At 39.5% G+C, this 72,089-nt stretch overlaps 1 protein-coding gene and 1 pseudogene across 1 annotated transcript; both read right to left on the bottom strand.

Moving 5' to 3' along the window:
• Positions 1-37,263: 37,263 nt before the first annotated feature.
• LOC127129015 (uncharacterized) lies at positions 37,264-38,809 on the bottom strand. The gene has a single exon (XM_051058345.1). It carries the CDS (start codon positions 38,806-38,808, stop codon positions 37,360-37,362), a length of 1,449 nt encoding a protein of 482 aa, XP_050914302.1. The 5' UTR covers position 38,809; the 3' UTR covers positions 37,264-37,359.
• Positions 38,810-67,584: 28,775 nt separating this feature from the next.
• Positions 67,585-69,170, bottom strand: LOC127130212 (uncharacterized; annotated as a pseudogene).
• Positions 69,171-72,089: the final 2,919 nt, after the last annotated feature.

Here is a 72,089-nt window from a genome sequence, read left to right as displayed (position 1 = left end):
GTGAGCTTCGTAGAGGAGGGAAGTGTTTTGCTTTTGCTTGAGCTAACCATGGAAGAAGTGGAAGGTTTAGAGAAGAAAGGTTGTTTTCGTTTACTGAAGCAGGGGGCGAAAAAAAGAAAGAAGAAGAAGAAACAAGGGTTTTATAAGAGTTAAACCCTAGGAAAAAGAATAGTGAACACTTGATTTTCCTTTTTGACACATGTACCCATGTTCCCACGTCTGCAGACACGTCGAGGCGAAGAGGCAGTTATGATGGTAAACATGTTTCCATCATAAAGATGTGAAGTGATGGAGACATGATTTTATGTGTCTCGGGGAAAAAAGGAGATGTTTGTCATGATTAGATGACGTCAGCAGCGTAAGACAAACAAGTGTACCACTAAGTAGAAGTGGAAGCGGTGAAGAACAAGTCGACATTCGAAAATGGCATCTCTGGGGGGGCATTTTGTTACCACAAGAAATTGATAGGTGTAACACCTCAAAATTTTCCCTCCTCTTCTTGAGACTAGTTTGACACATTTCATTTCATGTTTTAGGACATTAGGCATTGCATTTTGCATTTCATATGAAATAAGAAGGTCATCCTCCAAAGTCTTTTCAGAAGATGGGAAGTTACATGATTCAAGCCTGAGGGTTTCTATGAATTGATGATCAACCATCCGAGGGCATGGGCTTCAGTTAGGGTTTTTTGATTCTTCAAAGGTCTTGAGCATTATCTTATTTGCAAGGATATATTACCATCATCATGGTTCTATCATCATCAAGGGTTGCAGAGTTTATCCTCAAGTTCCCTTGGATTAGGGTTGTGACCTCTGGTCAACCCTAATCGATGCCATTCTTCCAACTAGGGTTTCTCAAGGAGATGAGGTATTTTCTTGGGATGAAGATCACATGATTGTCATGATGAGCTTACATGAGCTAGGGTTTCATTTTTGAGCAATTTCCCCAAGTGGTAGGGGCTCAAGCTGATCAGGGCATTTCAAGGTCATCTGAGGACCAAAAAGTCAACTGTACAGTCAACTGAGGGCTATGAGGTGGGGAAATGAGTTGAGACACCTCAATCATGTTCAAAAGAGGTCCATTTGTCATTCTAAACATCTATCTTGAATATTTTTGAAGTCATGGCAAAAGTTTCCAAAAATGGAAAATGACCTGTAATTTCAAGTTTCCAAAAATGGCAAGTTTTTGGTCCACCTTCAACTTGACTTTTCAAGATCAAAGAAGTTTCAAATAGATTTTTGGTGAACATGAAAGTTATAGATCTTTGTCTCCCCTTTTCAAAAAGTCCTAATTCATGTCCAGATGATGAATGGTTGAGGAGTTATGGTCATTTGATCACAAGATGTACATGGAAATTCAAAATGACATAACTTTTGCTACAAAGCTCCAATTTGGTCCATTCTTTTTGCAAAATACTCCTCATGATCAAGATTTCTCAAATGTGCCTTTGCCATGCATGGGAAATGCGTGTATGATCATTATTTCACACATGTTCATTTTGGAGGGAAAATTCACAATTTAAAATTGGCTTATGATACAAGCAAGCCAACCATTCCATCATGACCATTGTTTGATTTTAAGTGGATTTGAAGCTTAACATGAGACTTTGCACGTGCTACATGGCCATGCTAAGTTCATTTGCAATTTTTGCACTTCACTTCAATTCTCTCTAAATCATGATTAGCACAAGCTTAATTGGATTAGCAGCATGATTAACACATCATATAAAAGCCAAACCCTAACTGCAATTGCTCATAACAGAATTTCATATCTAGAATTTTCATTTTCCCTCCATTTTCTCTCTCTTCGAAATTCAATTTTCTTCACACAAACACCAAATCTCTTTGCATATTCTTGCTCCTGGTGTAATTCTGAGCAAGAATCATTATCTGGATTGGACAATTGAGCTAGGTTTCGAGTAGATCAAGTGCATGAACATGGAAATGGATTCCTGAAATTGAGCTGGATTCGAGTGTTTTCAATTGCTTCTTTGTGCATAAAGCTTCAATAGAGGTTCAGTGGAGTAGATCTGGAGCATAGGAGAGCTTGAGGACGCGTGTACAACAACTTGCATTTTTAGGTGATGAAAAATCGATCCATTCCTTTTGCTATTTTCTTGATATGATTGTGTAGATCTCACTTAGCTGAGCATGCTGATATGTTTAGATCTTGATTTGGCTTAGAAATGAACATGTATGATGAAATGTAAGTTTTGTTCATGAAAATGTTTTTGCTCGATCTAAAAAAGTTAGGAAGAATTGGATGAAACTAGTATGATATTTGGAATGTGCTTGGCAAGATCTTTCAATTGGTATAGGTTTTATTCATTTCCGCAAAAATGCACGACGGCGCCACCGCCTGGTTGACCGAAGAAGACGACCAGAGCTATTGCTCCGGCGTGTGATGTGTCTTAGGGTTTTGTCCTACGTGTGCTGCCACGTGATGCCTTGCCTGTTCGTTCCATTGGCCATGATTTGTTTGACCGATCCACACGAGCCTTGACTCGCTGATGTGTGCACCAACACATTAATGAAACGCTTCGTTTCATTCTGATGGCGTGGCCTTCCATGTGTGTGCTGATGTGCTGCTCGCGTGTGTGAATGATTGGACCATGCTGCTTTGACTTGCCATGTGTGTATGTTGAATGCTTAGTGTGCATGCTGATTGTATAAATGAAGTGCTGCATTTTGGCATATTGAATAGAGACCGCTTGATTTGTTTTCGCGCCTTATCCAATGGCTATGATTAATCCTGAGTTTATTTGAATAATCATTTCCCTCCAATTTTCTTTTATTATTTCATTTTATTTGTTCATCTTTAAAAAATCATTAAAAATAGTAAAATGCTCCAAATTAAGTCCAATTTTTTTTCATAGTCTTGTTTTAATGTCTAGTTTTTTATAGCATTATTTCCATGTGAAATGCTATGTGTTGATCCAATTGAGTTGATTTTTTGTATGCTTGATCTTCACATGTGATATGAATTTTTGAGCACTGGTTTGAATTTTTTCTCATATGCTATCATTGTTTTTGACACATGAAGATGTATGTGACAATTTATGTCACATTTTGGACCTTGCATTTGTGCATTTTTGTTCACCTATCATTTGAACCTTTCTGGATTTGATTTTTTGCATGATGATCATTCATAACATGATAAACTTGTATAAAAAATACCAAAGCCATTGCATACATTTCTGTTTTGATTTGGATTTTCTAAGTTGGAAGTCCAATTTTGTGCATATTGTTTGTCATTGCATTACATGGATCATTTGATGCACTTGCTTTGTGATTTGATGCTGGTCCTTTTGAGGACATCTTATTGATTGTTTGAATGTGCATTATGTGAAAGGTTGGGTTCTGTTTTGATCATTTGGTTTGGTTTTGAACTTAGTCTTTGTACTAGTGTTTTGTACATAAACTAATTGTGCTTTGTGTTTCAGGTTTGGACATTTAGCATTAATGGTTGGATTTGTTCTCACTTTTTGAGATGCAAATGCCTTTGAGTACTAACTAATGTTGTTTTGTAGGTTCTAAGTGAGCTCTTGAGTTCACATGAATGCTTGAGCATTGTTCATTGAGTTGTAAATATTGGAAAGTTCCACTGTTTGATTGATGGTTTTCTGATTGAGATATTAATTGTTTAGCTTTTGTACAGGTACATTAGTTTCTTGCTAGCTTTGCTTTTGCTTAAGCTTTGGAGTGTGGTTGATACACCACTTAGGTAGTTAGCCTCTTACTCCATGTAGTCTAGAAGTCCTATCACCTTTTTGGCAGGCATTTTGCTGGAAGTCCTCCTTAAGAGGCTATGTTTGTGTTTGTTTACATTTGTGCCAAAGACCTCCAAGATGAGGCATGTGTTACTTGATAAGTCCTCCTAAGTGAAGAGGAAATTGACGGATAAAAGGGATTAGCAGCCAATCCCCCGTTATTCAGTGAGTCGTTCATTATGCTCGCACTACGTGTTGATGCTTCTGAATATGTACCCAAGATCTTTGTCCAGTGTCTGTCAAGTCGAATAGGATCCCACTTTCTGGATCCCCACGCTTTCATTGTCTTTAAGCTCACCCTGGCCAGGGTTAAGAGCATGAGGTCTCATCCTCATTTACACTTTGATCAACTTCACCCTAACTCTCAATGTTAGTGGTTAAGAGCTCACAGATTACACTTGTACAGTTTGGCTTGTTTGTCGAGGTTGATATGACCCCTCTTGACTAAAGCCCACCCATTTGTTTGAGCCTCTTGTATGGATATAGTGTGTGATGTTTGATCACTTGTGTTGATGTTTATTTGCTGTTTGAGTTGAATCGCTTCCAGAGCGAGTAGGATGCATGTTAGAGACCTCAACCTAGGGATATTGTTTGCATGACAACTATTAGGCTCGAGTCTTAGTCTCCCTATTAGTTTGTTGTTTCCCTAGTCTCTGGTTACGAGAGTGTTTCTCCCCTGTTAAGGGGAACTATGTCGCCCTGATTCTCATACCAGATGAGATACGTAGGCAGGAGGTTGTGAGCAATCTCTCCGGGCAACCTTTTCTTTTTTTGGTGACAACTATTAGGCTCGAGTCGGTCTCCCTATTAGTTTGTTGTCTCCCTTTTTCCCCTGTTAAAGGGAACTACGTCGCCCTGATTCTCATACCAGATGAGATACGTAGGCAGGAGGTTGTGAGCAATCTCTCCGGGCAACCTTTTCTTTTTTTGTGACAACTATTAGGCTCGAGTCAGTCTCCCTATTAGTTTGTTTTTCCCCTGTTAAGGGGAACTACGTCGCCCTGATTCTCATTCCAGATGAGATACGTAGGCAGGAGATTGAGCGAAATCTCTCCGGTCACCCTTTTCTTTTTTTGAGTCATTGTTTGTCCACCCTGTTTCTTTGTTGTGTGTGTGTTCACCCTTTGTTTGTATGCTTTGGTGTGAGTACCAGGTTTATTCAGCAGCTGTGTGTGGTATGTTTATACCTTGGGGTTTTCTTCTGATATTATTGGGGTTCATTTGTGATGATGGTTATCATCCTTGGGGTTCATTCGTGACGGTTGTCACTCACTTAGGGTTCATTTGTGACGGTTGTCACTCACTTGGTGTTCATTTGTGACGGTTGTCACTCATTTGGGGTTCATTTGTGATGATGGTTATCATCTTTGGGGTTCATTTGTGATGGTTGTCACTCACTTGGGGTTCATTTGTGATGATGGTTATCATCTTTGGGGTTTACTTGTGACAGTTGTCACTCACTTGGGGTTCATCTTTGGATATTTGATTACTTTGTTATGGTTCGCACGGAGAACCTTTTTCTTTGGTGTTCGCTGGTTAGCGTTTATTTGTTAGGAGTCAGGTGTAAGTCCATATATTGGCATTCTGTTTCCTTTTGTTTGTTGTTGTTAGGAGTCGGGTGTAAGTCCATGTATTGGAATTCTGTTTCCTTTCTGTTGTTAGGAGTCGGGTGTAAGTCCATGTATTGGCATTCTGTTTCCTATTGAGTGTTTCTTTTGACGTCTCAGCGTCTCTTTTTAGTGTCTTGTTTCGGCGTGCGTTAGCCGAGCTACGAGTGCTCTGATTCTCCTCTGGATAGAGAAGATACGTAGGCATAAGACGCGATGTCTTAGCGAGCATGTCTCCCTTCCCCGAACTACGTTGACTCTGATGTTTGTTTTTGACAAACTACGTAGGCCCAGGATGCAATATCCTGCCGAGTCCACTTCCTCCGTTTTCTTTCTTTCCCCCACCTGTTTATTATTCCAGTTTGTGAAGTTTCTTTGAGAAGTTTATTAGCAACCCTTTTCCTTTCCTTTGAGCTATCTTTTGAGTGTGAATCCCGTCGAGTACGGCGGACGTGAGGGGTGCTAATACCTTCCCCTTGCGTAACCGACTCCCGTAACTTGCAATCTCTGGTCTGTAGCGGGGTATTCGTTACCATTAGAGATATTGACTAAATCTAAGGAAAATCATACAAGTCGAGTCGCCACCGCACTTGTATTTATCCAAAGGAATGGTTAGAAAGCGAACAAAAACCTAAAAGTTTTATCGAATCATAAACTAGTAAAAATATCAGAGATCTGGGTAAGGGGGTTGGTTATGCAATGGGAAGGTGTTAGGCACCCAAAACATCCTAGGTACTCCTAGGGAGCCCTTTTCACATTTGTTGTAAGGTTGTTGTTTTTTTTTTGTGAAAATTTATTTGTGCAAACATGATCGAAGGGATGAGAAAAGAATATACAAATTTATTTACATTTTGTGTTTGAATGGATGAACCCATTGCCTACGTACCATTTTAAAAAAAGATTAGGATCAAAACCTCGTAGTTCGGGGTAAAAAAATTCAAAAAAAAGTTGGTGAATTGATTGGTCCAAAAACCTTAAGGTGTTTCGTTATCAAAGGGAGAAAACTCAACCTAAAACCACAAATCCACCATGTGAGGATAGCTTCAACATGCTAGTGAGGGGTTAACCCTATAATAAGCATGGAAGACTTATTGTCCATCACTAAGGATAAAGGTGAGTATTATATCTACCTCAAGGATAACTCAAACCTAATAGCTAATGGTTATAAAAAAAGGTTTGATTAAGAAGGTGCCCATTGAAACCACAAAAAGTATTTGAATGGGTTATATTTACCAATTAAAAGTATTTATAAAAATATGGTTAAAGTGGATTAAAAGGTTCAATTCAAAATAAGTATTATGAAAAATAAGTTTGAAAATCAAAAGCATAAGGCTTAGGTTTCTAATGTTGAAAACAAAAGTTATTGTTTGCACAAAAAGTTTTGGCTTGGGTTAGAATGGGGAGAAAAAAAAAGAAGGGTTAAATTCCTAAACATACAAGAGATAAGGGAAAAGAAAATAAAACCACATTAGGAGTCCCCCTCTTGAGATCATGTTGATGATCCAAGTAGCTCTCATCCTTTGGAATAAGCAGTCACAAACAAATATCTCAAGCCATTAAGCACAGTAATCGGAATAAACCTCCAGGTGGTATCCCACAAATAAAGTGGAACACTAGGCCATCTCTGCAAGAGTCATGTGAGCCCTCACAAAAAAAACTCAACAAATAGGTTAGAGAAACAAGATAGGGTAATCAAGAGTTGCCCCCAAATCAAAATATAACCACATGAATCATGCCATTAAAATTCACAAAAAAAAGCTCACAAAAAGCAACCAAGGGTAGGAGGCCTAAACCTCCTGTCAAACACATGCATCAAAAGGGTATCAAATTCACCCATAATACCTCATATATTCAGAAAATTCAAATTGAAGGCATAAAGATGATGGATATATGGCAAACCTGATTGGAGAGCTCAAATGAAATTGAATTGCACCGTTGGGTTTGTAGAGCAATCTGAGGGTTTATATGAGATGGAATTGGTTCTTTGCCGATGAGTTCCCTTCAGCCTCTGGAGGTTTCTCTGAACTCTATCAGCTCTTCTCTCACTTTCTTTTTCCTGCCAGGGTAATAGGAATGGAATCCCTTTTGTTTCACTGAAACTCTGAATTTATAAACTGGTTTTTGTGGACCTGTGGGCTCAAATGAGAGAGACCCAAATCCAAAAAAAAAATTGTTATATTTTATTTATTTATTTATTTATTTTCTCGTTTTTCTCTTTTTTTTTTCTTTTTTTTTTCGTTATTTTTTTTAGTAAACAAAAGTAAGAGAAACAATGATGTATAATTCAAGCATGCTTGGTGATCTCAAACCAATCCCAAGGACTCCCACCCAAAGGCAAAGGGAACCAAGATGCTCATGATCCTTGAGGCTACGCAAATGCAATGTTATGATGCCATGAGGGATCTTAGGGTCAAAATTGGGGTCTTACAGATGCCCCTATTTAAGGTCATTCTAGTCGGAGAAGTGAAGGTTAAAATCTTTGTCTCGACGAGGTAGAATGGGCTTAAATAATAACAAAGAGACAAATTTTGGTCCCTAAGAGACCTCATGATGCAGATGTATGTATGCAAATAGTACGAACTCTATGGGGATATGTGTCCACAAAGAAGAAAAGACATCCGGAGAAACTGACAATCCATATGAGAAATACACTCAATGGGACAGAGACTCTGGGGACTCTTATGGGGATAGGAGAGGGAATAAAATGCGTGAGCAGGTCACGACTCAACGCTTGGGGAATAGAATTCCAAAGGGAAAATATCCAATGGAAAGACCCGAGCTGACTCAAAGGTGCATGTATTGGGGAATATGCCAATACAGCAAAAACTATCCACAATGGATACTTCGTATAAAAATCCGGATGAAAACAATCCACTAAGGGACTTCACTGGGGATGCCTAAAAGGACACTCCTGGGGAAGCAGCGGGACGAGGTATTACCGGTTACTGGGTAATAAGCTCAAGGAGACATGTGATCTGATCGCCGGTATGAGGGTGAGATACAACATGCTCGGGAAGAATGAATATCTAATACCGGTATAAGGGTGAGAGATATCAATTAACCAAATCATCTAAGGAAGACCTAAAAAGGTATATCTCAACTCAGGAAAATCTGACTCCACAGAGGACAAAATGTCATAATAGGGAGCAGAGAGGAGGGAACACCAGGGATACCGGTTACTGGGCATATAATAGGTGACCAACCAAGGCGTGAATTGGGGAATATTCCCAAAACACTCATCATCCAAAAGAGGGCTAAAAGCAAACTCGATGATAGGATGGATATTCGACTCCGTAAAGGGGGTACGAATCTTACTCGACTGGGGAAGAACAAAAGCTTCGACCAAAGAGTGCATGAGATATACTATCTATTACCGTCAGAACGTAGATAATATACTCGCATGGACGATTATCCACAACCGGTTACTGGGTTAATAAAGGATAAATCGACCGAAAAGAAAAGGGATCGAGATACCGAAACTAGGTATATAACGATGACCAATCAAGGCGTGAATTGGGGAATATTCCCAAAACACTCATCATCCAAAAAGAGGGCAAAAAGCAAACTCGATTATGGGATGGACATTCGACTCCGAAAAGGGGGTACGAATCTTACTCAACTGGGGAAGAACAAAAGGCTTCGACCAAAGAGTGCATGAGATATACTATCTATTACCGTCAGAATGTAGATAATATATTCGCATGGACGATTATCCACAACCGGTTACTGGGTTAATAAAGGATAAATCGATCGAAAAGAAAAGGAATCGGGATACCGTAACTAGGTATATAACGATGACCAATTCAGGGGAGGAACAATCGTTACTAACAACAACAAGATAGACGAGAGATGACCCACTGGGGATAAATTGCGTAATTAGAGAAATTATCCAAGAGATATATCACCGGTTACTGGGTGGTATACTAAAAAATTAAGGAATGTCAATATCGAATTTTGTATAAAGATAACCAACAAGGAGGGAATTACATCTACCGGTATGAGGGTAGAGAACCACAAAAGAGAGTACCCGTCATCGGTTAGGATGAACAACAATCAAGGTTTAACTCTGCACGGGGACAAAATGGGGTTTACAACTACCGGTTACTGGGTAGTAGACCACAGAAATATGACTTACAACTACCGGTATGAGGGTAGAGAACCACAGACTCTGCCGGGATAATAATTACTAATTATTGAGCGATTATTCATTTACCACGGGGAAACAGGAAAAGAGTCTCAAGAGACCGATCTAGGATTAAACTAGATAGGCACACCAAATCAAGACTTGTCCCGGTGAGGATATAACTTAATGGGGAAAACCATCCCAGTATATGTGTTGGGAAGGAACAAAAACAATCAACATCCATGAGGATATGACCTGGTGGGGAATATGGAAGAAAGGATAGACGCTTTCTGCTTATGGAGCTGACTCTATATGGAGAGATCAGACACACACGTCTGCTTGGGGAAGTATATCACCAAATAGCAGAAGACAACAAACAACGATATATGGCAAAGAATGCAACATGAATATCTGAATGTTATAATTATGCATGTATGCGTGGTTTATGTATGATGTATGCTGACAGACAGACATATCTAACACAACCAGGTCCAGGAATCAACCACCCGGTACTACATCTCAAGAGAGAAATCCAAGTTCACCGGAGAGTATCCGATCTGCTGGGGATCAGAGATACCAGGAAGTAAAGAACTCTGCAGGGGATGAATCATCAATCATTCCAGTTGGGGACGAGAGTTATCACAGACAAGGTCCACCACACCAACAACTCTACTGGGGAATTTATCCGAGGAGATAAAGGATTTATCGGGATCAACCACCAAATACTGCTCTTGCCCAAAGAGATCCAAGCTGCTGAGGAAGAAAGATTGCTACTCTGCTGAAGGGAAGAGAGGTGACTCTCAACAAGCAATCCACTTGGTAGGATAAACCACAAGAGGTTCCGGAGGGAGGAGATACAGTCATGCCAGGAATATGGACAAAAATCTTACCCTGTTGGGGATCGTACCACCCTTGGGAGAGTACTGAGGATCTCCTAAGTATCCTTTCGTCATTGTGAATGTTCACTTTGTTTAAAAACAAATTATATATAAAAAAAAATTGATCGTTTAAAACAATGATATTTTCTTAATCAAAACATACAAAACATTTGTTGAATAGAAACAGATAAGAGTGCCAATAATTGGATAAAAGGCTCAAATTTATTTGATAGAATGGTAGTCTACGAATGGCAAGACTCCATAGATCTTTACAAATTTGAAATTGGTGATATATATTGGAAAAGGGCTACATTGAACATAATGACCATTTCTCCACCAATTCTGAATCCGATGTATTTGAAGCTTTGGTTGATAATGAGCAAGAACCTCTGACGGACGACAGTTGTAGAACAAGGTCTTGTCAGGATGCAGTTACTTGCCAAATCCCTAATTTTTGCCTAGATTGCCCCAGGATGAGGTACTCAATCTAGCGGGATACATATATCATTATTATATTTTTTGTGTCTCTAACTTTTGCCTGGATCGCCCTTTCGGGTTTTCAATCCACCGAGACGCTCATTTTTGCCTAAGCCGCCCTTTCGGGTTTTGAACTTAGCGAGCTATTCAGTTTTTATTTTTTTAGGCGAAGTATTTCTTGACTGCATCTGAATTCACAGGACGAGTGAAATCCTCCCCATCCATAGTTGTAAGTATCAAAGCACCGCCTGAAAAGGCTCTCTTAACAACATATGGACCCTCATAGTTCGGAGTCCACTTGCCCCTGGAATTGGGCGCGAAAGACAAAACTTTCTTGAGCACGAGGTCACCTTCTCGGAACACATGAGGCTTGACCTTCTTATCAAAAGCTTTCTTCATCCTCTGCTGATATAGCTGACCATGGCACATGGCAGTCAATCTCTTCTCTTCAATCAAGTTTAGCTGGTCATAACGACTCTGAACCCATTCAGCATCAGTCAACTTGGCTTCCATCAAGACTCTCATTGATGGGATCTCCACCTCTACAGGGAGTACATCCTCCGATCTTGACTTAGCGATCATATCGTCAACGTACACCTCAATCTCCTTATGCATCATGTCATGGAACAAGGTAGTCATAGCTCGTTGATACGTGGCTCCGGCGTTCTTCAAACCGAAGGGCATCACTCGATAACAGAATGTTCCCCAAGGTGTGATGAATGTTGTCTTCTCCATATCCTCAGGTGCCATCTTAATCTGATTATATCCGGAAAATCCGTCCATAAACGAGAAGACATTGAATTTAGCTGTATTGTCTACCAACATATCAATGTGTGGTAGAGGGAAATCATCTTTCGGACTAGCTCTGTTCAAGTCTCTATAGTCCACACACATCCGGACTTTTCCATCTTTCTTAGGCACGGGCACATTATTGGCCACCCATTAAGGATATATAGAAGTCACCAGGAACCCCGCATCAATTTGCTTCTGAACTTCCTCTTTGATCTTCACTGCCATATCAGGATGAGTTCTTCTGAGCTTCTGCTTTACAGGTATGCACTCAGGCTTTAGAGGTAGGAAATGTTGCACAATATCAGTATCTAGACCAGGCATGTCTTCATATGACCAAGCAAAGACGTCAACATATTCTCGTAGCAACTTAATCAACCCCTTCTTAACAGATTCTTCCAGAAGTGCCCCAATCTTTACCTCTCGCACACGATCTTCAGACCCCAAGTTGACTGTTTCCAGATTCTCAAGATGCGGCTGAATGATCTTCTCTTCATGCTCAAGTAGACGAGTAATCTCGTCAGGAATCTCTTCAACATCATCTTCCTCTGCCTCAAATACAGGGAATTCAAAATTGGGAGATGGTGTTGGGTCATTATGTTCAATGGGTTTAGAAATCAACCTGCATAATGATTTTGGATATGAAAAGATTTAGAATTCAAACAAGGCAAATCATTATGCATATGAAAAGATCGATTTTATTCTATTTTTAGGGTTTTATGTGATCACCAAATTCATGCAAAAAGCAAAAAGGGAAAATAATTGGAAAAACAAACATTTAACATGAATTTATTGAATGAAAACATCATTGTATTTATGCGCCAACAATGTTATCACTCCTCCTTTTGGCATGGGAGAAGGGTTTTTAAACAAAGTGATCATTACATTGACTTATGGACAACTGTTGGAATATCCACAGTGACCCAATTGTTGCAGACCCCTCCAGGGATGATGAAATTTCCAGAATCCTCTATATCTTCTTCTAAAACGGCAGCAGCCTCCTCATCTACACCAGTGTGGATGAAACCTCCACTCTTGAATAACCCTTGCTTGTTGAAAGTACCAGAAGAAAAACCTATGCCAGCCCGGGACTCGTTGTCTTCTAACTCAATCATTTTTCCTAAACCAGTGGTTGCACCATGCTCAATGGCCAACTTTGCATCTTTGTAGGAAGAAAATGAAGGAGTTCTCTTCTCAACAGGCTCAGCTATAGATAAAGCTTGGAAAGAAGTTCCAATTTCAACCTCAGCATCTATAAAAGAGAAGGAAGACAAATGGCTAACCAGGAGAGCCCTTTCTCCCCCTACTACCACCAGTTTCTTATTTTTCACAAATTTCAGCTTCTGGTGTAGGGTGGATGTCACGGCGCCTGCCTCGTGAATCCATGGTCTGCCTAAGAGACAACTATACGATGGGTGAATGTCCATAACCTGGAAGGTAATCTGAAAATCACTTGGTCCGATCTGGATTGGGAGATCAACTTCCCCAATCACAGTTTTGCGAGACCCATCAAAAGCCTTCACAACTACTCCACTCTGCCTCATGGGCTCACGGTTCTCTTGCTCTAAGTGATCCATCAATCTTGCAGAGTTGGCTCTAGTGTAGTACCGGTGAGTCAGCTTGTCTTCAAAATAAATGAAGGACACAAAGTTAGACCACAGGGCAAGGGACCGGAAACAAAACCTGCTTATGCATATGATTCATGCAATGCTTGTGCATATGATTTGTTTTTTATTTCAAAGGAACTTTAGAGTTTTATTTGCAAATTTTGGAAATATTAAGCATTTTATCACATATGGAAATATCTCATCAAATAATATCAGGGAAAAGAAGTGCAGCATCGTCAATCATATACAAGAGAAAAGGAAAATAATCATCCTATGGACCCCTAGAAACAATCATCTAAAGCTCGGGACACAGGAAGATAAGATGCGCGAAGCCTCTTCACCTCCCTCTCATAGGCTGCCTCCATATCAGCCTTCTCTTTGGCGAGTCAATCATACCTCCTCTTACAGAACTTAGAAGACTGAGGAAGTAGAGAAGTCCATACATCATCAGGGTCATCAATAACCTGATGCTCAAGAAACTCAATCAACGCATCCTTCTCCTTAATCTGCTGAAGCAACTCTTCACGTTCACGGATCCAGGCACGTGAACGGTTTTCGTCTCTCAACTCCTCTACTCCTTGATTAGGGAGGGTTGAAGGCCCAGCCATAATCATAGGTGTAGGTCTCGGATACTCGTAAGGCATGAGATACTCAGACGCCCTCTTCCTAACCCAAACAGTGTAAGGCTCTAAAGCGATGTAATTCTTAGGACCCAACTCTTTCCTTCCTTTCTTATGAATCTTGCGCCAAGCGCGGACCATCCTAGCTTTCAAGCCTTGGGGATCTTTACCATCCTGAAAGAATACACCCTCTAACAGAATGTTATTGGGTTTATCCTTTAAGGGGAACCCAAGCTGCCGACGTGCCAAAACAGGATTGTAGTTGATACCACCACATGTACCAAGAAGAGGTACGTTGGAGAATTCGCCACAAGAGTCAATAATCTGCACACCATCATACACACGGTTATACCAAGAGATATCATCATTAGTGAGAGACATGAGTCTCGTGGACCACCGTAGACATCCCTTATTCTCCTTGAAGGCGACCGTCTGCGGTAAGTGAGAAATAAACCACTTATACAACAGAGGCAAACAGCACACAATAACGCCACCACCCTTTTCATTCCTCATATGCAAAGAGAAATAGGTATCGCCCAACAGAGTCGGAACGGGATTAAGAGTAGAGAAAATCCTAATAGCATTCACATCCACAAACTTGTCGATGTTGGGGAATAATACCAATCCATAGATGAGAAGTACAAATATGGCTTCAAAGGCATCCTCACTCATGGCCTTCCCATATATAGTATCTTGAGCAATGAGGAACTCAGAAGGGAGACCTTGAATTCCACCTTTGGTAGTCATATGAGCACCAACCAGAGATTCATCTATGTGTAACATGTCAACTATCTCTTGAGAAGTAGGAACCCTTTCCAAGCCACTGAACGGCAACTGATCCAGAACAGGTATACCCACAAGATAAGCATACTCCTCAAGTGTAGGCAAAAGCTGAAAATCCGGAAACGTGAAGCAACGGTACAAAGGATCGTAAAACTGCACCAATACACTCATCAATCCTTCATCCACCTGAGTGGTCAAAAGAGGAAGAAGCTTCCCAAAACGAGCTTTGAAACCCAAAGGATCTAATACATAGGATGTCAGATTCCTTAACTCTTTCAAATCTGATTGCCTGAAGTTGTACTTCCTTGTATTCCTTCTTTGTCTTTCCATGTCTGAAGATTTTAAAAATAAACCCCTTAAGTTCCTTGAAATTTTTCTTATTTATTGATTATATGGATGCAAATGGGTGCATGAATGCATGAATGCAACAATCACACTCAAGGATCAAGCAAAGCACACCAAACAAAGGTCATGGGATGGATCATGTTATCCTTAATATCAACCATCCATTTTGGTGGATTATGGTTTACACCTTATCAACACCCAAGTTCCATTGATATTAAGGATACCTGAACGGATCAACCATGAATCAAGGGTTTGTTGTAAGTCACGAGCATGGAGTTTAGGTTAAGAACCACCCAAACGGAGTGTACTAAGGTTTAAACCTGCCAAACATGTTCTACAAAAGGTTCCCATAGTCATCATCCCATCTTTCAGATATTATCGGATAAACGACTACTCGTATTCCAAAAATATTCTCAAGAGAGACTCTTATGAGTGTAGTATCGCATAACAATCGTATCAAATCTTACACTTGAACGACTTTCGCACTACATCCTACGAATAGGCCAAGACGGGTTTGGTAAACTAAGGTCCTTGACTTCTAAGATCTATATTGGAAAAAGTAATGTCTAACCACAACTTAATTGTGTGACATTATTGATCCCAACATAACCTCCACCAAGTGAATGGACTTGCAAGTCAACTTGCTAAGGAATAACTCCACACAAGTTGACAAGACTATGCCATTCTCCTATCCTAAATGCACTCGAGTCCGGGTATGGAACTCATCTCACAAAGATCACCAAGCATACAAGGAATTAATATTCAAACAATTCAATCATTACATACAATACAGTAATCCCAAATTGCACAAAAATATGTCACAAAAGAAAAATATACAATACAATACAACAAATATGAAAAGTAGGCAAAACCCACTAGGCAAATTGTCATCCCCAGCAGAGTCGCCACTTTTCTGTAGCGGGGTATTCGTTACCATTAGAGATATTGACTAAATCTAAGGTAAATCATACAAGTCGAGTCGCCACCGCACTTCTATTTATCCAAAGGAATGGTTAGAAAGCGAACAAAAACCTAAAAGTTTTATCGAATCAAAAACTAGTAAAAATGTTAGAGATCTGGGTAAGGGGGTTGGTTATGCAATGGGAAGGTGTTAGGCACCCAAAACATCCTAGGTACTCCTAGGGAGCCCTTTTCACATTTGTTGTAAGGTTGTTTTTTTTTTTGTGAAAATTTATTTGTGCAAACATGATCGAAGGGATGAGAAAAGAATATACAAATTTATTTACATTTTGTGTTTGAATGGATGAACCTGTTGCCTACGTACCATCTTAAAAAAAGATTAGGATCAAAACCTCGTAGTTCGGGGTAAAAAAATTCAAAAAAAAGTTGGTGAATTGATTGGTCCAAAAACCTTAAGGTCTTTTGTTATCAAAGGGAGAAAACTCAACCGAAAACCACAAATCCACCATGTGAGGATAGCTTCAACATGCTAGTGAGGGGTTAACCCTATAATAAGCATGGAAGACTTATTGTCCATCACTAAGGATAAAGGTGAGTATTATATCTACCTCAAGGATAACTCAAACCTAATAGCTAATGGTTATAAAAAAAAGGTTTGATTAAGAAGGTGCCCATTGAAACCACAAAAAGTATTTGAATGGGTTATATTTACCAATTAAAAGTATTTACAAAAATATGGTTAAAGTGGATTAAAAGGTTCAATTCAAAATAAGCGTTATGAAAAATAAGTTTGAAAATCAAAAGCATAAGGCTTAGGTTTCTAATGTTGAAAACAAAAGTTATTGTTTGCACAAAAAGTTTTGACTTGGGTTAGAATGGGGAGAAAAAAAAAGAAGGGTTAAATTCCTAAACATACAAGAGATAAGGGATAAGAAAATAAAACCACATTAGGAGTCCCCCTCTTGAGATCATATTGATGATCCAAGTAGCTCCCAGCCTTTGGAATAAGCAGTCACAAACAAATATCTCAAGCCATTAAGCACAGGTAATCGGAAAAAACCTCCAGGTGGTATCCCACAAATAAAGTGGAACACCAGGCCATCTCTGCAAGAGTCATGTGAGCCCTCACAAAAAAAACTCAACAAACAGGTTAGAGAAACAAGATAGGGTAATCAAGAGTTGCCCCCAAATCAAAATATAACCACATGAATCATGCCATTAAAATTCACAAAAAAAACTCACAAAAAGCAACCAAGGGTAGGAGGCCTAAACCTCCTGTCAAACACATGCATCAAAAGGGTATCAAATTCACCCATAATACCTCATATATTCAGAAAATTCAAATTGAAGGCATAAAGATGATGGATATAGGGCAAACCTGATTGGAGAGCTCGAATGAAATTGAATTGCACCGTTGGGTTTGCAGAGCAATCTGAGGGTTTATATGAGAGGGAATTGGTTCTTTGTCGATGAGTTCCCTTCAGCCTCTGGAGGTTGCTCTGAACTCTGTCAGCTCTTCTCTCACTTTCTTTTTCCTGCCAGGGTAATAGGAATGGAATCCCTTTTGTTTCACTGAAACTCTGAATTTATAACCTGGTTTTTGTGGACCTGTGGGCTCAAATGAAAGAGGCCCAAATCCAAAAAAAAAATTGTTATAATTTATTTATTTATTTATTTATTTATTTATTTATTTATTTATTTATTTATTTATTTATTTATTTATTTATTTATTTATTTATTTATTTATCTTTTTCGTTTTTCTCTTCTTCTTTTTTTTCGTTATTTTTTTTAGTAAACAAAAGTAAGAGAAACAATGATGTATAATTCAAGCATGTTTGGTGATCTCAAACCAATCCCAAGGAGTCCCACCCAAAGGCAAAGGGAACTAAGATGCTCATGATCCTTGAGGCTACGCAAATACAATGTTATGATGCCATGAGGGATCTTAGGGTCAAAATTGGGGTCTTACATGGTCGTAAGACCGTTCCTTTCCCTTTCTTAGGTTAGTCCTGCGCTCCCTTTCCGTCATAGGATGAATAGCGTCGGTGGCGGCTCTGTATTTTTTTCCGCCGGTTGTTTTTCGCGTTGCGACAACTGGCGACTCTGCTGTGGACTATTGAAAATGACCTCTTGCTGGTCCATCTTCCCTAAGAGAGTCAATCCTAGCGCTCTCTAGGGTAGTTTGAGTTGCTTTTACTGTTTTATTTATTGCATTTAAGATTATTATACTGTGATTGTATATATTTGCATATATGTTTGCATGCATCATATTATCATTGTGCTAGATTCTGGCCAGGTGTGGTTCCTCTGATTTGGGGTGGGTGTTTTGAGTGGGGCTAAAACCCAGGCCCGAGTATACACCTAGGATTAGTGTGGTCTCATTTTGTCTCACATGTGGGATTAGCATGTTGTTGCGACATGACATACCACAGCCGGACGAGGTTCTTTTGAGAGAGCCCTTCCGGGTGGAGTAGTCCACTTTGGTTGGGTTACCTCTTTTGAGCTGTTGACTTCGGTGACCTTTCTTTCCCGGATCTTTGGTTTAGATGATCTTATGAGAGCTGCACGGCACACCCGAAAGGGCAAACCCGTTGAGTATCTTGTCCGATTGTCTAGACCATTATCCGCCTTAGGATGACCTTATTAGAATTTACCTGTGAGGGGAGGGTTTGATTCCTACAGATACAGGTTCTGTCGATGATTCTGTGATGATGACTTTGGTTCAGTTGGATTTATGGATACTTATTTCTGACACGCCGGAGTTCTGTCCCTGGTATTTATCAGTGGGTTCCGTTTATTTCGGATCCCCGGGTTGAATTTGAGGGTACTTGTTCAGTGGATCTTGTTGTTATCCGTTCGGTGGATTTCCTGTGATGATGGTGATATATCCTCCGGCTCCGTTTATTTCGGAACCCCGAGTTGGATTTGTGGTTACTCGGTCCCTCAGATGGTTGTGATCAATTCTGACACCGGAATCCAGTACGGTTGATGTTCAGATGACTTGGAGGATGGCACTATGAATTGCATTCATTCATCTACATCACTCCCATTTTGCATTCATCCGCATCTAACTCATGTCTATTCATACTCAGGGTACATTCTCGATTGAGATTCTGGTTGAGAGACATCCTGATGTCAGAATGTTATTGTCAAATTATTATCTGTCTCGATGAAGCCAGAATCAAAGGACAGAATGTTCCTCATATGGATAGACATTGCATTCATGCATGAATCATAATAACCTGTCTTCTGTTTTGCAGGTGTTAGTATCTAACATGTTTGGTTTACACAGGAATCATTGCTCGCGCACGCCGAGTCATTCCTCTACACGTAGCTCGTCCGCACAGATACCCTACCAGACGCAACAAACCCAGACTGATGGATTCATCCAACGCTGATATTCTCGAGTTGAAAGAGAAGATGAGTGAGTTGAACAACGTCATGCAAGGGTTCGCCTTGGGGCAGAAAGAAATTACCGAGAAGGTGGAGAGGATTTAAAGCTGGCTGAGAATGGGGAAAATACAGGGAAATGCTCCGTCGTCTGGAGTAAAGAAGCCCTTTGGTAATGGTCAGCTCAAGAAGGAGGGTGAATCAAGTGATGTGTATGCCCAAAGGGGACACGGTAGGGATCGTTACCACCTGTATGCTGCTGCAGTAACGATTCCTGCTGGTAATCAATCTGTACAATAGCAACAACAGTCACCTCAACAAAGAACACAGAGAGCCGAGTACCAAGTGAGAAGAAGGATGACAGATCGTCAATTTGATAGGCCACCCGTGACGTATACCTTTCTGTTTAAGAGGTTGAAGGATCTTGGGTTGGTTCAGCTGAGGACGATGGCTCCGTTAAGACCATATCAGAGGCCTGCCAATTATGATGAGAATGCTAAGTGTGAATTCCATTCTGGTGCTCCCGGGCACAATGTTGAGGGTTGTAAGGCCTTTAAACATGTTGTTCAAGATTTGGTGGATTCTAAAGCCATCAATTTTGCACCATCGCCGAATGTTAATGTCAATCCCATGCCGATGCATGGTCAGATGAGGGTGAATGTAATTGCTGAGGATCCGGGTCGTATCTGTGTTGTGGGTGAAGAGACTGACAGTGACTGCGAGCTTGACTCGTGGATAAAACCATGCGTACCAGGAATGGAGATCCAGAACTGGAAGGCCGAAAAGATCATCACTATCACTCTGCGTGAAGAGTAATATTTCTATTTGCATGAAAGCCATACGTTTTGCCCGAAACGTAATGGCCCATTGTAAGGGCCACCTCATGTTTCATTTTGCATTGTTGGCATCATTAATAAACGGAAGTTTTCACATTAAAAGCGGTGTTCCTTGTTTTTCATTTATTTTTGCAGTTTAAAAAATTAAAAATGGCAATGTTTGTTTTCATTTTTATTCCTTTTAACTTGTCTTATTCCGACCTTGAAGCAATGCATGAATCAACATTCATGTAGATGCGATCATTCTCCGGATCTCATTGATAACAATCCTGTTACACCCCTATATGACTTCGACAATCCGATCTATCATGCCGAAGAAGAAGGCGAAGAAGATTGTGAACTACCGGAGGAATTAGCCAGGTTGTTGAAACAAGAGGATAAGGTTATTCAACCGCACGAGGAGCAAGTCGAGATTGTTAATCAGGGCACCGAGGAGGTCAGAAAGGAAGTGAAGGTTGGGGCCGCTTTGGAGGTAAATGTCAAGAGAAGAATGGTAGCATTGTTGAAAGAGTATGTTGATATCTTCGCCTGGTCTTATCAAGATATGTCAGGGTTGGATACCAATATTGTTGTACACAAGTTGCCATTGAGAGAAGATTGTCCTCCAGTGAAGCAGAAGTTGCGCAGAACTCGACCTGAGATGGCGATGAAAATCAAAGAGGAAGTGCAGAAGCAGTTGGATGCTGGTTTCCTAGCTGTCACTAATTATCCGCCTTGGGTCGCGAACATTGTGTCGGTACCGAAAAAGGATGGAAAGGTGAGGATGTGTGTGGACTACCGGGATTTGAACAGAGATAGCCCGAAAGATGATTTCCCATTACCTCACATTGATGTGTTGGTGGATAATATGGCTCAATTCTCAGTGTTTTCCTTCATGGATGGCTTTTCTGGCTATAATCAAATTAAAATGTCGCCAGATGATATGGAGAAAACAACGTTCATCACACCGTGGGGCACTTTTTGTTATAAGGTGATGCCATTCGGTCTCAAGAACGCCGGTGCCACGTATCAAAGAGCTATGGTGACTTTGTTTCATGATATGATTCATCATGAAATCGAATGCTATGTTGATGACATGATAGCGAAGTCCCAAACAGAGGAGGGGCATCTGGTAGACTTGGCCAAGTTGTTTGACCGGTTGAGACAATTCAAATTGAGGTTGAATTCGAATAAGTGCACTTTCGGAGTGCGGTCCAGTAAGTTGATGGGGTTTATTGTGAGTGAAAGAGGAATCGAGGTTGATCCTGCTAAAGTAAAAGCGATACAAGAGATGCCTGAACCGAGAACAGAAAAGGAGGTTCGTGGTTTCTTAGGTAGATTGAACTACATTTCACGGTTCATATCTCATCTAACAGCCACGTGTGAACCCATATTCAAGTTGTTGAGAAAAGATCAAACGGTCAGGTGGAATGATGATTGCCAAGCGGTATTTGAAAAGATAAAAGAATATTTGCAGGAGCCTCCGATTCTGATGCCTCATGTGGAAGGGCGACCGTTAATCATGTACTTGACAGTCCTCGAGGGGTCTATGGGGTGTGTACTGGGGCAGCATGACGAGTCTGGTCGAAAAGAGCATGCAATTTACTACCTTAGCAAAAAGTTTACCGACTGTGAAACAAGATATTCACTGCTCGAGAAAACTTGTTGTGCTTTGGCATGGGCTGCTCGCCGACTGAGACAGTATATGCTGGTTCATACCACTTTATTGATTTCCAAGATGGATCCGATCAAGTATATATTTGAAAAGCCAACATTGACCGGACGGGTTGCGAGATGGCAAATGATTTTAACTGAATATGATATCCAGTACACTTCTCAAAAAGCAATAAAGGGAAGTGTAATGTCTGATTACCTCGCCTAACAACCCATTGAGGATTATCAACCGATGAAATTTGAGTTCCCTGATGAGGACATCATGTTTCTCAAATCGAAAGATTATGAGGAACCTATCCCGGAGGAGGGGCCCGACCCTGAGTCCGAATGGATTTCGATGTTTGATGGGGCCGTTAACGTGAATGGTAGTGGAGTTGGTGCTGTTTTGGTTACGCCGAAGGGATCCCACATTCCTTTTGCCACCCGGCTGACATTTGAATGAACCAACAATGTGGCTGAATACGAAGCTTGTATCTTGGGTGTCGAAGAGGCGATTGATTTGCGGATCAAAAACCTTGTTATCTATGGAGATTCAGCTTTGGTTGTGAACCAGGTTAATGAGAAGTGGTATACGCATCAATCTCACTTAATTGCATATCGGGATTATACGAGGAGATTATTGACGTTCTTCACCAAGGTGGAATTGCACCATGTACCGAGAGAAGAAAATCCTTTAGCAGATGCTTTGGCTACTCTGGCCGCTTTGATTAAAGTGCAGTGGTGGAATCAATTCCCTAGTGTTGAGGTGGGACGATTGGATAGACCGACTTCTGTGTTTTCCGTTGAAACAGTGCCTGATGAGGAAAAGCCGTGGTATTATGACATCAAACGATATTTGGAGACCCAGGAGTATCCCGAGGGAGCTTCTAAAAAGGACCGAAAGACTCTGAGGAGGTTGGCCATGGCGTTCTATCTGAACAAAGATGGGGTTTTGTATAAGAGGAATTTTGATTGGGTTTTTCTCAGACGTGTCGATGACAAAGAAGCAAACCAATTGATGAAAGAGGTGCATGAGGGGTCGTTTGGTACCCACGCCAGTGGGAATGCGATGGTGAAAAAGTTGTTAAGAGCTGGTTATTACTGGATGACAATGGAGGCTCAGTGTTTCAACTTCGTGCGGAGATGTCATAAATGCCAGATTGATGCTGACAAAGTGCACGTGCCTCCAAACCCGTTGAGTTTGATGTCGTCTCCGTGGCCGTTTGCTATGTGGGGCATTGATATGATCGGAAAGATTGAGCCTACGGCTTCGAATGGGCACCGGTTCATATTAGTGGCTATTGACTACTTCACCAAGTGGGTGGAAGCGGCGTCTTATGCAAACGTGACGAAATAGGTCGTTGCCAGGTTCCTGAAAAGAGACATCATTTGCAGATATGGGGTTCCCGAAAGAATCATTACTGATAATGGTTCTAATCTCAACAACAAGATGATGGAAGAACTGTACCGAGAGTTCAAGATCAAGCATCACAATTCTTCTCCTTATCGTCCAAAGATGAATAAGGCGGTCGAGGCGGCTAATAAGAATATTAAGAAGATTGTGCAGAAAATGGTCGTGACCTATAAGGATTGGCACGAGATGTTTCCGTTTGCATTGCACGGGTATCGAACCTCGGTGCGTACATCCACTGGGGCAACGCCTTTCTCGCTAGTGTATGGGATGGAAGTTGTGCTACCAATTGAGGTCCAGGTTCCGTCATTAAGAGTCCTGATGGACGTGAAATTGGAAGAGGCTGAATGGGTAAGGACTCGGTATGAGGAGTTGAGCCTGATTGAGGAAAAGAGGCTGGCAGCCATTTGTCATGGGCAGTTGTACCAGCAGCGAATGAAGCGTGATTTTGACCGAAAGGTGCGACCTCGTGTGTACCATGTGGGAGATATGGTGTTGAAAAGGATCCTTCCTCCTCAGAACGATCGTCGGGGCAAGTGGACACCTAATTATGAGGGTCCATTCGTGGTCAAGAAGGTTTTCTCTGGCGGAGCCTTGTTGTTAATGACCATGGATGGCGAGGATTTTCCATCCCCTGTGAATGCGGACGCAGTTAAAAAATACTTCCTATAAGAGACCCGCTGGACAAAAGAATAAAATAGTCCAGGCAAAAATGGGCATCCCGGCGAACCAGAAAAAATGAAAAAAAAAGGTTCGGGCAAAAATTAGGGATAAAAAGGAAAAAAACTATACACCCGGCAAGTCGAAAACCCCACAAGGGCGGCTTGGGAAAAAAAGGGTATCCCGGTGGACTGAAAACCCGAAAGGGTGGTCCAGGCAAAAGAGGGAATGAAACGAACAACTGCGTCTAGCATGATCGTTTATACTGTGGATATGACACATGGGTAATCCCCGGCGGAGATCGGTCGGAAATGTCTTGTTCAGAAAGCAAAAAGCGCGGAGAGTCTTGAGGACATATGGGTTGTAACCGGGTTGGAACTCGATGAGATCACGGGTTCAAATTACCATTAGGATAGATTTTTCCTTTTGTGCGCAATTACCTCTTTTCAGGGATTGCTTCCTGTGTACTGCTCAGTTACGAGCCACCTTTTTCAATCAATAAAATGCATATTCAGTCAAATAATTTTGTTTTTGTTTTCATTACCGCTTTGATTGCAAAAACATCAGTTTATTTTTGATAAAGAATCTTTGCATTTTGAGACATAGGGGTCCTTTTCGATGCATGTTTATAGGATTGGAAATTTGAAATCTTATTCAGAAGGTTGAGTGACTTGGGTGTTTTTGGCACGCCTGGGGCACGTTTTATCTGACGATCTCTTTTGCAGGTGCTGTTGGTTATTTTCACTCACTTGCAGGTTGTGATATGAAGCATTTTTGACAAAAGAATCCTTGGAGGTCCAATCAGGGACAAGAAGTTGAAGGATGGTGTAAAGACGACGAGAGAATTGCGACGATCCTGGAGGATGAATCAAGAAGACTCTTCAAAGTCAAAAGTGGAAAGTTGACACTGTGGTTAGATGGTGAATACCAGGGTTCGACTAGTCGACAGGTGTTTCGTGTCAAATATTTCGTATCTCCCCAGCGGGCTCGAGGTCGGTGTTCCCTCGGCAGCCAGGCCTGAAGTTGGTTGTTTCCCCTAGCAGGGTTGAGATTGTTATCTCCCCAGCAGGTTCGAGGTCGGTGTTTCTTCAGTAGCCAGGCCTGAAGGTTGCTGTTTCCCCAACGGAGGTTTGCGTTGGTAGTTTTTTCCCCAGCGAAGTCCCCAAGCGGATCGAGTTCAGTGGAGGTCATCCCCAGTGAGGATTATCCTTTCCCCAGCAGCAATGTTATTCCCCAGCAGGGTGGAGATTGGAGTGATATCGAGTTCCTCAACAGAGTTGCTCGTGTTATTCCCTGAGGGGGATACTTTTATGCATTCATCATTTAGAAAAGCATAACGTATTGCATAACTCGTTGCGTAGCATTTCCATGGTTATGGAGCATTACGCTGTAAAAACTCATGCATCAGCATTGCAAGCATAAACTAGCCTCGAGTCGTGGTTACCGTTTGCAAATTGGTTTAGCTGGTTGGTGAAGATGTTACTCTGAGGAGTTTAGCATCGGGACGTTGGATCAACAATATTCCCCAGTAGTGCGATATTGGAGGAAGAAATTTCCGTCGGGCGCAGATGGAAATGAAGATCGGAGAATGTTACGCGATCAGCGCGAAAATCGGGGTTCAAATGGAGAAAAGGAGACACTGGGTGTTTTCTGGAGAACGGGGTTCAACTAGAGATTGGAGTTGAAGATTGTATCCGGGATGAGGTCCTCAGGATTGTCTTTTGATCATGTGTCACCTTAGACTTTGGCTGAGGCCAACAGAAGTCGTTATGGGTGTCTTCTGAGGAAGAAATGCACATGTTACCTTCTTGTCGTGAAGGGGTACCCTCTGGTATGTCGCCATCAAAGTGGTGTTTGGTGTTATTTCCGACGTTGCCAGCGGAATTAGCACGGGAAAATGGAGAACGGGGTTCAAATGGAGAAAAGGAGACACGGGGTGTTTTCTGGAGAATGGAGTTCACAACGATGATCGCGAGTTATCGTCAGGCGACTGGGGTTCAAATGGAGAACGGGGTTCATTGTTTGGCAACAAGAGTGGCATGAAGTTGTCGGGGTTCAAATGCGGTGATCGGGGATCATCCGCACGGAAGAAAAATAAAAGTTTTGGGGTTCAAGAAAAGCAAAAAAGAAAATATTAGTTTTGGGGTTCAAGAAAAGCAAAAAAAAAAATCAAAGAAAGTTATGGGGTTCAAGAAAAGCAAAAAAATAATAATAATTCCCAGCGGAGCGCAAATTGTTCGTCTGTTCTTTGTATTCAACCACTCTTCACCCTGATCATCTGAAAGCCGAGGCTGTTCATATCGACAGGTTCACAGTGGATTGAATAGGGGCAGCTGTAACACCTCAAAATTTGCCCTCCTCTTCTTGAGACTAGTTTGACACATTGCATTTCATGTTTTAGGACATTAGGCATTGCATTTTACATTTCATATGAAATAAGAAGGTCATCCTCCAAAGTCTTTTCAGAAGATGGGAAGTTACATGATTCAAGCCTGAGGGTTTCTATGAATTGATGATCAACCATCTGAGGGCATGGGCTTCAGTTAAGGTTTTTTGATTCTTCAAAGGTCTTGAGCATTATCTTATTTGCAAGGATATATTACCATCATCATGGTTCTATCATCATCAAGGGTTGCAGAGTTTATCCTCAAGTTCCTTTGGATTAGGGTTGTGACCTCTGGTCAACCCTAATCGATGCCATTCTTCCAACTAGGGTTTCTCAAGGAGATGAGGTATTTTCTTGGGATGAAGATCACATGATTGTCATGAGGAGCTTACATGAGCTAGGGTTTCATTTTTGAGCAATTTCCCCAAGTGGTAGGGGCTCAAGCTGATCAGGGCATTTCAAGGTCATTTGAGGATCAAAAAGTCAACTGTACAGTCAACTGAGGGCTATGAGGTGGGGAAATGAGTTGAGACACCTCAATCATGTTCAAAAGAGGTCCATTTGTCATTCTAAACATCTATCTTGAAGATTTTTGAAGTCATGGCAAAAGTTTCCAAAAATGGAAAATGACCTGTAATTTCAAGTTTCCAAAAATGGCAAGTTTTTGGGCCACCTTCAACTTGACTTTTCAAGATCAAATAAGTTTCAAATGGACTTTTGGTGAACATGAAAGTTGTATAAATTTGTCTCCCCTTTTCAAAAAGTCCTAATTCATGTCCAGATGATGAATGGTTGAGGAGTTATGGTCATTTGATCACAATTTGGTCCATTCTTTTTGCAAAATACTCCTCATGATCAAGACTTTTCAAATTTGCCTTTGCCATGCATGGGAAAAGCGTGTATGATCATTATTTCACACATGTGTATTTTGGAGGGAAAATTCACAATTTAATTTTCCCTCCATTTTTCTCTCTCTTCGAAATTCAATTTTCTTCACACAAACACCAAATCTCTTTGCATATTCTTGCTCCTGGTGTAATTCTGAGCAAGAATCATCATCTGGATTGGACAATTGAGCTAGGTTTCGAGTAGATCAAGTGCATGAACATGGAAATGGATTCCTGAAATTGAGCTGGATTCGAGTGTTTTCAATTGCTTCTTTGTGCATAAAGCTTCAATAGAGGTTCAGTGGAGTAGATCTGGAGCATAGGAGAGCTTGAGGACGCGTGTACAACAACTTGCATTTCCAGGTGATGAAAAATCGATCCATTCCTTTTTCTATTTTCTTGATATGATTGTGTAGATCTCACTTAGCTGAGCATGCTGATATGTTTAGATCTTGATTTGGCTTTGAAATGAACATGTATGATGAAATGTAAGTTTTGTTCATGAAAATGTTTTTGCTCGATCTGAAAAAGTTAGGAAGAATTGGATGAACCTAGTATGATATTTGGAATGTGCTTGGCAAGATCTTTCGATTGGTATAGGTTTTACTCATTTCTGCAAAAATGCACGGCGGCGCCACCGCCTGATTGACCAGAGAAGACGACCGGAGCTACTGCTCCGGCGTCTGATGTGTCTTAGGGTTTTGTCCTACGTGTGCTGCCACATGATGCCTTGGCTATCAGTTCCATTGGCCACGATTTGTTTGACCGATCCACACGAGCCTTGACTCGCTGATGTATACGCCAACACATTAATGAAACGCTTCGTTTCATTCTGATGGCGTGGCCTTCCATGTGTGTGCTGATGTGCTGCTCGCGTGTGTGAATGATTGGACCATGTTGCTTTGACTTGCCATGTGTGTATGTTGAATGCTTAGTGTGCATGTTGATTGTATAAATGAATTGTTGTGTTTTGGCATATTGAGTAGAGACCGCTTGATCTGTTTTCGCGCCTTATCCAATGGCTATGATTAATCCTGAGTTTATTTGAATAATCATTTCCCTCCAATTTTCTTTTATTATTTCATTTTATTTGTTCATCTTTAAAAAATCATTAAAAATAGTAAAATGCTCCAAATTAAGTCCAATTTTTTTTCATAGTCTTGTTTTAATGTCTAGTTATTTATAGCATTATTTTCATGATTTGTTGATTTCTGGATTTTTATTTTTGAATTTTGGATTGAACCTTGTGCCACATTGATATGCTATGTTCAATGCCATGTGAAATGCTATGTGTTGATCCAATTGAGTTGATTTTTTGTATGCTTGATCCTTACATGTGATATGAATTTTTTAGCATTGGTTTGAATTTTTTCTCATATGCTATCATTGTTTTTGACACATGAAGATGTATGTGACAATTTGTGTCACATTTTGGACCTTGCATTTGGGCATTTTTGTTCACCTATCATTTGAACCTTTCTGGATTTGATTTTTTGCATGATGATCATTCATAACATGATAAACTTGTATAAAAAATACCAAAGCCATTGCATACATTTCTGTTTTGATTTGGATTTTCTAATTTGGAAGTCCAATTTTGTGCATATTGTTTGTCATTGCATTACATGGATCATTTGATGCACTTGCTTTGTGATTTGATGCTGGTCCTTTTGAGGACATCTTATTGATTGTTTGAATGTGCATTATGTGAAAGGTTGGGTTCTGTTTTGATCATTTGGTTTGGTTTTGAACTTAGTCTTTGTACTAGTGTTTTGTACATAAACTAATTGTGCTTTGTGTTTCAGGTTTGGACATTTAGCATTAATGGTTGGATTTGTTCTCACTTTTTGAGATGCAAATGCCTTTGAGTACTAACTAATGTTGTTTTGTAGGTTCTAAGTGAGCTCTTGAGTTCACATGAATGCTTGAGCATTGTTCATTGAGTTGTAAATATTGGAAAGTTCCACTGTTTGATTGATGGTTTTCTGATTGAGATATTAATTGTTTAGCTTTTGTACAGGTACATTAGTTTCTTGCTAGCTTTGCTTTTGCTTAAGCTTTGGAGTGTGGTTGATACACCACTTAGGTAGTTAGCCTCTTACTCCATGTAGTCTGAAAGTCCTGTCACCTTTTTGGCAGGCATTTTGCTGGAAGTCCTCCTTAAGAGGCTCTGTTTGTGTTTGTTTACATTTGTGCCAAAGACCTCCAAGATGAGGCATGTGTTACTTGATAAGTCCTCCTAAGTGAAGAGGCAATTGACGGATAAAAGGGATTAGCAGCCAATCCCCCGTTATTCAGTAAGTCGTTCATTATGCTCGCACTACGTGCTGATGCTTCTGAATATGTACCCAAGATCTTTGTCCAGTGTCTGTCAAGTGGAATAGGATCCCACTTTCTGGATCCCCACGCTTTCATTTTCTTTGAGCTCACCCTGGCCAGGGTTAAGAGCATGAGGTCTCATCCTCATTTACACTTTGATCAGCTTCACCCTAACTCTCAATGTTAGTGGTTAAGAGCTCACAGATTACACTTGTACAGTTTGGCTTGTTTGTCGAGGTTGATATGACCCCTCTTGACTAAAGCCCACCCATTTGTTTGAGCCTCTTGTATGGATATAGTGTGTGATGTTTGATCACTTGTGTTGATGTTTATTTGCTGTTTGAGTTGAATCGCTTCCAGAGCGAGTAGGATGCATGTTAGAGACCTCAACTTAGGGATATTGTTTGCATGACAACTATTAGGCTCGAGTCTTAGTCTCCCTATTAGTTTGTTGTTTCCCTGGTCTCTGGTTAGGAGAGTGTTTCTCCCCTGTTAAGGGGAACTACGTCGCCCTGATTCTCATACCAGATGAGATACGTAGGCAGGAGGTTGTGAGCAATCTCTTCGGGCAACCTTTACTTTTTTTGGTGACAACTATTAGGCTCGAGTCAGTCTCCCTATTAGTTTATTGTCTCCCTTTTCCCCTGTTAACGGGAACTACGTCGCCCTGATTCTCATACCAAATGAGATACGTAGGCAGGAGGTTGTGAGCAATCTCTCCGGGCAACCTTTTCTTTTTTTGTGACAACTATTAGGCTCGAGTCAGTCTCCCTATTAGTTTGTTTTTCCCCTGTTAAGGGGAACTACGTCGCCCTGACTCTCATTCCAGATGAGATACGTAGGCAGGAGATTGAGCGAAATCTCTCCGGGCACCCTTTTCTTTTTTTGAGTCATTGTTTGTCCACCCTGTTTCTTTGTTGTGTGTGTGTTCACCCTTTATTTGTATGCTTTGGTGTGAGTACCAGGTTTATTCAGCAGGTGTGTGTGGTATGTTTATACCTTGGGTTTTCTTCTGATATTATTGGGGTTCATTTGTGATGATGGTTATCATCCTTGGGGTTCATTTGTGACGGTTGTCACTCACTTGGGGTTCATTTGTGACGGTTGTCACTCACTTGGGGTTCATTTGTTACGGTTATCACTCATTTGGGGTTCATTTGTGATGATGGTTATCATCTTTGGGGTTCATTTGTGACGGTTGTCACTCACTTGGGGTTCATTTGTGATGATGGTTATCATCTTTGGGGTTCATTTGTGACGGTTGTCACTCACTTAGGGTTCATCTTTGGATATTTGGTTACTTTGTTATGGTTCGCACGGAGAACCTTTTTCTTTGGTGTTCGCTGGTTAGCGTTTGTTTGTTAGGAGTCAGGTGTAAGTCCATATATTGGCATTATGTTTCCTTTTTTTTGTTGTTGTTAGGAGTCGGGTGTAAGTCCATGTATTGGCATTCTGTTTCCTTTCTGTTGTTAGGAGTCGGGTGTAAGTCCATGTATTGGCATTCTGTTTCCTGTTGAGTGTTTCTTTTGACGTCTCAGCGTCTCTTTTTAGTGTCTTGTTTCGGCGTGCGTTAGCCGAGCTACGAGTGCTCTGATTCTCCTCTGGATAGAGAAGATACGTAGGCATAACACGCGATGTCTTAGCGAGCATGTCTCCCTTCCCCGAACTACGTTGACTCTGATGTTTGTTTTTGACAAACTACGTAGGCCCAGGATGCGATATCCTGCCGAGTCCACTTCCTCCGTTTTCTTTCTTTCCCCCACCTGTTTATTATTCCAGTTTGTGCAGTTTCTTTGAGCAGTTTATTAGCAACCCTTTTCCTTTCCTTTGAGCTATCTTTTGAGCGTGGATCCCGTCGAGTACGGCGGACGTAAGGGGTGTTAATACCTTCCCCTTGCGTAACCGACTCCCGTACCTTGCAATCTCTGGTCGTAAGACCGTTCCTTTCCCTTTCTTAGGTTAGTCCTGCGCTCCCTTTCCGTCATAGGATGAATAGCGTCGGTGGCGGCTCTGTATTTTTTTCCGCCGATTGTTTTTCGCGTTGCGACAATAGGGCATGTTGAAGGTGTAACCAATGAAAGGGCCTTATGGATTTAAAGATTATACCCCACTAAGGGGAGGTTTGAAAGCCCGAGATAAACAAGAGCTAAGAAAACCACAAGTTACTAGAAGATGCAACCGACAGAGGAATCATGTTTGGTCGAAATCCATTATGTTGACTGAATTGAAGATTGGGACTTAAGAATTTCTTGGTTGTGTCAAACACATAGGAGATGGTGTCGACCTAAATACCTGAGCAGGAGAAGTTTGAAATTCAAAATGACTAGAAGTTACATGGAGAATAAGCGCCAAAATATGGAGCAGTTTGTAGATCGTGTGGCACCACGTCTGTTATTTTTTTAGAAGTTTTGCTTGTAGGCAGTTTCTCTAGTTTATTATAAATAGGGGATCCCACAGAGGACTCAGGGTGTTCACTTTGTACCAAAATCACTTGTAAAACACTTCACATTCCCAACGCAAGGAAGAAAAAGTTTTTAAGAGTGCTATGTATGTGAATCACCACATTTATTTCAATGCAACTTCCTTATTTTTCAATTGTTCCCGTTGAACACTTTATTTTAATTTCATTTATGTTTGAGTTATCATTTTACGTTGTCGTCTACGCTGTCGACACTGATTCTATTACGATAATATAATTCACAAAAAGTGTGTTCGTCGTGTACGTCTTTTGAATGTTGTAGTGTTGTCGGTCACGAGTTACCCATAGGCTATAGCATCATCATCATTTCGTGTGGAAAAAATTTGTGCTTGTTCAATACTTTGTCAGAAGCCGTTTCTCACAAAGTTAATAGTCTGTCGAATTGAATAAGTCACCCTGTTACACTAGCACATGTCTTAGGATCAACTGGTCGATCCTGCAAGTAACCCTTAGTTTTAAGGCTTAGGGAGGACCAGCGGTTGTTTACCAATTTCCACAGTAAACACCTACCTGCAAAACTCAAAATTAAACCCTTCCAAAAATTGAGTTTGGCCTTGAGCTTGTCAACAATAGGTTTGAGGAAAACAACATTAGGTCTACCCTTAAAATAGGGACCCCAAGATAATTGAAAAGAAGTGAGCCAGTTCTGAAGCCAAGAAGATTTGAAAGATGATAAAGTAGATATGTATCCAAAAAAAATGGTAGATTTGGATTGATTCACAAGATGACCAGAAGCAAGAGCATATCTAGTGAACAAGCTAGACAAAGCATCAATGAAGGTTTTATTTCCTCTATAGAAGATCATGACATCATTAACATAGAGGCAAGAAGAAGGAATTGTTGGTGTAAGCCCTAGAGGCCAATACTTTTGGTACTTGTATCGAATTATTTATTAATAATAAAAGGCTTTTTCTTTATTATGTTTGTCTAATAAAGTCCCTAGAATAGATAGTCCGTTTAATGTATCAAGTGTGACTTAATCATGAGATCACATTAAACATAAGGACACTATTCTTAAAGTATCTGTAGTCGAGCTTTATTGTGAAGTGGGATAACATTAAAGCATTAAGACTATTATGTATATAGACTGATGATCACATCTCATGGGTCATGGATAAGGAGTTATCAAGTCTTAAACATAGGTATGAATATTAAGAGTAATATTTATACTGGATTGACCCTCTATGAGAATACTATATAGAATGTTATGCAAAGTGTCATAAGTTATTCTCATGGTGATAATGGTGTATACCACCCTTCGACCTGAAACCACTATGGACCCTAGATGTAGAGTCGAGTGCCTTATTGCTGATCAAACATTATCCGTAACTGGATGACCATAAAAACAGTTGATGGGTACTCCACGAAGCATGCTAAGGGACATGAGTGGCCTAGATGGAATTTTCCCATCCTGCGTAACAGGATAAATATTTATGGGCCCAATATTGAACTAGACAAGGATGACACGGTCTATGCCTTGTGTTCAATATAGACATAAGGGCAAAAGGGTAATTGTACACATAAGTATTATCACAAAAGGATTTGTCAGATCACATGACATTTTTGTGTCTTGGGTAGTAGTGATGTGTTGCTAGATACCGCTCACTATTTATTATGTTAAATACGTGATTTAATACAATTGCCAATGCCGCGAAAACCTACAGGGTCACACACAAAAGGACGGATTGATGAGATATAGAGTAACTAAGGAACACCGTAAGGTACGATGAACTTAAGTGAATTGTAGAACATCGTAAGGTACAGTGTACTTAAGTAGAATACGAAATATGGTAAGGTACCACACGCTTAAGTGAATTTGGCATATTATGAGATATGGGCCACATACACTTAAGTGGGCTTTTTAGCTTGCAGCTCACACAAGTGGTTCTATGAATAGACCCCTTGTGCAGAAGCATTAGTGCAGTTGTAATTTCATTTTCTCTCTCTCTCTCTCTCTCTCTCTCTCTCTCTCTCTCTCTCTCTCTCTCTCTCTCTCACTCAAAGCCTTCATTCATAGCAGCTAGCACTGAGATTGAAGGAATCCATTCGTGTGGACTGAGTAGAGGCGTTGTCATCGTTCGACGTTCGTGATCGCTCCGTAGATCTACATCAAACGTTACAATCGCCACAAGAGGTAGCGATTTTATCACTGATCATGCTCATTCGTAAGGATCACTAAAGGAGAAATTTTAAATTCTAATGCGTTTTGGATCGCTCTTCTCCTTTAGAAACCACTTTACCCCTAGGACCAGGAATGAGCTTGAGTGATTTTGAATGACAGTATTTGAGATGCTTCTATTGAGGACATCCTTAACAATTCAAAAACGAAAAGGAGAGAGGGGACCCCTGCCTCACACTCCTCTCGTAGTCAAAGTAATCATTAAGCCTACCATTCATAAATATAGAGATCTTAGCAATTTGAGGATTGCCCAGATCTAATTAGAGAACTTCAAATTGAAGCCAAAACTCTTGAGGACCTGCATTAAAAAAGACCAATCAAGAGAATCAAAAGCTTTTGAGATATCAACTTACATAGAAAGATTCCCACAAAAAGCTTTCTTGTGCAACAAGTTAACAATTTCTGAAGTTATCCTAATGCAATCTTTGATGGGTCTCCCTTGCAAAAAGACTCTTTTCTCCTTGGAAATGATGAGAGGAATAATATAAGTTAACATGTCAGCAATAATTTTTGAAATGATTTTAAATTTAAAGTTAGATAAAGAAATAGGCATGATCATGTCAATTGAATTTGCGGGGCTATTCTTAAGCAGAAGAATGAGAATGTTTGCGTTAAAGTTGAGTAAGATCCAAAAAGTGTGGAAAACCTGAAGCATTGCATCAAGAACTTCCTTGTGAATAATCCTCCAAAAGTTTGAAAGAAGTAACCTCAAAGCCACCAGGGCCTAGGGAACCATCTTTGTTTAAGTTGGAAAATGATGCCTTTATCTCCAAGGGATTGGTATTCTATTGAGCATATCATTAATGTCATCATTCAACAAGTGAGGGATACAATCTTCAATGAAAGAGACACTTGGAGTGACACTAGGAGATTTAGAGAAAATATTGTTAATATGGGAAACCACATGATTGAATAAGATGTCCTGATCATGAGTTAGCACACCATTGATATTCAAAGCAAAAATGAGACTAGTAGATTGATTTATTCTAGCCATCATGTGGAAGAGTTTGGTAATTCTATCACCATCCAAGATCCAACTGACTTTAGCATTTTCTTGCCAACATGGAAGCTTTTTTCTTAACTTTGACGTCTTCAGAAGTATGAAAGAACAAATTTAGCCAGGCCATGTTACAGATGGACTTGTCAAGTCTCTTTTGAGTGTGGGCTTGATTGAGCCTACCATTGGTCCATGTATATTTAGCACCAATAGTAGGTATGTGAAAAAGCTCATTGGCGTTACACCATTCTTGGATGTCAATCATGGGGAGCTTAGTAGGAAATGAGGCACCCTTGTGTTCATGGGCCCATAGAACCACATTGAAGTCTCCAATGAGGTTCCAAGGAATAGAGGGAGAAGCAAGGATGTTGGACAAGTCATTCCAAATTAGTTTTTTTTTCTAATGTAACTAGTAGCAGCATAGATTGCAACCATACCGAAAAACTTATTCTCGACAAAGGCACTAAAAGCAACATGTTTCTCCCCAATGGAAATCACAACCAGATTGTGAATTAATTTGCAAAAAAACACCAAACATTTAGAAGACCATATGCTCTATTATTTTGAGAGAGAGAGAGAGACCAAGTTTGCTTATCCATGACTCAGCAGCAAAGAGAAAATCAGGATGTATATATGTGATCAAATTTCTAAGAGTCAATTTTGAAGGGGCATTGGCCAGGCCCCTTATAATCCAAAAGACAACTCATTTCAAAGATTTTAATGCTCTAACCTTTGATCTGGTTTCATAGCTACCTATGGAGTTTCTTTTTTCTATTTTTAGCTCTGACCAAAGTGAAACCCTGAGAACTATGGATTATCAGCCATATTAACTCAGGAATCATGAAAGAGTTATTGGTTGCTAAAATCATTACCCACGGGGGAATTGACTATGGAGTCCTTCAGCCTCATTGATAAGTTGAGTGGCATCCACATATTTAGGACTAAAGGAATTGTCTTCAAGATCATCTTGAAAGTCCACTACTTTTTGCAAGGGAATCAAACATGTCTTGCAGAAGAAGAATTTTGACCACTCCACTAGTCTCAGGGTCTTTGCTATTATCTGTAATATGAGGCTTACCCATGTCCACTATCGCAACTTCCTTAACAACACCAGGATCCAAATCCTTGGTCACATTCATCTCATCGATAATAGGAAGGTCACTGTTATCATTCCAAAGCATGACTAATCATATTACAATGGGAACAATAGGGAGTAATGTTTTTGTATTCTACGTCAACAAAGAATGCATATTAGATTGAAAAATTTTATGAGAATGTCACATAAGCAAAGTGTAGTGAGCCCAACTGAAGAGAATGGTAGCATAACAAATTCAATTATAATTAATGGACATTTGGAGCATGATGAAAGCATCATAGAATAAGAGTTGCTTATTCTAGTGAACCATGATATAAGTCATCATAGAACTAACGAATACTTAAATATTTTCCATGAATTTTTATCTATCTCTCATTGCTTTCTTTTGGCGTTGAAAGAAGCTGTCCCACAAGCATCATGTTTGAGCCTTTTGTTTTGGAGCATTAGACAAAACGAAATGCGAAATGCGAAACTCTAGACCTCTTGACAACATGCTCACAAAGGTTATAGGATTCAAACCAACTTAACTCCATCTATTATATATTATATTGAACAATACTTAATTTATAGCCAAAAAGACTTGCTACAAATGTTAGTTTCATTCGTTAGAATTAGCCAGTCTCATTCATTCAAACATCATTGTTAGACCATATAATTATATCAGGTTCTTTTTTTTTCTTCTTCTCTTGAAGAGAAAAATAATTATATTGAATCTAAAATGTGTTGTATGATGAAATCTATGTTTTGTGTAAATTTTTTCATTTATAGTTCTAGTAATTATTTGTGTCTATTGTGTTACTTGCTGCTAGATAATTGATATCTAAAAGGTTTTTGATAACTTTGCCATTGTTGAGATATAGCTACAAAATTCAAAGGTCAATTTATTAGTTCGGTTCATGCTTGGGATGTATATTTACACTCCTTTTTATTTTTTAAATTTATCATAATAAAACTATTTTGCATATAAAAAAATTAATATAACTCGAGTTAAGAGGAATTTAAACCTTCTTATGAAAAACTAATTATATTTAGATGATTATTCGACAAAATGACGATTAGATAGAAACAAATATATAAAAACATTAATATTTAAGAATCAAAATTTCAAGAAATAAGACATTCATAATTAGCAAAAGACAACTCTAACAAAAATAGTTTTTTCTTTATGTTACCAAAACAAAGTTGCATTAATTTTTTCAAACGATGGCCTTGATGAAAGCATTGAGACAACAGCATCAATATTCACTTTATCACAATATGACAAATCGATCATCTTCAATTGTGTGCAGTTTTCAATCACGTGCATCGCTCCCTTTTCCGTGATATATTCACACCATACCAATAGTAGTCGTAAAAGTCCACAACAACTCTTTGAGATCTCATAGAGTGTTTTATCATCAACACTTGTAATAGATAAGTCCAACACCTCTAGATGATGAACTATAAAGTTCATTTTAAGTCCTCTAACTTCATTTAAGTGTCTCAAATCCAGATGTTTAACCTTACAACATCTACTTAAGACTTCACAAATACCTTTTTTAGATAGACCATGACAATAACTCAAATCAAGAAGTTGCAAATTGGGGAAAACAGAGGCAAATAATAGGATGGTCTCGTCGTTTATAAATGAAGTGTGAGCTAAATGTAAAAACTTTAATTGAGGGTTGACATCAAAATCTTTCAAAATATAAGAAATTTCTACACTCTTTCTCTCACTATATGTATATTCCAATGTGAAATCATATATGCTTTCCATTGTGATCTCACCAAGTGAATGACAGTTCTTAATGAGGGAAAACAAAGCTGATTCTGTGAGCTTGGAACATTTACTAAGATTTATAGATACTAAATCAGGAAGAAGCAAAACCAACTGAGAGACATGATTATTATTTAGAAAATCAACCCCTTGAAGACCTAAATGTCGTATCCCACGACACTTAGATAATAAATCATAAATTCCATAGAAACTATAACCGGTACAATTTTGAAGAACAAAACTCTTCAAAGGAAGACCTTCTCTTGCAATAGAGTAAAGCAAATCATTAGAGATTTGTGAACACCAAAACTTAAGAGAATTCAAACCCTTTAAACTCACAAAGGAATCAATGTAATGTGAAGTAAAGTAGTTTGCATCCTTTAAATCAAACCTGAAAATAGATAAAGATTTCAATGATGGTCTGTCACGGAGAGCCAAAGCAATGGTTGGATCGAGATCATGGGAGCCGAACCAAAGGTCGAGGGAATCAAGATTGGAGAATCTATGGAAGAAACGAGGGAGAAAAGAAAGTTGTGGATAATATATTTGGAGAGAGAATATGAGACGGTTAGTAATGGAGAGGAAGTGTTTTGAGACAAGAGATAGGGATTTAAAATAGAGTTTGTTTATGTCGTCGATGAAGAGGAATGTGAAGACATGCTCCCAGCAGTCATCGGGTAAGTAAATCGATTGTTGTTGTTGTGATGATTTTTTGACAAGAGTTCTCTTCTTCTTTTTCATTGCAACGAGTGGTTGTGAGGATCTAATAAAATTATTCTTCTTCATCATAGTGAGGAGAAAGAGTGATTTGTGAAAACTTGTCTTCTTTCTTCTTTTCATGTTGATTTTCATGTTCACCATGTCACGTTCATTCATCGATATGAGGGTTGGAATACTGACTCCGTCACTATTTAAAGACCTAATAGATTAGGTTAAATGTGAAACAAATTAAACTAGGTTAAAAACCACCTACATGTTTGACTAGATAATAGGAGCCAAAAATACTCACCTAATAAATTAAAGAATACGGTTAACTTTTGCTAAATAAGTAATGGACAATCAAAATTATAATAAATAAGTAATAACTAATTAAATAAAAATGGCCAATCAAAATTATGATAAATAACATTAATAATTAATAAAATTTATTGAAATATAAAATAAAATAATAAATAAATAAATAACTCTACTTTTCTAAATAACTAAAAAATAGCAAGCTAAATATTTGTACTTTTTCAAATAGCTAACAAACAGCGAGTCAAATATTTTTAATAAATAGTAGTAAGTAAATAAATTCATTATCCAAAAATTTATTAATAATAATAATAATTAAATAAAAAGATTTAAATCTCCCTTTAACCCCACCTATTAGATAAAAAAACTAATTCTCCACATTTTCAGATCGCTATAAAATAGAATGCAACATATTTTTAATAAATAATAATAATTAAATAAATTTATTGTTTTCTAAAAATATAACCCACATAGATATAGAAAATCAAATATTTTTAATAAATAATAATAACTAAAAATATTCATTGCTTTAAAAAAAACCACACAATGGTTTGAGTTTTTAAAGATTCTTTACATGATCTTGATCAAGGAGACATGTCAATCATACACTAAGAAGTTATGATTCAACATAGTGTCAATGTTTAAGTTAACCAATTGAACCTTATCGTTACACGAAAAATACATAGAGTCGTCACCGAATTTTATTTATTCCAAGAGAAAAAAGAAAATATCGATAAAACCTTTAAAAAGTGAAGAAAATGGTCTCGCAATCAAATTCGGATTCGGAAATCGGTTATCCAAGGGGGAGATATTAGCATCACTCGCATTTGTTGTACTCAATGAGAACCATCTTGGTTGTGTAGTGTATTCGTTACTATATGATCTATTGATTAAATCATAAGCAAAGTATACAAAAACATAGAGTCGCCACCGCACTTTTATTTATCCAAAGGACTGGCTAAAAAGCGAACAAAAGCCTAAGAAGTTTTACTCGTAGAAAACTAATAAAAAGATCAGAGATCGGGGTAAGGGGTAAATTACGCAATGGGAAGGTGTTAGGCACCCAAAACGTCCTAGGTACTCCTAGGGAGCCCTTTTCACACTTGTTGTAAAAATTATTATTTGTTATGACATAAGTATTGTGCAAACATGATTGGGATGATGAGAAAAGAATATACAAGTTAATTAGTTTTGTGTTTGAACGGATGAACCCGTTGCCTACGTACCTTTCCATGAAAAGGTAAAGGATCAAAACGCCGTAGTTCGGCTAAAAATTTCCAAAAGTTAGTGGATTCAATTTTAAAACACAAGCACTAAGGCTTTTCATTACCAATGGGAGAAAACTCAACCTGAATCAACAATCCACCATGCGAGGACAGCTTCAACATACTAGTGAGGGGTTAACCCTATAATAAGTATGGAAGACTTACAATCAACTCACTAAGGATAGGATAAGAATTACATCAACCACTATGGTAATTGAAACCTACGGCTAATGCATAGAAAACTTAACAAGTATGGACAAAGCCACAAAACATTTGAATGGGTGAAGTTAATTGATTTGGATTATTTACAAAATATGGTCAAGGTATGATTAAAGTCAATTCAAAATGAGTATTTACAAAAGTGAAGTTTGAAAAATCAAGGACTTAAGGTCCAGGTTTTTAATGTGGAAAGAGGTGAGAATGTTTGCACAATATTTATCTCAAGTTTTAAAAGCATGTGTGAAAAGGTTTAGGACATAATGGATGAATGATGGAAGATGTAAAGCTTCTCAGAAGGTTCACCTCTTGAAATCATATAGAAGATGATTCAAGTGTGTCCCTTGGAATAGGCAACAAATGAGCAATGATATGAACATGGTAACAGATGAAAGTTAGCAAAAGCGGATGTCGGATGCCACTCAATGGTCTTATACCATCTCCTAAAACAAATAAGGATATCAGAAGCCACTCTATGGACTTATACCAATCTCCATCAAATTAAAACAAAAGCAAAAATGTGGATGTCAACTGCCAATCTATCTGGACTTATGCTAACTCCACATATGATCATAGGAAAACAAATGCCAAATTACATGGACTTACAATGAATCCTCACATACAACAACAATGCTCAATCAAAGAGCAAAGAGGATATGAGTGACCAATGAATTGGTCTTACACTCTATCCCTTCCATGTCATAGGAATACTGGCCAATAAATGGACTTATAGTTATCCTCAATGGGTAAACAACAATGTGTCACAAGGACAAGTGAAATGATCATGCACTAATGGCAATCAATGATGATAAATGCACAATGGCAAATTCAAGTAATCATGTACAAATGAATCAAATAATCAAACCATATAAGCAAAGAGCACACACTATATACAAGCATTAGGCTCAAACAAAGGGGTTAGGCATGGAAGCCAACTGGAATAGGGTTAATATTGCTCTTAACCTTGCCATTGAGGGGCTAAGGTGAAGCAGATGAAAGGATATGAGGGGTGTGCCTCATTGCTCTTATCCCTGGTCAGGGAGAGCATCAAATGATAGAAGATGTGGGAGTTCAGAAAGTTGGAACTCTCTCCACAAGTTATAGACTCTATAGATCTTGGGTTAAGATCCCAATGCTTCAAACATGTAATGTGAGCAAGGGGAAGACACACAGAATAGTGGGAGATAGGCTACATATCTCTTATATCCACCAATTGCCTTATTCAAAGGACTTTTCCTGCTTGGGGACAAAAATAAACAATCACAAGCATTGCCTCTTAAGGAAGACTTCAGACAGGTGCCTGGCTAAGTAACAAGCCAGGTCTTCCAGACTACATGAAGAAGAAGGTGCTATACCTCAATGCAAATGCTAATCAAGCAAAGCAATGCAAAGTTCTCAAGGAACTATAAGCAACTATGTACCTGAAATCAATCAAATATAATCAGTATACAATTCAAAGTCAAACAGACAAGGTAATGGACCAATGGTCAACGGAATCAAGCATGTGCAAAGCACAAAGCTCAAAGCTCAGATAAGCTAAGCATCCTACAAAATAAACAAGTTAGTTCACAATAATCAAATGCAACAACTCAAATATGAATCAACCTCCTTAAACATTTTGCTTCTTAACCTGAAAAGTCAAAGTCAAACTCAAATGTGAGAAGTAAGACCACTAGGACAAGCCTAGGGTCCAAAGGAGGGAAAAATTCTAAAACAGCAAGTGAAACATGATCAAAATCAAGACAAATCAACTAAGAAGAGAATCCAATTGGTCTCATATCAAAACTATGCACATATTTCATTTCATGCACAATTTAAGGCAAAGTAAGCAAGCATGGATCACATATGAGTAAACAGCATGATCACATCCAAACAAATACCAAAACAGCTCAATAAATTCCACAAAAATTCAAGTCTAAACAAAACATATTCAATGACCTACATATCAAATTTCATGCTATTTGGATAAGAGGAACTATGGGAATTAAATCAACAAGCCAAGGCATGTAAAAATCAACCTAAACTAGGTCATAAAACAAGTGTCAACTTCAATCAATTGTAAAACAGTGAGATCAAATGGGAAATGAATGGGACCAAAGCCAAAGTGAAGTTAAAAATGTTAAGAAGCACTCCACCAAATTTCATATTCATAGGATAAGGCATGAGGATTTAACAAGACATATAAATTTGTCACTCAAACAAAACCCTAAAATGACTAAACAGCAACCAAAAATGCCAATCAAATAGAAAATGGATCAATTAAATCCACAAAAAATCATGGTGAAACTATACATACACAGGATATCTCATGCAAAAAATCAGAGCCATTGGCCTAGTGTAAGCATGGAAACTTAAATCATGAACACAGCATAACATAGTGTGACACATATTGTCACACTCAAATTGATTACATCATATCTACCAAACCAGGGATCCAAAAATCACAAACTATACATCAAAATCACCAGGCATAAGTCAAGAACAAGCATGTGAAATTTCATTCAATTTGGATAATGCATGATTATTTTATGATTAAAATGGTAAAACATATGCACATAGTATACATGTTCAAAATCCTTAGGCCAATCCAAAAAATTACCAGGCACAACTTGAGTTACTATGCCTAAAAAAAACTAGAGGAAATTTGGAATCCAACAAAAAAATTCCCATCTAATTTGGATTAAGGATGATCTAGTTATGATTTTTGGAATATTGATTAAATTATGAAATATTTATTTAGGTTTAAATGAAATTAGATTGATTCAGCATGGCAAACTTGTAATTACCGCGTCCTGGCCAAAACGCATCGTTTGACTAAAATGCGTGGCGCCTTGTGATTCGCTGGCCAGGGCGGGAAACGCGTTTTTGAATGGCAAGGAGAAGCAACAGGATCAAACGCGGGTTTTTCCAGAATTTTGAAGAACTTCATCATCGTTCTTCATGTTCTTCCATTCCAGAATCCGTTATGAGCAATTTTCAACCAAATCGAATGAACCATATATCGTTCTCTCCGTCTCTCCACGTAGATCATAGATATGGCCATGAAAATGTCTAGAAGTTAATGTACACAAAGATCTAATCCGAAATAGTTTTGTCACACAAACTTTAATCCACAATATCTTGATGATTACTTAATGAAAATGCATGATTCAAACATCAAAATGCTCTACGTTCAAGGATCTATCTAAGCCATGTATTGATTTCAAGAATTAAAGAGTTTGAAAATTCACCTCTTGGATGTGCAGCTATGGAATCCTTGTGTTCTTGGCTCCAATTCGTGAAAACAGATGGAGAAGATCAATGTAGAAGGTGACTAGTGATGAATGTTCAGCTCAGAAGTGCATGAATCAATGTAATTTGTCAGCTGCCATTGATGACCAAGCTTTGCAACAGTTGGTTTTTGGCTCGATTCTTGCTTCAAATGCTTCAAACAGAAATCACAAAAGACCTGCAGAGGAAGAATCAACAATGAACTAGCACAAGCATTAGTGAATTCTTGATGAATCGATGAAAAAAGTGAATGTGTAAAAATGTGAAAATTGAGGGAATTTTGTGAGGTTTTGGATTGGATCTGAAAAAATGATTATTCATCCCTTCAATTCTGTTAGAATTAAGCTTTTATACATGCCCTTAATCCAAGCTTTAATCATGATTAAGCAAAATTGGATGATTAGCAAATGGAGCTTGTAATGCACTTTGGCCTTTTTGCCCTTGGATGACTAGAACCAATGGAACAGTAATTTTTCACTTTGAGCAAGTAATAAATCTCATTTAGAAGCTAATGGAATTGGTCCCATGTGAAAATTCCTTGTATTTTGAAATTTGGCTTTTTTCCCACCACTTTTTAAATGGTCCACTTGAAAAATGACCTTTTTATGTGAAGGCTTTTGGTGAAATGTGATGATGGATTTGGATAGTGCACATAAAATGTGGTTTGCTCAAAGAAGAACCATCCAATTTGGCCATTCCATGTGAAAGTTATGCCACTTTGAATTTAGGCATTTTCTGAAAATGATTTGACCACATCTTGTCAACCACACATGGGAATTGAGTGTTCTTGGACTTTTTGGAAAGGTAAGAACAAGATCTTCAACTTTCATGTTGGACAAAATTTCATTTGAAGCTTGTATGATGAAGTAATTTTGAGGAGAAAAACTTTCCATTTTTGGCAGGTGAAAATTACAGGTCATTTCCATTTTGGGAAACTTTTTGTCTGAACTCAAATTCTTCAATGATGATCTTTGAAATGTCAAATGAGAGTTGTATGGACATGAATGAGGTCTTTCTAACCATCTTACACCTTCCAATCCCTGATTAAATGCACAGTTGACCACAGTTGACCACAATTGACTTTTCTAGGGTTTTGGTGGACTGAGCCATGTTCTGATGAATTCCAAGCCTCTTTCTCTTGAGATCTTGATTCCAAATGATATCACAACTTATATGAACTCTTTATGAATGATCATGGTGCCCAAATTCTTCAAGAATGGCCACCATCCATTGCTCAATGAATGCCTTGACTGTTTTGACCTAGTTAGCTTCATCTGCAAGTAACATGGTTAGATGACAATATTTTTGTACTTTTGGTTAGTAAACATATGAAAAGCAATGATATACAAATGCAATACATGCTTGGTGATCAAGAACCACACTCACAAGGTAACCCACCCACTAGGAGGGAAGCTAGGGTATGCAATGATCCTTGAGGCCATGACATGATATGATATGGGCCATGAGGGATCTTAGGGCCAAAATTGGGGTCTTACAGATGCCCCTATTTAAGGTTATTCTATCCGGAGAAATGAAGTTTAGAAATCTTCATCTCGACGCGGTAGAATGGGCTTAAATAACAGTAATGAGACAAATTTTGGTCCCTAAGAGACCTCATGATGCAGATGTATGCATGCAAAAGACAAAAATTATGTGGGGCTATATGATTCACACAGAAGAAAAGACGATCCATCGGAGTAATATACTCACCAGGAACAGAGACTCAACTGATAAGACTCTTATTGGGACTCTACTAGGGGATAGTAGAAGAAAAATGCGTGAGCAGGACACGACTCTGATTAGGGAAATGACAAAACTGACACAGTGTGAACAAGACACGACTGGACTGGAGAACTTGCTGGGGAGCAAAGGACTCACACTGGGGATAAAGAATTCCGGAGGAAAATAAATCCATTGGAAAGACATAAGGTGACTCAAATTGTCCACAAAGGATACTCCGGATAAAGATCCGGACTCGGACCAGGCAAAGATTCACAAAGAATCTCCCTGCCGGGAAACTGCATATACTGGGGAAACGCCCATATAGCAACGGGTAAAAATCACCAAAGGAAACTCCGCAGGGGAATGTCTAACAAAGAGACTCTCCTGGGAAAAGCAACAGAGAAATGAGGTGTTACCGGTATAAGGGTAACAAACTCAGGAAGAATGAATATCTAAGACCGGTATAAGGGTGAGAGATATCAATCAACCAACATCTGAGAAAGACCTACAAAGGGTACATAATCTCGGGAAAATCTGACTCCACAAGTGACCAAGGTCATAATAGGGAGTAGAAAGGAAGGAACACCAGGGATACCGAGGTATATAATAGGTGACCGACCGAAGCGTGAATTGGTATATATGCCAAGACACTCATCATCTGAAAGGGGGCTTGAAAAAGCAAAACGACTTACAGGATGGACATTCGAATCCACAACGGGAAAACGAAACTTACTCAACTGGGGACACAAACCTAAAGAGTGCATGAGATATAATATCCATTACCGGCAGACCGTGGATAGAATACTCGCATGAGCTATATTATCTATTACCGTCAGAACATAGATAAGAATACTCGCATGAGATATATTATCTATTACCGTCAGAACGTAGATAATAACTCGCATGGTAAGAAACACCAGAGATACCGAGGTATATAATAGGTGATCTACCGAAAACGTGAATTGGTATATATGCCAAAACACACATCCGCAAACTGGTTAAAGGATGAATATTCGATTCTACAAAGAATACGAATCTTACCCTACTGGGGAAAATCAACAAAGGACTCCAACCAAAGAGCGCGTGAGACATATTATTCATTACCGGCAGACCGTGAATAATAGGCTCGAAAGGAAAAGACACCAGAGATACCGAAGTATATAATAGGTGACTAACCAAAAAGAGAGACAATCGATACCAAGCATCCGGGTAAACGAAAGACAACTCAAAGGGGATGAATTGCAAGCATCCGGCAATTATCCAACAAAGAAGAATATTCGACTCCGCAAAGGGAAATAACGAATCTTACTCGACCAGGGAAACACAAAAGGCTTCAACTGAAGAGTGCATGAGATATATTATCCATTACCGTCAGAACGTGGATAGTATACTCGCATGGAAGATTATCCACAACCGGTATAAAGGTTAATAAAGGATAAATCGACCGAAAAGAAAGGCATCGGGATACCAATAGGCATATAATGATGACCACTCAAAGGGAGCAACAACATTACCAACAAAAGGGTAAATGAAAGAAGACTCACTGGGGATAAATTGCAAGCATCCGGCAATTATCCATAAAAGCTAGGGGTACATTGATAAACAATCAATGATCCGGGGAACAATTGACTAGCAAACGGTGAAAAGACCCACTGGCGACTTCAAAAAAGGATAACACTGCAAGCATCCGACAATGATCCAGAAGACTGCTGGGAATACAAATGCTTACTCAAGAGCAACTACCCAGAAGCAGGGAGGAATATCAACATCGAATATTGAATGAAGATAACCACAAAGGAGATTAGGGTTTACATCTATCGAATACGGGGCAGAAGACCAAAAGTCTGGCTGAGGAAACAAGAGGTTTAACAATACCGACTACTGGGTAAAAAACCACAGACTCAGCTGAGGATAAAATTGCTAGCAACCGGCAATTATCCACATGTATCATAAGATACAAATCCGCTGGAGAGAAAAATCACAGCGACATAGGATTTACAACTACCGAATACGGGGTAGAAGCCCACAAATTCCATTGGGGATAGAAATCACCACAGGGAACAAAACTCTGTTTGGGATAACACCACAACAACAGAAAATCCACCACTAATCAGGTCGAACCGCAAAGGTTACCACTGATAGGGGAAAAGAGATAGGACTTACGACTACCGGATATGAGGGCAGCAACCAACACTCTGGTGAGGATAAAAGATTAGGGTTTATATCAAACCACTAACTCCACGTGGGGATGGAAATATATCACAAGTCCGCACGGGAAACCAAATAGGGTTTAACAACCACAAACGCTGCTGGAGAGTAAGAAAATAGGATTTACGACTACCCACTACTAGGCAGAAAACCAACAAATTCTTGCCGAGGAATAAATGGTATATAACCACCAATTCCGTCAAAAGGGCAAGGAAAATAGGACTTACAACTACCGGTATAAAGGTAGAGGCCAATCGACTCTTGCTGAGGAATGAAAGGTGTATAACCACAAATTCCGCCAAGAGGAAGAGGAACAATAGGACTTACAACTACCGGTATAAGGGTAGAGGCCCGAAAACTCCGCTGGGGATAAAAATCACCACAGGGAAGCACAAGAAACAGACGACAAACGCCAATTCGGGAAAGATCCGAAAAGACAGGCTGAATCAAGATACGTCCTAATGAGGATATAACTCAAATAGGAACATCCATCCCAATATATGTGTTGGGAGGAAACGGGAGAAACCGTCATCCACGAGGGTATATCTCAGTGGGGAACTGCAGAAGGAACGACAGACACTTTCTGCTTATGGGGCCAACTCTATATGGAGAGATTTAACACCCGACATCTGCTTTGGAAGATCTATAAGGACCTATATCACCATAACAGGGAAGAACAAACAAAGGATATGTGGCAAAAAATGCAACATGACTATCTGAATGTTTTATGAATATGCATGAATATGCGTGATTTATGTTTGATGAATGCTGACAAAACAGACATTTCTAACACAAACAGGTCCAGAAATCAAGCAGCCGGTATTATACTTCCAGGGGAACACCAACTGGAAAGCCAATCTGCTGGAGATCCTCATGCTAAAAAGCAAAGATCTGCGGGTACTGCGGGAAAGCAGAAGCAAAAGTATCAGAGATATCCGGAGAATACCACAAAAATCCCTGAGTAATGGATCAGCGAACATCCCAACTAAGGCACAGAAAGTCACAACAGGCAAAACAACCACCAAGACCAATCTGTTGGGGAACAAGAGAAATCTCAAAGTCCTGCAGGGTATCCTAGCAAACACTGCTATGGAAAGGATCCAACATAGCTCCATTGGGGAACAACCCACTGAGGGAGCAAAGATCATCCAGATAGAGTCTGGCTGCACAAGCGGCTCTACGGGGATATTATCAATCACTGTCGGAGATACATCCACTGAGGGAGAAAATAGATCACACAAGTAGACTCTGCAACAAACCGCTCTACTAAGGATCAAAGGCATCAAGATATCAATCCAATCTCTGGATGATAGGTCATCAACAGTCCAACAGGGGAATAGAGGATTTGATGGGGAAGCGGAATTCACCAAGCAAAACTGCTATAACAGCAACCCTGTCGAATATATCAATTTTGACGAGGATCTCTGAGAAATCACAAATATAATCCGTCGCATCACAAATCTACCGACGGCTCCACCGGGGATCTACTGAGGATTCCACATGGAGGAAGAGGATAACTGTTCTACTGAAGAGAACAAGCACTCTGATGGAGAGGAAACATCAAACCCACTACAATTGTGCTGAGGAATACAGACAAAGCTGAGAAATATGGATGAAATACCGGGATCAACCCACTCAACCACTGAATCTTCAAAAGAAATTAACCATGCTGCGGAGAGACCACTGCTGGAGAAGAAACTGAGTCTTCAACAAACACTCTGCTCTGACTGCACTGGCGACTCCCCTAGGGAGAAATACGGGATACGGGGATATCAATCCACTAACCACAAATTTTCTGAACAACTGAGCAACTAAGCTGGGGAGAGACTACTGCTGGAGAACAGATTGAGCCTTCAACCTACAACTCTGCTTTGGGGAGTCAGAAATCCACAGAAGCTCTGCTTAGGGAACAACCCTAACAACAAATCTCTGCTTGGGGGAACAACCCCAACAACAAAATTTGGAGAAGAAGGATACAACCAAACCAGGAATATGAACAAATGTCTTACCTGTTGGAAATCATGCCACCCTTGGGAGAGCACTGAGAAATTCTTTGAGTATCCTTTTATCATTGTGAATGTTCACTTTGTTTAAAACAATAAATTTTGAAAAATTTTGTTTTTAAAACAATGACATTTCATCAATTAAAACATGCAAACATTTGTTGAATTGGAACAAATAAGAATGCAAATAATTGGATAAAAGCTCAAATTTATTTGATGGAATGGCAGTCTGCAAATGGCAAGACTCCATAGATCTGTACAAATTTGAAATCAGTGATATATATTGGAAGAGGGCTACATTGAACATAATGATCCTTTCTCTACCAATTTGAATCTCGATGTATTCGAAGCTTCAGTTGACGATGAATCGAGGATCCTCTGACGAAAAGACAGCTAGTGAAATAGAAAGTCTTGTCAGGATGCAGTTACTTGCCTGATCCCTAATTTTTGCCTAGACTGCCCCAGGGTGAGGTACTCAATCTAGCGGGATGCGAATATGCTTTTTTTATCAAGTCTCTAACTTTTGCCTGGATTACCCTTGCGAGTTCTCCATCGAGACGCTCATTTTTGCCTAAGCCGCCCTTTCGGGTTTTCAACTTAGCGAAATATTCTATTTTTCATTTGCATATACTTTTTTTTAGGCAAAGTATTTCTTAACTGCATCTGAATTCACAGGACGAGTGAAATCCTCCCCATCCATTGTTGTAAGCATTAAAGCACCGCCTGAAAAGGCTCTCTTAACAACATATGGACCCTCGTAGTTCGGAGTCCACTTGCCCCTGGAATCGGGCACGAAAGACAAAACTTTCTTGAGCACAAAGTCACCTTCTCGGAACACACGAGGCTTGACCTTCTTATCGAATGCTTTCTTCATTCTCTGCTGACATGACTGACCATGACACATGGCAGTCAATCTCTTCTCTTCAATCAAATTCAGTTGGTCATAACGACTCTGAACCCATTCAGCATCAGTCAACTTGGCTTCCATCAAGACTCGCATTGATGGGATCTCCACCTCTACTGGGAGAACAGCCTCCATGCCATAAACAAGAGAAAAAGGGGTTGCCCCTGTTGAAGTGCGTACAGACGTACGATATCCATGCAAAGCAAATGGCAGCATCTCATGCCAATCTTTGTACGTGACAGTCATCTTCTGGATAATCTTCTTGATATTCTTATTAGCAGCTTCAACAACCCCATTCATCTTAGGTCTGTAGGGAGAGGAATTATGGTGTGCAATCTTGAATTCAGCGCACAACTCATCCATCATCTTATTATTCAGATTAGATCCATTATCAGTAATGATCTTCTCTGGCACGCCGTAACGGCAAATCAGCTGGTTCTTGATAAACTTCACGACCACCTGTCTGGTTACATTCGCATACGAAGCGGCTTCAACCCATTTGGTGAAGTAATCAATCGCTACGAGAATAAACCTGTGTCCATTGGACGCTTTCGGCTCAATCATGCCGATCATGTCGATCCCCCACATAGAGAAAGGCCATAGTGATGAAATCACATTCAGAAGTGTCGGAGAAATATGAATCTTATCCGCATAAACCTGACACTTGTGACATTTCTTCACATATTTGCAACAGTCAGACTCCATTGTCAGCCAATAGTAGCCTGCTCTCAACATCTTCTTAGCCATAGCATGTCCATTGGAATGGGTACCAAATGAACCCTCATGGACCTCAGTCATTAACAGGTTTGCTTCATGTCTATCCACGCATCTGAGCAGAACCATGTCAAAATTTCTCTTGTATAGCACTTCACCACTGAGGTAGAAACTGCCTGACAACCTTCTCAAAGTTTTCCTATCTTTCACAGATGCCCCAGGCGGGTAGACCTGGTTCTGGAGGAAATTCTTGATATCAAAGTACCAAGGCTTGTCATCTTTGACTTCTTCGATCGCAAATATGTGAGCTGGTCTATCCAAGCGCATCACAGTAATATTGGGGACTTCATTCCACAGTCTGACGACTATCATGGAAGCAAGCGTAGCAAGGGCATCTGCCATCCGATTATCCTCTCGAGGAATATGATAGAATTCAACTTCTGTGAAGAAAGTTGCAATCCTTCTCGCATAATCTCTGTATGGAATGAGACTAGGTTGATGCGTCTCCCATTCTCCCTTGATCTGATTGACAACCAGGGCCGAATCCCCATACACATCAAGATGCTTGATTCTCAAATCAATGCATTCTTCCAGTCCCATAATACAGGCTTCATACTCAGCCATATTATTCGTGCATTTGAAAGTTAGCCTTGCTGTAAACGGAATATGAGAACCTTGAGGGTTGATTATCACTGCCCCTATTCCATTTCCATACTGATTAACAGCACCATCAAACACTATCGTCCATCTGGAACCAGGTTCCGGACCTTCATCAAGTGTAGGCTCATCACAATCTTTCATTTTCAAATACAGAATCTCCTCATCGGGGAAGTCATATTGAACAGACTGATGATCTTCAATCGGCTGGTGCGATAAATGGTCAACCAAGATACTACCTTTGATAGCTTTCTGAGCACGATACTCGATATCATACTCAGACAACAACATCTGCCAACGGGCAATCCTCCCGGTTAAAGTAGGCTTCTCGAATATATACTTGATTGGATCCATTCTGGATATCAACCAAGTTGTATGATTTATCATGTACTGGCGCAAACGCTTAGCAGCCCAAGCCAAAGCACAGCGCGTCTTCTCAAGCATAGAGTACCGCGACTCACAATCAGTAAATTTCTTACTGAGGTAGTAGATAGCAAATTCTTTCTTCCCTGATTCATCTTGTTGACCGAGTACACAACCCATCGAGTCTTCAAGAACGGTTAGATACATAATCAGAGGTCTTCCTTCTACAGGCGGAGACAAAATCGGAGGTTCAGACAGATACTCTTTGATACCGTCGAAAGCTTTCTGGCAATCCTCGGTCCAATCATGAGACTGATCTTTCCGAAGGAGCTTGAATATCGGCGCACATGTGGCAGTCATGTGGGATATAAATCTGGAAATGTAATTCAAGCGGCCAAGAAAACCTCGGACTTGCTTTTCAGTTTTTGGTGCAGGCATCTCTTGTATTGCTTTGACCTTTGCAGGATCAACCTCAATACCTCTCTCGCTGACAATGAATCCCAATAACTTGCCGGAACGGACTCCAAAAGTACATTTGTTCGGATTCAGGCGAAGTCTAAACTTCCTCAAACGCTGAAAAAGCTTCAACAAATGCTCAACATGCTCAACTTCCGTTCGGGACTTAGCAATCATATCATCAACATAGACCTCTATCTCCTTGTGCATCATATCATGAAACAAGGTAGTCATAGCTCGTTGATACGTGGCTCCGGCGTTCTTCAGACCGAAGGGCATCACTCGATAACAGAATGTTCCCCAAGGTGTGATGAATGTTGTCTTCTCCATATCTTCGGGTGCCATCTTGATTTGATTATATCCGGAAAATCCGTCCATAAAGGAAAAGACTTTGAATTTAGCTGTATTGTCTACCAACATATCAATGTGTGGTAGAGGAAAATCATCTTTCAGACTAGCTTTATTCAAATCTCTATAATTAACGCACATACGGACTTTTCCGTCCTTCTTAGGAACAGGCACAATATTGGCCACCCATTGAGGATATGTAGAAGTCACCAGAAACCCCGCATCAATTTGCTTCTGAACTTCCTCTTTGATCTTCACTATCATATCTGGATGAGTTCTTCTGAGCTTCTGCTTCACAGGCACGCACTCAGGCTTCAGAGGCAGGAAATGTTGCACAATATCTGTATCTAGACCCGACATGTCTTCATACGACCAGGCAAAGACGTCGACATATTCTCGTAGCAATTCGATCAAATCTTTCTTGACAGACTCTTCAAGAAGTGCCCCAATCTTCACCATACGAACACAATCTTCAGACCCCAAGTTGACTGTTTCCAAGTCTTCTAGATGCGGCTTAATGATCTTCTTCTCGTGCTCAAGGAGACGGGTAATCTCATCAGGAATCCCTTCAACATCATCTTCCTCTGCCTCGCATACAGGGAATTCAAAGTTGGGAGATGGCATTGGATCATTATGTTCAATGGGTTTTAGAATCAACCTGCATAATGATTTTGGTTAATGAAAAACTTTAGAATTTAAGCAAGCAAACCATTATGCAGATGAAAAAGTTGCTTTTATTCTTGTTTTTATGGGTTTTTTGTGATCACTGATTTCATGCAAAAGTGAAAAGTGAAAACAAATGGAAAAACAAATGTTTTACAATGCAATAATAGGATGAAAACATCATTGTATATATGAGCCGACAATGTCATCACTCCTCCTTTTGGCATGGGAGAAGGGTTTTAAACAAAGTGAGAAAGATTACTCTGATCTATGGACAACTGTAGGAACATCCACAGCGACCCAATTGTGGCAGACACCACCAGGAATAACAAAATTGCTCATGTCCTCTGTATCCTTTTCAATGATAGCAGCAACTTCCTCTTCTTCAGGCTGATCATCATGGATGAATCCTCCACTCGTGAATAGACCTTGCTCATTATATGCCCCAGAACAGTAGCCAATGCCAGCCCGGGATTTATTGTCTTCTAACTCGATCACCTTCCCTAAACCAGCAACTGCACCACATTCAATGGCCAGTTTTGCATCTTTGTAGGAAGCGAATGAAGGAGACTTCTTCTCTATCGGTTCATCAATAGATAAAGCTTGGAACGGCGTTCCAACTTCATCCTATGCATCAATATAAGAGAAAGAAGACAAGTGGCTAACCAGGAGAGCCTTTTCTCCCCCTACCACAACCAGTTTTTTGTTCTTCACAAATTTCAGCTTCTGGTGTAGGGTGGATGTCACGGCACCAGCCTCGTGAATCCATGGTCTGCCCAAGAGACAGCTGTAAGATGGGTGGATGTCCATTACCTGAAAGGTAACCTGGAAATCGCTTGGTCCTATCTTGATTGGGAGATCGACTTCCCCAATCACGGTCTTGCACGACCCATCGAATGCCTTCACAACAACCCCACTCTGCCTCATAGGAGGACCTTGATATGACAATCGAGAGAGTGTGGATTTTGGCAACACATTAAGAGATGATCCAGTGTCCACTAACACGTTGGACATAGCATCAGATTTACAATTCAGGGAGATGTGTAAAGCCATGTTGTGGTCTCTTCCCTCCTCAGGGAGATCAACGTCACTGAAACTCAAGGTGTTGCAAGCAGTGATGTTTGCAACAATGCTGTCAAATTGCTCAATAGTGACGTCGTGATCAATGTACGCCAGATCCAAGACTTTCTGTAGAGCCTCCCTATGGGGTTCTGAATGCATCAGCAAGTACAGAATGGAGATTTTGGATGGCGTGTGTAGAAGCTGGTCTACAACATTATACTCGCTCTTCTTGATGAGCCTCAGCATCTCATCAGATTCTTCGTTCGAAATGCCACTCGGGCCAACGGAAGAAGTAGGAGTTTTTTGTATGGAGGAGGGTCTGGCAACATCAAGTGCCGGATTTTGACTACTCACTGCAGTCCCAACTGGACGCTCAGCAGATTCGGAAGCGACGGCCTTAGGAGGCGCAGAGAATACACGACCACTCCGGGTCAAACCGCTTACATCGGCAATGTTGGTTACAAACTTCGAAGGCAAAGGCACTTCTACCCCATCTTGTACGGCAACTGGGTTGTACCTGAACGGCACAGCCTTATCAGAAGAATACGGCACAGGGCCTGCAGGTTTGATCACAAGGGAAGGAGAAGTCTTCGGCTTGCTGCTATCGTAGCGAATAACAACAGGCTCGGGCAATTTGAACACTGGAGATATAACATTGATCTCAGGTTCATCCTCATCGACATTGCGATTTTTCAAAATCTCAATGGTACCTTCGTCAAGCAATTCTTGCAACTCTCGGCGTACCTGGTTGCAACCCAAGCGGTTAACTGAGCAGATACGGCACTTATCGTGATCATGCTCCATGTGGCTGTACTGACACAGCAGGCGATGTAGCTCCACCAACGATCGTCGAATATGACTCACATATTTGACTTTATATTTCCCAGGGCATCCCTGGACCATATTCACAGATTTCCCATGCGCAGGCAATGGGTTCTTGGTGACATTTGGGCCCGAATCTTCGAAGCTCAAAATTCCACATCTCATCAGGTCTTGAACCTTTGTCTTGAGTGGATAGCAATTTTCGATATTATGGCCCGGAGCTCCGGAATGATACACACAATGCTGATCTGGTTTGTACCACCATTGTGGATTTGTAGGAATAGCAAGAGGATCCCTGGGAGAAACCAATTTCCTCTCCAACAAGGAGGGATAAAGCTCTGCGTATGACATGGGGATAGGATCGAAGCTGATCTTTTTTCGGTCATAACTCAAATTCGCTTGATTGGTTGTGCTTCCACGAGGCTGGTAAGCCTGTTGCTGTGGACGTTGTTGTTGCTGATATTGAGGTTGCTGATATTGTTGCTGTTGATATTGCTGAGAATTGTCTTTGAAGACAGGCGCAATATGGGCCACCTGATGCTGATGACTTGCACGGCGTGTCGGTTTCCTCTGAACGGGAGGTTTCCTGGATTTATGGGACTGCACAGCATGTGCATCCCCATCCTTCTTCTTAGCAAACGAGCCATACCTCTTGCTAGAAGAGCCTTCATCTTTCGCCAATCGTCCTTCACGGACACCCTCTTCAAGTCTCATCCCCATATTCACCATCTCGGTGAAGTCAGAAGGAGCACTTGCTACCATCCGCTCGTAATAAAATGAGCTAAGAGTCTTCAGAAAAATCTTAGTCATTTCTTTCTCCTCGAGCGGTGGAGTGATCTGAGCTGCCAGCTCTCGCCACCTCTGGGCGTACTCCTTGAAAGTTTCTTTGTCCTTCTGCGACATAGACCTGAGTTGATCTCTGTCAGGCGCCATATCGACGTTGTACTTGTATTGCTTGACGAAAGCTTCGCCAAGGTCGTTGAAGGATCTGATGTTGGCACTGTTCAGATTCATATACCACCGGAGCGCAACACCGGATAAGCTGTCCTGGAAGTAGTGGATCAATAGCTGATCATTATCGGTCTGAGTGGACATCTTCCTGGCGTACATGACCAGGTGAGCAAGCGGACAGGTGTTCCCTTTATACTTTTCAAAGTCGGGAACTTTGAATTTAATCGGTATTTTCACACCGGGAACAAGGCAGAGCTCGGCAGCAAACTTGCCGAATAAGTCTTTACCTCGGAGGGTCTTCAATTCCTTCCTCAGCTCAAGGAATTGGTCGTTCATAGCATCCATCTTTTCATTAACATCCGGGCCCTCAGACGGCTCGAAATGATAGATAGGGACGTCTACCCTTGACACGGTATGCACGACAGGAGGAGCAGCAAAAGGGACCGGGCTAGATGCCGGCATGTGAAAAGTCGGAGCTGGGATATCAGGCATGAAGCCTGGAGGCATACCCCACGGGAACCTGGCTGGCATAGCATTGGTCATATAAGGAACACTAGCAACAGGCACAGTGGAGGCTACAACTTCTGAAATCACGGTCCTCTGGACAGGAGTTACAGGTGGTTGAGCAGGTTGATTCTGAGCAGCAAGGAGTTGCTCCATCAAAGCGCCAAGTCTGGCGACCTCTTCTTTCAGTTCACGGTTCTCTTGCTCTAGCTGATCCATTACTCTTGCAGAATTGGCTCGAGTATAATACCGGTGAGTCAGCTTGTCTTCAAAATAAATGAAGATCACAAGGTTAGAACAAGAAGACCAGAAACAAGGGTACCTGCTTATGCAATATGATGCATGAAATGCTTGTGCAGATGCTTTATTTTTTTTCAAGGAACCCTTAGGGTATTATTTGCAATATTTTGATTATTTAAACATTTTTATTTCTCATGGAAAATATCTCATTCAATATATTTGACAAAGAAGTACAGCATTTTTTTTATTACAAAGAGAAAAGGAAAACAACATCCTATGGATCCCTAGGAGCTCGGGATGCTGGAAGACGAGAAGTACACAGCTTCTTGATCTCTCTCTCATAGGCCGCCTCCATATCTGCCTTTGCCTTAGCAAGCTGATCATACTTCCTTTTCCAGAACTTGGAAGACTGAGGAAGCAACGAAGTCCAAGTGTCGTTCGGGTCGTCGATCACTCGATGCTCAAGAAACTCAATCAGAGCGTCTTTCTCCTTAATTTGCTGAAGCAATTCTTCTCTTTCACGGATCCAAGCACGTGAAAGGTCTTCTTCTCTCAACTCCTCTACACGTTGGATAGGGAGGGTTGAAGGCCCAGCCACATCCAAAGGTGTAGGTCTTGGATGATCATATGGCATCAGGTATTCGGCAACTCGCTGTCTGACCCAGGAAGTATATGGCTCCAAAGCAATGCAATTCTTCGGACCCAACTCGTTCCTACTCTTCTTGCGGATACTGCGCCAAGCGCGGACAAATCTGGCCTTCAGGCCTTGGGGATCTTTACCCTCCTGAAAGAATACACCTTCTAACAAAATGTTATGAGGTTTATCCTTTAGGGAGAACCCAAGCTGGCGACGTGCAAGACTAGGGTTGTAGTTGATCCCACCACATGTACCGAGAAGAGGCACGTTAGGGAATTCGCCACAATAATCGATGATTTGGACGGTATCATACACGCGATCATACCAAGAAATATCGTCATTAGTGAGAGACATGAGCCTCTGAGACCACCGTAGACATCCCTTGTTCTCCTTGAAAGCAACTGTCTACGGCAAGTGCGAAATAAACCACTTGTACAGCAAAAGTAGACAACAAACAATAACTCCTCCACCCTTTGAATTCCTCAGGTGCAAAGAGACATAAGCATCGCCCAATAAAGTCGGAACTGGATTAAGAACCGAGAAGATCCTAATAGCATTCATGTCCACGAACCTGTCGAAGTTGGGAAATAGCACTAATCCATAGATGAGTAGCACAAACAAGGCCTCAAAGGCATCCTCACTCCTGGCTTCTCCATAGAAGGTAGCTTGAGCGACAAGGAACTCGGAAGAAAAACCCTGAATCCCTCCTTTGGTAACCAGGTTAGCTTTGATCAAGGCTTCATCTATATGCAACAGACTAGCAATCTCTCTAGCAGACGGAATACCCTCTAGGCCACTGAACGGCACCTGGTCCAGGATCGGAATCCCAATGAGGTGAGAGTACTCTTCCAATGTAGGCAACAGCTGGAATTCCGGAAATAAGAAGCAATGATAGAGCGGATCATAGAACTGAGCTAGAGTGCTCATCAGGCCCTCATCCACCTAAGTAGTCAGCAGAGGTAGAAGTTTCCCATATCGAGCTTTGAAACCCAAGGGATCTAGTACATAAGATGTCAGGTTCCTTAACTCTTTTACATCGGGCTGTCGGAAACTGTACTTCTTTGTATGCCTTTTCGGTCTTTCCATGTCTGAAAATTTTGCAAATAAACCCTTTTAAGTTCCTTGAAAATTTTCTCTTTCGATGACATGAATGCGGATGAATGTATGAATGCATGAATGCAACAATCACACTCAAGGATCAAGCAAAGCACACCAGACAAAGGTCATGGGAAAGCTCATTGTATCCCTAATATCAATCATCCATTTCGGTGGATTTAGGTTTTCACCTTATCAACACCCAAGTTCCATCGATATTAACGGTACATGAACCGGCTCTGACATCCTTAATATCAACCATCCTTCTTGGTGGATTTAGGTTTTACACCTGATCAACACCCAGGTTCCATTGATATTAACGGTGTCTGAACGACTCAACCATGAATCACGGGTTTGCTGAGAGTCACGAGCATGGAGTCCTGGTTAAGAACCACCCAAAGGGAGTGTACTAGGGCTTAAACCTTCCAGACATGTTCTACCAGAGGTTCCCATAATCATCGTCCCATCTATCGGATATTATCGGAGGAACGAGTACTCGTATTCCAAAAATATTCTCAAGAGAAACTCTTATGAGTGTAGTATCGCGTGACAATCGCATCAGAACTTACATCTGAACGACCTCCGCACTATGTCCTAAAATAGGCCAAAATGGGTTTGGTAAATTAAGGTCCTTGGCTTCTAAGGCACATGATTGAAAGAATAATGCCTAACCACAAATGACTTGTGTGACATTATTAATCCAACATGACCTCCACCAAGTGAATGGACTCGCAAGTCAACTGGCTAAGGAATACTCCACACCAGTCGACAAGACTACGCCATTCTCCTATCCTAAAGTGCACTCGAGTTCGGGTATAGAACTCATCTCACAGAGATCACCAAAGCAAACAGCAAATGTATATCAAGCAATTCAAACATTACAATCAATACAGTTATCCCAAGTTGTACAAAAATATGTTAAATAACAAATAATAATATAGCACAACAAGGGTGAAAAGTAGGCAATACCACCAAGGAGTTTTACTTCCCCAGCAGAGTCGCCACTTTTCTGTAGCGGTGTATTCGTTACTATATGATCTATTTATTAAATCATAAGCAAAGTATACAAAAACATAGAGTTGCCACCGCACTTTTATTTATCCAAAGGACTGGCTAAAAAGCGAACAAAAGCCTAAGAAGTTTTACTCGTAGAAAACTAATAAAAAGATCAGAGATCGGGGTAAGGGGTAAATTACGCAATGGGAAGGTGTTAGGCACCCAAAACGTCCTAGGTACTCCTAGGGAGCCCTTTTCACACTTGTTGTAAAAATTATTATTTGTTATGACATAAGTATTGTGCAAACATGATTGGGATGATGAGAAAAGAATGTACAAGTTAATTATTTTTGTGTTTGAACGGATGAACCCGTTGCCTACGTACCTTTCCATGAAAAGGTAAAGGATCAAAACGCCGTAGTTCGGCTAAAAATTTCCAAAAGTTAGTGGATTCAATTTTAAAACACAAGCACTAAGGCTTTTCATTACCAATGGGAGAAAACTCAACCTGAATCAACAATCCACCATGCGAGGACAGCTTCAACATACTAGTGAGGGGTTAACCCTATAATAAGTATGGAAGACTTACAATCAACTCACTAAGGATAGGATAAGAATTACATCAACCACTATGGTAATTGAAACCTACGGCTAATGCATAGAAAACTTAACAAGTATGGACAAAGCCACAAAACATTTGAATGGGTGAAGTTAATTGATTTGGATTATTTACAAAATATGGTCAAGGTATGATTAAAGTCAATTCAAAATGAGTATTTACAAAAGTGAAGTTTGAAAAATCAAGGACTTAAGGTCCAGGTTTCTAATGTGGAAAGAGGTGAGAATGTTTGCACAATATTTATCTCAAGTTTTAAAAGCATGTGTGAAAAGGTTTAGGACATAATAGATGAATGATGGAAGATGTAAAGCTTCTCAGAAGGTTCACCTCTTGAAATCATATAGAAGATGATTCAAGTGTGTCCCTTGGAATAGGCAACAAATGAGCAATGATATGAACATGGTAACAGATGAAAGTTAGCAAAAGCGGATGTCGGATGCCACTCAATGGTCTTATACCATCTCCTAAAACAAATAAGGATATCAGAAGCCACTCTATGGACTTATACCAATCTCCATCAAATTAAAACAAAAGCAAAAATATGGATGTCAACTGCCAATCTATCTGGACTTATGCTAACTCCACATATGATCATAGGAAAACAAATGCCAAATTACATGGACTTACAATGAATCCTCACATACAACAACAATGCTCAATCAAAGAGCAAAGAGGATATGAGTGACCAATGAATTGGTCTTACACTCTATCCCTTCCATGTCATAGGAATACTGGCCAATAAATGGACTTATAGTTATCCTCAATGGGTAAACAACAATGTGTCACAAGGACAAGTGAAATGATCATGCACTAATGGCAATCAATGATGATAAATGCACAATGGCAAATTCAAGTAATCATGTACAAATGAATCAAATAATCAAACCATATAAGCAAAGAGCACACACTATATACAAGCATTAGGCTCAAACAAAGGGTTAGGCATGGAAGCCAACTGGAATAGGGTTAATATTGCTCTTAACCTTGCCATTGAGGGGCTAAGGTGAAGCAGATGAAAGGATATGAGGGGTGTGCCTCATTGCTCTTATCCCTGGTCAGGGAGAGCATCAAATGATAGAAGATGTGGGAGTTCAGAAAGTTGGAACTCTCTCCACAAGTTATAGACTCTATAGATCTTGGGTTAAGATCCCAATGCTTCAAACATGTAATGTGAGCAAGGGGAAGACACACAGAATAGTGGGAGATAGGCTACATATCTCTTATATCCACCAATTGCCTTATTCAAAGGACTTTTCCTGCTTGGGGACAAAAATAAACAATCACAAGCATTGCCTCTTAAGGAAGACTTCAGACAGGTGCCTGGCTAAGTAACAAGCCAGGTCTTCCAGACTACATGAAGAAGAAGGTGCTATACCTCAATGCAAATGCTAATCAAGCAAAGCAATGCAAAGTTCTCAAGGAACTATAAGCAACTATGTACCTGAAATCAATCAAATATAATCAGTATACAATTCAAAGTCAAACAGACAAGGTAATGGACCAATGGTCAACAGAATCAAGCATGTGCAAAGCACAAAGCTCAAAGCTCAGATAAGCTAAGCATCCTACAAAACAAACAAGTTAGTTTACAATAATCAAATGCAACAACTCAAATATGAATCAACCTCCTTAAACATTTTGCTTCTTAACCTGAAAAGTCAAAGTCAAACTCAAATGTGAGAAGTAAGACCACTAGGACAAGCCTAGGGTCCAAAGGAGGGAAAAATTCTAAAACAGCAAGTGAAACATGATCAAAATCAAGACAAATCAACTAAGAAGAGAATCCAATTGGTCTCATATCAAAACTATGCACATATTTCATTTCATGCACAATTTAAGGCAAAGTAAGCAAGCATGGATCACATATGAGTAAACAGCATCATCACATCCAAACATATACTAAAACAGCTCAATAAATTCCACAAAAATTCAAGTCTAAACAAAACATATTCAATGACCTACATATCAAATTTCATGCTATTTGGATAAGAGGAACTATGGGAATTAAATCAACAAGCCAAGGCATGCAAAAATCAACCTAAACTAGGTCATAAAACAAGTGTCAACTTCAATCAATTGTAAAACAGTGAGATCAAATGGGAAATGAATGGGACCAAAGCCAAAGTGAAGTTAAAAATGTTAAGAAGCACTCCACCAAATTTCATATTCATAGAATAAGGCATGAGGATTTAACAAGACATATAAATTTGTCACTCAAACAAAACCCTAAAATGACTAAACAGCAACCAAAAATGCCAATCAAATAGAAAATGGATCAATTAAATCCACAAAAAATCATGGTGAAACTAGACATACACAGGATATCTCATGCAAAAAATCAGAGCCATTGGCCTAGTGTAAGCATGGAAACTTAAATCATGAACACAGCATAACATAGTGTGACACATATTGTCACACTCAAATTGATTACATCATATCTACCAAACCAGGGATCCAAAAATCACAAACTATACATCAAAATCACCAGGCATGAGTCAAGAACAAGCATGTGAAATTTCATTCAATTTGGATAGTGCATGATTATTTTATGATTAAAATGGTAAAACATATGCACATAGTATACATGTTCAAAATCCTTAGGCCAGTCCAAAAAATTACCAGGCACAACTTGAGTTACTATGCCTAAAAAAAACTAGAGGAAATTTGGAATCCAACAAAAAAATTCCCATCTAATTTGGATTAAGGATGATCTAGTTATGATTTTTGGAAGATTGATTAAATTATGAAATATTTATTTAGGTTTAAATGAAATTAGATTGATTCAGCATGGCAAACTTGTAATTACCGCGTCCTGGCCAAAACGCATCGTTTGACTAAAATGCGTGGCGCCTTGTGATTCGCTGGCCAGGGCGGGAAACGCGTTTTTGAATGGCAAGGAGAAGCAACAGGATCAAACGCGGGTTTTTCCAGAATTTTGAAGAACTTCATCATCGTTCTTCATGTTCTTCCATTCCAGAATCCGTTATGAGCAATTTTCAACCAAATCGAACGAACCATATATCGTTCTCTCCGTCTCTCCACGTAGATCATAGATATGGCCATGAAAATGTCTAGAAGTTAATGTACACAAAGATCTAATCCAAAATAGTTTTGTCACACAAACTTTAATCCACGATATCTTGATGATTACTTAATGAAAATGCATGATTCAAACATCAAAATGCTCTACGTTCAAGGATCTATCTAAGCCATGTATTGATTTCAAGAATTAAAGAGTTTGAAAATTCACCTCTTGGATGTGCAGCTATGGAATCCTTGTGTTCTTGGCTCCAATTCGTGAAAACAGATGGAGAAGATCAATGTAGAAGGTGACTAGTGATGAATGTTCAGCTCAGAAGTGCATGAATCAATGTAATTTGTCAACTGCCATTGATGACCAAGCTTTGCAACAGTTGGTTTTTGGCTCGATTCTTGCTTCAAATGCTTCAAATAGAAATCACAAAAGACCTGCAGAGGAAGAATCAACAATGAACTAGCACAAGCATTAGTGAATTCTTGATGAATCGATGAAAAAAGTGAATGTGTAAAAATGTGAAAATTGAGGGAATTTTGTGAGGTTTTGGATTGGATCTGAAAAAATGATTATTCATCCCTTCAATTCTGTTAGAACTAAGCTTTTATACATGCCCTTAATCCAAGCTTTAATCATGATTAAGCAAAATTGGATGATTAGCAAATGGAGCTTGTAATGCACTTTGGCCTTTTTGCCCTTGGATGACTAGAACCAATGGAACCGTAATTTTTAACTTTGAGCAAGTCATAAATCTCATTTAGAAGCTAATGGAATTGGTCCCATGTGAAAATTCCTTGTATTTTGAAATTTGGCTTTTTTCCCACCACTTTTTAAATGGTCCACTTGAAAAATGACCTTTTTATGTGAAGGCTTTTGGTGAAATGTGATGATGGATTTGGATAGTGCACATCAAATGTGGTTTGCTCAAAGAAGAACCATCCAATTTGGCCATTCCATGTGAAAGTTATGCCACTTTGAATTTAGGCATTTTCTGAAAATGATTTGACCACATCTTGTCAACCAAACATGGGAATTGAGTGTTCTTGGACTTTTTGGAAAGGTGAGAACAAGATCTTCAACTTTCATGTTGGAAAAAATTTCATTTGAAGCTTGTATGATGAAGTAATTTTGAGGAGAAAAACTTTTCATTTTGGGCAGGTGAAAATTACAGGTCATTTCCATTTTGGGAAACTTTTTGTCTGAACTCAAATTCTTCAATGATGATCTTTGAAATGTCAAATGAGAGTTGTATGGACATGAATGAGGTCTTTCTAACCATCTTACACCTTCCAATCCCTGATTAAATGCACAGTTGACCACAATTGACTTTTCTAGGGTTTTGGTGGACTGAGCCATGTTCTGATGAATTCCAAGCCTCTTTCTCTTGAGATCTTGATTCCAAATGATATCACAACTTATATGAACTCTTTATGAATGATCATGGTGCCCAAATTCTTCAAGAATGGCCACCATCCATTGCTCAATGAATGCCTTGACTGTTTTGACCTAGTTAGCTTCATCTGCAAGTAATATGGTTAGATGACAATATTTTTGTACTTTTGGTTAGTAAACATATGAAAAGAAATGATATACAAATGCAATACATGCTTGGTGATCAAGAACCACACTCACAAGGTAACCCACCCACTAGGAGGGAAGCTAGGGTATGCAATGATCCTTGAGGCCATGACATGATATGATATGGGCCATGAGGGATCTTAGGGCCAAAATTGGGGTCTTACATATACGTGAATGAGTATCGTTATCTAAAGGTTACTTGCTAAAAGGGAGAGAAAGAGGTTTTTTATTAGTGTGCTCACTGTCATACCCTAATTTTTTACCCCTAAGATTTCAACTCTTTTAACATCATTACATATCATCAAAAGATCTCACACATCATTTCATATCTCTAACCATTCAAAAATACAAAAATATGTTTTGTCTTGTTTGATTCTTTCACAAGGTAGGTGTGTTAGTTTAAGGAGCTCAAGTGATTGAATGGTCAAGATTATGGGCATTCCTCAGTAATTCAAGCTTCTCATGCATTCACAATAGTCACGTGATTTTCATTCATCATAATCAAGTTCAAGATTGCATCCATTCAAGTTCAACAAGTTCAAAGTTCATTTGGTGCCTGAATTAGGATTTTGATCAAGATTGCTCTGATGTTGACTTTTTGACCAAGACATCATCTAATGGTTTGAAATATGATTCAAGGTCCTAAATTTCTTCATTATGATCCATTAATGTGCTTCAATTGGCTAGAGAAACTTGATTCATTGATCATTAAAGATTTGGAATTAATCTGATGAAAAGTCAACTGCTCAAGGTCAAAGTTTGACTTTTGAGATTTTTTGATCAACCATGGGTTTATCAAGTCAAGAATAGTGAAAATATGTTTGATGAATTAATTTGATACTTTTGGGTCACTTCGATACTTTTGTCATATAAGGCCAGACTTAACATACAGTGTAGGTATAATGAGTAGATTCACGCAGAAGTCAAAGGTATCACATCTAACAGCGACGAAGGGATACTAAGGTATCTGAAAGGAACTCTCGACTATGGCATTTTGTTTCCTGCAGCTGATGAAGGAAAATAATGAAAATTAGTGAGATACACCAACTCAAGTTGGTGTAGTGATGCTGAGGATCAAAAATCCACATCTGACTATGTGTTTATGTAGGTGGTGCATTAGTTGCTTGGAATTCGAGAAAGGAACCAGTAGTGGCATTATCGTCGTGCGAAGCAGAATACATAGTTGTTTCTCTTTGTGCATGTCAAGCAACATGGATGGTGAATCTGGTCGAAGAGATAATATCGAAGAGTCATGAAGCAATTACCATGAGGATCGACAGCATGTCAGCTATCAATCCGGGAAAGAATCCGATAGCACATGGTCGAAGCAAGCACGTCGAAATGAGGTTCCATTATCTTCGAGAGAAAGTAGCAGATGGGAAGATGAATGTGGAACACTAGTTTCTGTTAACGAACTTTGACAGGAGATATCAAATGTCTGGATGAAAAACATTAGAAGGATTATTTTTTGAAGAAATTTTTTTGAGAGATCAAAAGTGAAAAATAGTAATATTTACGAGGATTAAAAACTTATTTAACCCTTTCTTATATTTTCACATAAAAAATATTACTCTCATAAGATATGTTCTTTTATATATATATATATATATATATATATATATATATATATATATATATTATATATATATATATATATATATATATATATTAGTGAATAAAGACAAATGACCAAGAAATAATGAATAGCTATGAAAGAAAATGGAGAAAATTTGAGGGAAAGTGGCAGAGAAAGAAAATGAAAAAAACCCTGCACTAAGATATTTGTACTTTTTTTAAATACAAAACTTGATTTTTTTTGTGTCTTCATTTAAAACATATTTATTTTATTATAAATTATAATAAATTAACACTAAAAAAAGATTAATTAAAATAACAAAAATAAAAATAGAAGAAAAAATTGCAAACTAAAAGTTACACACTCAAAAACTAGTAAGAAAAGGGGAATCACATTACTTGGCTACGAAATCTCGAGATAAACATGTCACACATGCACACAGATAAGCCCGTTACATCTATAGAGTCACTTTCATTAGGACTCACAATACTCTTACCAACGAGAAACTGTTATTAACCAGAGGCAACAATCAGTAGAAGAAAGTTATTTATTCTAAAGTTAAGGAACTAACACAATAATGCTCTACAGCTTGATGCAACATCAAAATACATGATTCGGTGAAGCAAAACTGCCTCATAATTAGCCTCTAAAAACAAAATGTGATGCTATGAAAGCCCTTCCATTCTTATCAGTGAAGTTGAGAAGTATTATCTCAAATTTCTAGTAATCATATTCTCGTGGATGGGACCTCTCCGAGCGATGATAATCACGGTCCATATCACAGTTTCTGTCCCTATCACGTGATTTAGATTTTTCTCCAGTGGGATGGTTATCTTCAATCATATCAGGATCAGGGGGTTGATTGTAATCCCCATGGGCATCTTCTTCATCATACTTCCCTCGTCCTCTCTGATGCTCATAATGGTCATACTGATCAGGATCATGTTCAGGATCTGCATGTCTATGTCCATGCCCAGGTTGATTGTACCGCCCATGATGATCATCAGGTTCATAGTCTAGCTCTCTTTCAACATGAAGTTCCTTCTCGTGTTTAGATTCAACATGATCATAATCAGTTCGTCTATCATCGGATTGTCCCTGGTCAGTTTCCACAACTTCATAATCCTTTTCTTTTTGCGATAAGGATCATGTTCTACATCATGTTCCCGGCCATAATCAGGGTCACGTCTGCGATCTCTTTCCCTTTCCCTATCCTTACCTCTGTCTATGTCCCTATTCCTATCCCGGTCTCAGTTTTTGTCATCCCTGTCCTCTTTATGATCATGATCCCTAGCCTTATTACTAGACTGTACACGTGATCGCTCACGCTCTCTGTCTCTGTCCATACCTCTTTCGCATGACTTTTCTCTGTCGCTAAAACGATTTTGGCCAATAGCAGTCAAACTTGTTTCAAAATAGTAATATAAAATATAATGTTGGGAAACCATAACCCTTCCCCCTCTATTTTCTAGAAACGATAGAATGGTCAGCAATCATGTCGATCCTCTCACACTACGGGTTCTTCAGAACGCGAAGTCCTGACTGCTATTGCTCCCTGAATATAAATCAAGGCTAATCAGAATTTTCCTTCAACCTTAGAGAGGAAGCGTCCAACAAATTAGTTACACAATGTTCAACAAGACATATTAAGTCTATGACAATTTAATCCACGGTTCAGCTCATAAGTTGAGCATACCTAATCCATCAATAACCAAAAATGTTAAATGCAAACAAATCTTGATACAAAAATGTTTCGAGGTTCAACTCATAAGTTGAGCAAACCTAATCCATCATGAACCAAAAATGTTAAATGAAAACAAATCTTGATACAAAAATGTTTCGATTTCAGTCAGTTTTAATGCTTTGGAATTCTGAGTGGAGGGGGAGAGAGGAGATAACCAGATATGTGCCAGATACTTCCAACAGATAAACATAATATTTTTCAAAGGGTTGGTAAACTTTAGAAAGGGTGAATGAATTCCAAACAGCGAATAACGATACAATTTCCTGGTCCACCACCCAGGAATGAATAAATTGAATGTAAACACTGTCATGTCGGACACCAATACACCTTCAATTTGAAGTGTCGGTGCTAACGAGAATGAAATTCTATAAAAAAAAAAAAAAATTATTTACCTCCCCGAATGTCGCTGAATAACTTCTTCGCCCCCTACTCTAGTAGTACCTAGCCCACCACCTAGAAGGTGGGGTCGCCAATTTGGAACAGTCCTCCCACGTTCAACAGCCGCAAGCACCCTTCTACTCTCAATTTTCCTACCATCAGATTGTTTATAAAGCAGCTGCATAATCATCTGAAAAAATTCAACATAAATAAATAATACATATATATAGTAATAACCAGATAAATCTTACTAAAACCACTATCAACCTTTAATGTCTCTAGTGTGCAGGTATTCAACCAATGCATAAATAACCCCTGGATCAATAACCAGTCGAACCTAAATCATAAGAAACCAAGACGATAATCCTAAATGGTACGTCAGACAGGCTCTATGCATAATTAGCCATGCTCACCTTTAAATCACACAGCTCCTATCATGAGATGCATCACCACCAGTAATAGTTGCAGAAAAACTGATGTATTTGGGCCAAATTAACCAGTTTTTGACTAGCATCCCCTTACAAGGGATATTTATTTTTTAAACTTGATAATATGAAAACAACTATGGGATATAAAGAAAATACCACAACAACTTCTCAACAGCTGATTTGGTTTTGATAGCCTTTAAAGCCAAAAATAAATTTTTAGCAACATCAAAGACTCCCAACATATTTTGACCAGTACATGAAAAGAACAGAAATTGCCAGCCTCCTTTACTTGCTCGAAAACAAGGCCAAAGGCACAATTTTGCATCATTACTCTGCCAAACTAAAATTTATACTTGTATGGAATTTGGGTTTATTGATATGAGAATCATTTACGAATTGAAGAATAAGATGATCAACCATTACCAGAGGATGTATATCGAGATGATTAACCATTACCACTGACATATTGCGAGATGCTAAACCATTACTAGGGATGTGTATCAAGATTTTAAACTTGAAGCGAACTCCTAGAGACTCAAAGCACTAAAGATTTCAAATCCATCCATATGTATTAACTATGGAATGTTGCAAAGTGGAAATTAACAAAGGAAAATAAACAAAAAGTCAACACCAACTATTTGGTGGCGCAAGCAAAAGCAGTAGTTATCATTTCAAAACCACATAAAAAGACATTAATTCAGGAACATTCATATTCTATATTCTTGAAACTTTGGATAGAATGAGATAAATATTATGCATGGCGAACTGATTTCCTGATAAGCTAGTTTTCCATGAAAACCGCTTGAGTCACAACACAAGAAAAAGCTTCTTCAGCAGCAAAAGAAAAGATATAAATATCTTCATTATTATTTTTAAAAAGGTAATCTTTAGTTTTTTTATGATGCATAACTGCATATGGAAATTGGTCACACATTCACGAGCCAATACCACCTTTCTTGTTATCATTCCTACCCCTTCTCCTTTTTGTCCTTTGAATTGAAGAATTCGACACCTACCTTTTCCTAGCTAACTCCTCAACATCAGGTTCATCACAATCTTCACTAATTATTTCAATCCCCTTTTCTAAGTCATTTACCTGAGATAGTGCCCATTTACCATGGCTAGAGGCCAAAGTATCGTTAAATAGGATCTCCATCTCAAGTAAATTTCTAAATCCTTGGTCTTTGAACTTTGCAGCTGTTAGATACCCAAAAGTGCTTATCTGAGCTATCAAATATGGGCATCTTTCACTCCGTTTCCTTGCTAAAGTGTTCGAAACCACCTTTGTTTTTGATGAATTGCAATACAATGATAAACGATCTTGGTACCTTTGATTTGTGTGTTATTGTGAAAGAATTAGGCATGAAATAATAGAAAATGAAGCCACAAGAAAGTTGGCAAAGGGACCAAAGAAAGGATGCATTCATCAGCTTGCTCGCTAGGCGAGGGTTGTGGCGAAGGGCTCGCTAGGCGAGCGCCCAGCGAGAACCCAGCGAAAAGCTCCAGTATTTTACAGTGGCAAACATCAACAAACTCGCTAGGCGAGCTGCCAGCGAAGTGTGTAGCGAACACGTCCAGACTTGGTGAAAAGCGCAGCCAGCACTAACTCGCTAGGCGAGCCACTAGCGAGCTCCCAGCGAGCATTCCAGTAGTAAAACCTCTTAAGCTCGCTGGAGCGAAGGTTGAAGCATGGGCTTTGCCTAGCGAAGGTTTTGTTCGCCTAGAGAACATGCCAGTCTGACAAAGGTTATTTCTTCTGGCGCATGTGCCCCAGGTGCCTCATTTAGGGACTCGCAAGGCGAGCTATTCTGCTCGCCTAGCGAGCATGACAGCTCAGTAGTAGCTCTATAAGTAGCAAGGGCTACTTTTTGGAGCCATACTTTTACACCTCCATACTTTTGTACTTTTTAGATATTTTTCCAGCATTGCTCTAGAGATCTTTTGTGACCGAGAAATCATTTCTCTTCATCTCTTAACAATCTTTCAATAAAAGAAGGTGGATTCCCATCCAATCTCGATTATTCGACTCGGATGTTGATCAACCTTCTTCCGAAACTTGTTGACCAAGCTACCATGAAAATGAGTAGCTAAGTTCTTCATTTTGTCAAGGTTAGATGTAGATGATCATAGCTTTGTGTGTAAATGGGATGATCTTCATTTGTAAACTCTTTAATGGTGAATATATGATGAAAACTTTATTCTTATTGAAAACGTTTGTGTTGGTTTATGATCGAGAGATGTTTACCAACTCTGAACCTAGGTTTTCATCCAATCTTATTTGTTAGCTAGAGATAGTAATGAATGATTTTGTTCACCATAAGGTTGAACCAAAAAGTTGTCATTTTGATAGATTGTGTTAGAGATAAACAATGGATCAAAATGGGAAAACTCACAATGTGTGTTAGAGATAAACACATTGGGAGGACTTTGTGAAATAGTTTATCATCTAAATGAGTTTATAAGTTTTGTTGATCGAACATATACATGCAAAGTGATCGTCAAACCCTAACTTTGGCAATATTTCTCAAATATTAAAACCAAAACTTTTACCGCATTTTATTACACTTTTATGCAAGATACCGTGACAAACACCAAAACCCCATTGTTACCTTAAGCTAAGAATTAAAACAACTGTCGAAAGGCGATGATATCTCACAATCCCTGTGGAGACGATA

This window comes from Lathyrus oleraceus, chromosome 3 (assembly GCF_024323335.1).
Source record: "Lathyrus oleraceus cultivar Zhongwan6 chromosome 3, CAAS_Psat_ZW6_1.0, whole genome shotgun sequence".
In the NCBI taxonomy this organism is placed as follows: Eukaryota; Viridiplantae; Streptophyta; class Magnoliopsida; order Fabales; family Fabaceae; genus Lathyrus; species Lathyrus oleraceus.
Note: the sequence above shows the minus strand (reverse complement) of the source record. Positions and strands in the feature narration are given on the sequence as shown.

Bases quoted from the DNA above. Each gene is read 5' to 3' on its own strand.
- LOC127129015 (XM_051058345.1), bottom strand. From the start codon at position 38,808: ATGGTGAACATGAAAATCAACATGAAAAGAAGAAAGAAGACAAGTTTT.